Genomic DNA, 72,089 nt, shown 5'->3' on the forward strand with positions numbered 1-72,089 from the left:
CAAGGGAGGGGAATACACCCACTCCCTTGGCCTTTCCTGTGGAGAACTCCCTTACAGGGTTGGAGCTCTCGGAAACAGGAAGACAATGAACGCTGTGAAATACTGAAAATCGTCCAAGAATTCGATTCTCCTATATGTTTTTACATACAGATATCTGGCCCTATTTATAGCAGCTGTAACAGGACGGTTGCAAGAAGCTGTTGGGTAGTTCCAACCGCTGGGCAGTTAGGCGGTTGCAGGTGGTTATTCTGTTGAAGCAGTTGCTGGCCATAACTCCCAGGGTGTCCGCTTCGCTTGCGTTGATGGCACAGATCTTCCTCGCTTGCTGGAGAGCAGGAGGGCATCAGCGTAGCACGGCTCGCTTGAGCTAGCTGGAATTGGAATAGCTGTACCGCTGCATTTGAAGTACTTAGTTGAAGTGTGGTGATAGTCTGCAGCGGCGGGTATCTGGACTGTCGCTTGCAAGCGGGAGGGGCTATCGCTTGCGGCTATGAAGGTGGCCGCTTGCCTCTCGTGCCTTAGTGTTTTCAAGGTGCGTCTTGGGCGCTTGCGAGCGGAGGCGGCTGTCGCTTGCGGCGTCTGCCTTAGCTTTTCTGGCTCCGGAATACCGCTTAAGAGGGCAAAAATCGTTAATAATCTCAACAACGAATTCTGGGTCATGCCTGGTGATATAAATCAATATTATGCCGATTACGAATTATTTTGATGGTTCTTATGCAAAAATTCAAGTAACACACATTTTTGTCAAGCTAAGAATATGCTCATATTTGGAGTCATCAATAACGTGTTATAATATTATTATATGATTAGCCAATAAAAATATTAATTATCTCTATCGCTAACCACTATTTTATATTGTATATATATTATAATATAATATAATATGAAATATATATATATATATATATGCATATGGATAGTGGGGCATTATATAGTGTATTGTATGTGCGTGTGTATGTATGTTCTGTGTATGTAATATATAATGAATATATATTATATATAAATATATGTAAGACACTGTAGGGATAATGATGAGAAATGTAAACAAATTGAGAGAGTAAATGCAGAAACTGATATCATTGTGTACATCCATTATTTATACACAAGAGTACTTCACTTAGAAGGAATCATAACCATACACAATCACTACATAGCATCGACGTTTTGTACATGAGTGCACTACCTGTACAATAATAATGTATTTTATTTCCGTAGCACCTTTTCTTTTCATTTGTTATAATTATGTATTTTTTTTACTTTTTATTTTTTGTTATTAGTTAAACTTAAGCATAATACATATATAATAAATAATTTTATTTTTATTCACTCACAATTTTATTATTCATACTTTAACAAATAATAACTAATATTTCACTCATTTTTCTACTTATTGTATCATCTTTTTATCAATTCTTTAATAAATTTTTTATAATATTTCACTTTAATATTAAAATTACTATTACATTTGTTTCATAAAAAGAGTATCATTTGTTTTTTGCACATAAATATTTTAATATTAGGATTACATTAATTTTTAATAAAAAGACAAAAATACCCCTATTAGTATTGTGATAGTATAAAAATAATAGTATGTGTATAATATTCTTTTCGTCCCACTTACCATGTCTATATTTCAATTTCCGTCTATTCCACTTATTTTGTCACTTTTCTTTTTAAAAAAAAATATTATATACTTTAACCTTATTTTAAATTTTCTCATTAAAACTTTTTTAATTTTAATTAGACTAATTAGTTAATTTTAATCTATAATTAATTTTATTGTACGATAATTATTTTCATTAATACGTTCTTAATTATTTACTAATTATACTCCCCATAAATTCTCGTGTTTACAATAAAATGAACATAATAGCTAGGGCGGAAGAAGTATATTGTAAGTTGTAAAAATATTTATTATGTTAGTGTAAATAATAATTACTAAATTAGAAAACGATACCTTAGTTTTGAAACGAACAAAAATAAAAACTAAAACTCTTTTTGTGGGAGGAATGTAACACTAAACCTTTGTTCGTCCTCGAACAAACTGCATTAAAGGATCAAGAGGTTATCCCGTTCACAGCAATCAAGAAGTGCTAATAACCAGTGCCATGATTGGAAGTAGAGTGAATCTCAAATAGTAACAAGTGAAACACAAGTATTCAGCATGTCATTTGATTTAACGAGATTGGAGTTGTCCAGGTATTGTCAACTTTGTTCGCTCAGCAGAGATTCTTTTTTTTGATCTAGGAAACCTTCAGCCTAAGGGCGTGGAGAATATATGTATATATATATATATATATATATATTTTTTTTTTTTTTTGGATCGTGAGTTTCAAACAAACATTGTGTCTGCTCATGATCTTATTAGGTTCTCGCACGCCTAGGCCTTTTCTGTTCCTTTGTAATGATAGGTCCTCCCTGCTTTGCTTGCATCGTATCTTAAACCAAATTTAAGGACTTCTCTTTTCAAGTTATGCCTTATGAGAAAAGTTGAAAAACCTGGTCACTTGCCTTACTGAGTATGGAAAGTTGAAACGAAGGGGGCACTAGTTTTTCACAAGTCTCTTTCGCTGTTACTTAGTCTAACACTAGTGTTCGAGTTATGGTGAAGTTCGAAGGACAAGTACTTAGTCTGATGTGCTTAGGTTGTCTAACTCTACTCTAGAACATATTACAAAGTTAACCAAGCAGAATATCACAGGGATTTCACATAAGAGCACATACTTCAGGTTATGTTAGGCATACAATAAAGAAAAATTGTCACGGGTTACCAAAAATTGTTGTCTCCTTGATTGATGTTATGTACAGCCCTTGTTATTCTCAATTTTACATGGGTGAGGACCTTTCTTTATTTCTTCTTTTCGCTTGCTGGTCCTCGCCCTTGAGGAAGGTTGCGTGATATCTGCCGCACTAGGTCTTCCAATCGGAGGAGATTCCTGGCTGTGTCAAGCTGTTGTTCCATTAGGATGGCGTTTTGTTGGGTAAGAGCTGCGAGAGCTTTCATAATTTCATGCAGCGTCGTACCCATGCTTGCAGCCAGGGTCTCTAGCGCTTCCACTCGCTCTTCTAGTGCGGCAGTCGCTTTCTTTCCAGCAGTTAGTTCATCACCCAGACTCCTAGCGTATGTGTCTATTAATGTCTGAGTCATCATGTATTGGGTGAGAATGGCTGAGTCGAGTTCATCCAATCTTCTTTCAATATTTTCCAGTGATGCGCGGGGGGCTGATGGTCCAGCACCCGCCGCTTCTGGTGATTGTCGCTCGCTCTCAGCTGAACTGATCTCTACTGGCTCTTCCTCGTTTTGGGAATCGGGTGCTGGCTCAGGGGAGACATCCCTGAGGAATACTAGCTGCCTCGCTGCCTCGTACTCCTGCTGTTCTGCTTTCTTCTTTTGTAAATATCTTCTGAATCGCAGCTGGAGTTGAGTCAGCGGTTTCCAGTATTTCAGCAGCTTGACTAGCACCTTCATTTTCCTTTTTCTTTCTCGCTCGAGCTGCTGCATTCGTTCGATTCGTTGTACTGCGGCAAGCAGCTGAGCTTTCTGTTCTTGGAACTTCCTGTCCTGTTCCTCCTCCTCCTCTTCTATAAGTGTTTTATCAGATTTGGTTGAGGCAGGAGTCAGAACTTCTGCGGGTGTCCCGATCATGGTATGCGTTCCTGGGCTGCTTGGGGATACCTGCAAGACAGGAAGATTTAGAATCACTGCCTCCACCTCTTCGGCTTCATTGGCAGCTTCAGCGGTTGTTGCAGCGGGGACCTCGGCGGGATATTCTTTGTATGATTCAATGGTGACATCGATCCCGCCAATAGTCTCTTCGGTGAATATGGTCTCCCGCTCCTCCTCTGCTCCAGCAGCAGTAGGCTCCACCGCTCCCGGCTGGTTAACGGGTGTGGTTTCTTTGCCTATTCCAACAGCAGTTGGCTCACCTGCCCCCTGTTGGTCGAAGGGAACAGGTTCATCGCCAGATGGGCTTGGCAATATCTCCTCTAATGCTGGCCGTGCCGGCGAAGGTCTCTCGGGTTGGGCGGTGGGTTCTCTGATGACGATCCCCTTCCGTAGTCTGGAGAGGGGAATCGTGTCCTCGCCTGACTCTACATCCACCGCTTTCCCTTTCCCTTTCTCCTGCCTTGTCGCTCGCCGAGGGGGTGTTGGATTTTTTCGCAGTGCTTCTTTCACCCTCGGCTTTTTGACAGGCGGCGGAGCAGGGTCTTCTTGTTTCTTTGACCTCTTTTCGCCCATGGCCGCTTGCGGCGCCTTTCCTTCCTTATTACTCCTAGTTGTTTTAGCCCCAAATAGATTTTCCTCAATCTCCCGAGCGAAGCGGAGGGTTTCCTCTTCCTCATCGCTGGGAGCTTCATTGGAAACTGTTCTCTCAGAGTCTGGCTCGGTGTGGGGTGTCACATCTTCTCTTATGATTTCCCCCCCCACAAATTTCATCTTTCTTTTTGGTGGAGGGGGCGCTGCCGCTTGTGCTTTCCTCTTTTTCTGCTTGGGGATGAGAGTGAACCCCTTGGACTCCAGCCAATTTTTGTGGAAGGCCGCTGGGAACAGTGGCTTCATTTGGAGTTCTGGGGCTGGAGTGGGCAAATCGACGCCCGCGCGACGGCAAAGTTCTGTGATCAGGGTCCCGTGACCCAATGTTCTGTCTCCACTTCTTCGATCCCAGATGTCTAAGCCTATGATCGCGCCCAAATCCACATCGTTCGATTCCTCCAAGATTGAGCGAAGGGCTATGAGGTAGTCAGGACGAATGTCAGTGGTGTGAGCAGTGATCATTATTCTGCTCAACGACCACTTCACCCATTCCTTTTTCTCTTCGTCCACCGACCCAAACTTCAGGTTTCTTTTCTCATATGCAGGGGTGGTGGCGAAGGTCCTGTATAGCGACTGCAGTTCAAGTGAACTGCAGACCTCCGTAGCCTTCAGCTTGTCTTGCATCTCTTGGCCGGGGTAGTGGTGTTCCCAACCCAAGAGTCGGTTGATCTTTCTGGCTGAGCAGTCTACCCATTTTCCCCGAACGTAGACATCTTAAGACTCTCAGCCTGGTTCAGATTAGCGTAAAACTCCCTCACCAGTGATACATCCACTGGTTCATTGGGGTTTCTGATCAACCAAGACAGACCCCGCTCCTCCAGCCAGTCAGAGAGCGGGCCTGTGATCTTCTCGGGGTCAAATCCTCTCTCGTAGAGGATCCCCATTGCCTTCATCCGCTCATACGCCGCCGCTGCGTCAATGTTGGAGAAGTGTAGTTTGTCATACTGCTTCGATCTCAATACGTCCTTTGCAGCGTCGGCAGCATTCTTCTTGGAGATGTTGCTCCGGAATGCCTTCATTTTCCTTGGCGGTGCTTCTAGGCAGGCAAATTTGTTTTTAAGCTCCTTCAGCTGGTACTCCTTCAGCTGTTCGTATTCCGATTCTTCTAATTCCAGCCACCAGTCGCTCACCGGATACCTCTGCTCTGTTTCCTCAGTGTATTCGAATCTAAGGTATTCCTCCGGGAACTCTGGGATGAATTTTCGGAATGGCAGTGACTTAAGCTGCCTGAGCTTCCCCCAGTCTTCTGTTAGCTCCAATACTCTCCTCCTCTTGTAGTATGCCTCAGGTGGCGCTGGCTCTACTAATTCTGCCCCTGAGGTTGTTGTCACCACCTTACGTCCGTCCGTGGATTTGATCCTTTGGACTCTTCGTTCGATCCTCTCCTCAACTTTCTCAAACTCCTTCTTCAACGTTTCTTGCTTTGCTGGATCTATTTTGCTAAGCTTGTCCTGAAACTAGGGTTTCCAGAATTATTGTTTGTCATACGAACATTATGAATCCTGCCTCATTATCTTTAAATGTAAATAACATCCATATAAGGCAATCACATTCAAAGTTCAGGTGATTTTAACCCTAAATTCTCCCCCTCACAACGAAACAGAACACTACTGTAAGCGTTACGTTGTGAAAAAGGGAGAAAATCACAAAACAAAACCTAACCTACAGATTAGAGTGAAATTCATCCGTAGAAAGCAAGTATATTAGTTATTGTATCTAAATCTAGCATATGACAGACTTAGATTCACAGAAATCGAACAGAAAAATTTTCGCAAAAATGAAGAACAGTGAAATATCGGGAAAATAATTTGCGATTCTGTGTTTTTGAACGTTAAATCGGCGAGAATCAACCGTAAAATAGAGTTTATGTACTAAGGTTAACCTAGATCTTACCTTAGATGAAGCTATTATTGGTTGAAATGGTGAGATTTTGAAAAATTTTCGCTCTGAGAGTGGCGGTTACTAAAGCTTCGGGAGGAAGTTACTGTAGGGCAAAAGTGGAAAAAGGACTGTGGACTGGGGTATTTATAGATTTTCTCAAGACTCTCTGGAGGACAAGCGGAGCGATGCCAAGTCCACTGTAAATACTTATAAAGGTATAGGGGAGGGTGTTTCAGGGCGGGCGAGCGGTTAAAGCAACACTTCTATACACCTAAGACTGACATAAAAGTGAAGATGAAAGCGGTGCTGGGTGAGCGATACTGCTCCCCCAGTAAATATCAGGGTGAAACAAGCGGAGCGGTGGTTGACTTGGGTCAGGCTTAGGTTGGAAGTTAAAATGCTAACACTAAACTATTCCTATAAAGCGATAATCCTATTCTAATGAAAGCGATAAAATTATGAAATCTATTTATGAAAGCGGTAAAGGAAAGCTTGTAAATTTTAACTATGAAAGCGATAAGTTTTAACTAGAAAAGCAATAAAAGAAAGCTGTAAATTGGCGGATATAAGATTGGGCTTCTGGATTCCTTTCACGAAATTCTATCATCGCTTGAGCTTCTGAACCTCAATCAGCTTAATCTCTGCATTGGCCTGTTGCAACACAGGCCCTTCAATGTACGGTTTCAGCCTCGCTCCATTCACCAAGAAGGAATCTTTCTCTCCGGGGGTCTCCACATTGTTGATTCTTATGGCTCCACTTGGCAGCACTTGTCTGACAATATACGGCCCAGTCCACCGTGACTTCAATTTCCCTGGGAATAAGTGGAGCCTAGTGTCATATAAAAGAACTTTGGATCCCACCGCAAACTCTTTCTTTTTCAACTTCTTGTCATGATAGAATTTCATCCTTTCCTTATAGATCTTTGCGCTTTCGTATGCAAGGTATCGGAACTCGGTCAGATCGAGCAATCTTTTCGTGCGCCTCTCCTGCGCTGGGAGAAGATCAAAATTGAGATACTTGATAGCCCAGTACGCACGATGCTCTAGTTTCAGTGGTAGGTGGCAGGCTTTTCCATATACAAGCCGATAAGGGGACATTCCAATTGGAGTCTTGAAGGCTGTTCTATAGGCCCACAGCGCATCATCCAATTTTTCTGCCCAATTCTTGCGACTCTTATTTACTGTGGTCTGGAGGATGTGTTTGATCTCTCTATTTGAAACTTCCACTTGACCGCTCGCTTGTGGATGATAGGGGGTAGTTAGATGTTGGCGCACACCATATTGTTGAAGGCAAGATTGCAGCGCCTTATTCACAAAATGGGTGCCTCCGTCGCTTATCATTGTTCTAGGGACCCCAAACCTTGGAAATATGGTATATTTTAGGAAGCGGATCACTGATCGAGCATCGTTTGTGGTGAGCGCTTGCGCTTCAACCCACTTGCTCACGTAATCCACCGCCACCAGAATGTATTGTTTCCCATTAGAAGGTGGAAAGGGACCCATAAAATCTATCCCCCATACATCAAATATGTCCACAAACAAGACTCCAGTTTGGGGCATCTCATCTTTCTTCGAAATGGACCCCAGTCTTTGACATTTGTCGCAAGCTTTGGCAAAGGCATCTGCATCTTTTTGTAGGGTAGGCCAAAAGAAACCTGACTGCAAAACTTTGGCCGCTGTGCGCATGCCAGCGAAATGCCCTCCTACATGGGACCCGTGACATTCGTTCAAGATCAGCGGGATCTCAGACTCCGCTACACAGCGACGGATTATCCCATCTGAGCCGATGTTGAACAAATAAGGTTCATCCCAAAAATAATCCTTTGCCAAACTGAGCAATCTCTTCTTTTCCCTTTGTACAGTATGTGCTGGAAACTGTCCTGTAGTTAAAAAGTTGGCCAGGTCAGCGAACCATGGCTCTTTCGCTTGCACCAGGAACAGCTTCTCATCTGGGAATTGTTCATTGATTCCAGGAGATTTGTCCTCCTCTTGTTGCAACCTACTGAGGTGATCTGCCACATGATTTTCCTTTCCCTTCTTATCCTTGATTTCTATATCGAATTCCTGGAGCAACAAAACCCATCTAATCAAGCGGGCTTTTGTCTCCTTTTTCTCCATCAAATATTTAATAGCTGCATGGTCAGTGTGAACAATAGTCTTGCTTCCAATAAGATACTGCCTGAATTTCTCAAAAGCGAAGACAATAGCTAGCAGCTCTTTCTCGGTGGTAGTGTAATTCTTTTGAGCGGAGTCCAGTGCTTTACTTGCATAGTAAATGACGTTAAGTTTAGACTCCACCCTTTGTCCTAGTACAGCGCCGACGGCATAATCACTTGCATCCGTCATTAACTCGAATGGCTCACTCCACACTGGTGCTGAAATTATAGGAGCAGAGGTCAGCTTATCCTTCAGAATTTGAAAAGCCTCCTCACACTCGCTTGACCAGCGGAATTGAGTATCCTTGCACAGCAGTGACGTGAGTGGTTGTGTGATTTGACTGAAACCTCTGATAAAACGACGGTAAAATCCCGCGTGACCCAGAAAGCTTCGCACTCCTTTCTCATTCGAGGGCGCTGGCATTTTTTCGATTACACTAATTTTTGATCTATCTACCTCTATACCGGCAGACGAGATCTTATGGCCCAAGACAATTCCTTCATTCACCATAAGGTGACATTTTTCCCAGTTCAGCACGAGATCAGTCTCTATGCATCGGAGGAGTACTTTTTCCAAATTATTCAGGCATCTGGAAAATGTCTTGCCATACACCGAGAAATCATCCATAAAGACTTCAATACAGGAGTCCAGGAGATCACTGAAAATATGGTACATGCATCGCTGGAAGGTGGCCGGAGCGTTGCACAGCCCGAACGGCATCCTCCTATAAGCGAAAGTCCCATATGGACAAGTGAATGTGGTCTTCTCACAGTCCTCCGGTTTGATGGGAATTTGATGATAGCCTGAGTAGCCATCGAGGAAACAGTAGTATTCGTGACCTGCGAGCTTCTCAAGGCATTGATCAAGGAAGGGAAGTGGGAAATGATCCTTCTTTGTGGCTGAATTCAATTTTCTGTAGTCAATGCAAACCCTCCATCCAGTGACAGGTCTTGTCATGAAGACCTCCCCATCGTCGCTTGTCTGTTCAACGAATCCTCCTTTCTTGGGAACCACCTGGGTTGGGCTAACCCACTGGCTGTCACTGATAGGGTATATGATTCCTGCATCGAACAATTTGATCACCTCTTTCTTGACTACTTCTTGCATATTTTCGTTCAGACGCCGCTGAGGCTGTCTACATGGTTTTGCATCAGCGTCCAGCCTTATATGGTGCATACACACCGCTGGGCTGATTCCTTTAATGTCTGAGATTTTCCATGCAAACGCCGCTTGATTTCTTTTGAGAAGTGAGATGAGCTGAGCCTCTTGGTCCGGCAGTAATAAGGCGGAGATTATCAGCGGGTAACTCTCCTCCGGCCCAAGGAATATATATTTGAGGTGTTCAGGTAATTTCTTCAGCTCATCCTTATTGTTGGTCTCGCTCGCTGGTTCCCTATTCGCTTGTTCAATGGATTCAGTGGGCGCTTGAATGTCGTCGCTTGCCTCAGCTGAATTCTTTTTATCTTCCAGTTCGAGCGATCCACTACCTGAAATTCCTTCCAGGCTATCAAGTGTAACATGGTTCTCAAAAGTTATTATTTCATTTAACTCATTGATAAAATCACAATTTTCTTCCTGGGGTTGGCGCAGTGCTGAGTTCATGGAAAATGTGACTTTATCACCACCAAAACTCAAGGATATTTCTCCTTCAGCAACATTTATTGTAGCTTGAGCGGTGGCTAGGAAAGGTCTCCCTAATATAATTGGAATGTCGCGGTCTTCGCTCATTTCCATAATAATGAAATCTGCAGGGAAAATAAATTTATTTACTTGCACGAGTACATCACGAATGATTCCTTTAGGCAATCTTATTGATTTATCGGCAAGCTGAATTACAGTTCTGCATGCTTCTAATTCATAAAGCCCTAATTTAGAGAAAAGCGAGAAGGGCATAAGATTGATACTTGCACCTAAATCACATAATGCCCTAATCGGCTCTAAATTTCCTATTATACAACTAATGATAAAACTCCCAGGATCGCTGAGTTTCTTTGGGAGGTCCTCCTTAAATACGGCGCTGCACACACTTTCTAGCTGCACCGCTGCCACTTCATTAGGAAATGCCCGCTTCCGATTGATTATATCCTTGATAAACTTAGCGTAATGTGGCATCTGAGACAAAGCATCAGCAAACGGTATAGTAATTTGAAGACTACGGAAAGTATGTACAAACTTATCAAACTCCTTGGAGTTGTCCTTTTTCCCAAATCGTGCGGGAAAGGGAGCTCGAACCAAAGGCTGAGCAATATCCTTTTCCTTCGGGTCAGACTCCTGAGCGGCTGGTGTCGCTCGAGGTTGGGATGGACCTTGCTCCTTAGATGGAATCTGTGTAATTTCATCCTGCACAGGCATATTAGCAACAATAGGGGAAGACGATTGATTTATACCTCTGTCTGGCAGTGGTGGCGATTGCGTCCTTTTTCCTCCTCTAGTTTCGATGGCCTTTGCTTGGTTCGGGACAGTCTCGACTGTCCCAGGCAACGTTCCTTTCTGCTTCAGCTTCAGCGCTTCAGCAATCTGCCCGACTTGTACTTCCAGCATTTTGATCGAAGCAGATGTGTTTCTTTGGAACTCCTGATTCGCTCGCTCTGTGTTCCTCCAGAGTTCCTCCAGACTCAACGGGACTTGTGCCGCTGTGGGAGGCTGAGCGAATGCATGTGCCTGCTGCGGGAAATGGGGGGTCTGATTGTATTGTTGATGATGTGGATGATATCCCCCTTGGACATATTGTTGTGCAGCGAACTGTTGTGGCCTCTGAAATTGTTGCTGAGGACGCGGTCCAGCGGGGCCTTGAACTTGCCCTTTTTGGAACTGCTGGAATTGAGGGGCATTTCTGCCAGCCATATAGAAGACCTCCGCTGGGTTCTGAGCTTCCTCATTTGAATACTCAGCAACCTGCGGACATTTTTGGTCGTCATAAGCTTTCTCCTCGCATTCCGCGGCCTCATGTAATGCTTGTTTTCCTTTAGTACGCAGGTCCTGCTTCATAAGCTTAGACAGCTCCTTCACTTGGATTGACAAACTGTCGATCCTTGCATCGTGAGATACGGAAGTAGGGACCTGGTACAGACCCCTCGATGGCTCGGGCCTGTTGGACTCTGGCCAACTTGACTGATTGGCCGCCATCTTCTCAATCAAAGCCCTCGCTTCAGAGGCACAACGCCCCATAAGCGAGCTTCCTGCCGCTGCATCTAAGGACATTCTGAGTTCAGGAGTAATTCCTGAGTAGAAAATCTGAAGTTCCATGAAGTCCGGTATTTCGTGATGAGGGCAGTTGCGGAGTAGTTGTTTGAATCGGCTCCAGGCTTTTGGAAGGGTCTCATCACTCGCCATCTTGAAAGTAAGTATTTCATTCCTCTGGCGAATGGTCTTTGATACAGGATGGTATTTGCTCACGAAGGCCTGCGCTGCTTCCTTGAATGAGCCAGGGATCGGGTAAAGGTTATCAAACCATTTCCTGGCCTCTCCTGTTAAAGAAAATGGAAACAGAATCAGTTTGGCAGCGTCCTCCGTGATGCCGTGCGATTTGGAGGTGGCAGCGATCCTATTAAAGTTCTGTAGATGTTCGTAAGGGCTTTCATTGAGTAGCCCATGAAATTGGCTCTGGCTCGCCAGGCTGACGAGCGCTGGTTTCACCTCATAATGGCTAGAGCCTCTGGGCGCAGAACTTGTAATCAAAGTGTGATCCAGAAGGGTCTGGTAGTGAACATCCATGGGGACTTCAGCAAGTGGGCGATCAGCAGCCCTATGACCCTCAGCCCTCTGGTAAGGCTCAGCAGTAGGTGGTGGGGGAATGATGGTTGTGGGTATCGCAGCGGTGGTGGCAGCTTGTGCCGCTTGGGAAGCGATAAATGCTCCCTGCGCAGCTTGAGTTTGTTCCACCTGAGCGAGGTGCGCTTGCAGCCCCGCCATTCCTTGTTGAATGCTACTGAGGGCTCTCAATAGCTGCTCCTCAGTCTGTGAAAGTGCAGGGGGAATGACAGTAGGGACCACAGAGGGGACGTGGAGCGGCACCTCCTGCGAAGATGCAGATGTGGCGGAATTTGAAGATGTCCCAGCGGCAGTCTGGAAAGCTGGGATGACAGTAGGAGGAGCGGTGGCATTTCCTTGATTCGCCATGAGTTGTTCTCGTACTTGCTCTCGGAACAGACGTCTCTGTGATCGAGCGGAGGGAGTAGGACTCGTGGGACGCTGAAAACGCTTCGGACCCCTACAAAACGGCAGCCACATACAAAAATTTAAAGTTAGAAGAATTTTAATTGAATACAAAAAGCATGATTACAACGAATTAAAAAGTAAATTATGGCGCTTCAAAAGATTTTCAACAGATACTTTTCATGAGTTTCAAATCCCCGGCAACGGCGCCAAATTATGATAACTGAAAAATGTACATTTGTTATTGTATTTTAATTCGCAGGGAATTTTATTCGAAAATCAATGAGTAGAGTTTTTATAGAAGAATGGTCAGATATAGCAATTATGTGGTTGTAGAACCTGGATAGTTATCACAATTATTTATACTCATTTTACTGGTGAGTTTCCAGGTCGAACACAGGGATTTAAAGTCATGAATTTCAATATTAAAAATCTTGGAGAAGCGACGAAGAAACAAAAAGGGAGCCCGCTTCGAGCGGAGAACCTTCAACTACTGAAAGCAGTAAATAAAGCAGTAAACATGAACGGGGGTGAGCGAAGCGAAAGTGATAGGATTGGGATGCGAGCGAGCGGCCTGATATATGTATATGTATATGAGCGAAGTAGAGTGAAAGAGAGGTGTTGTGTCTGAACTGTGCGTTACTAAATGGGTAGAATTCCATGGATGCAGCGAGCGAATGATGAAATTGTGTTATCGGAAGCATATATGTATTTTACGAAAATGATGACAGGAAGATGTTGTAATTATATAAACTCGATTATAAAGAATTTATCACACTGGTATTTTGGCCTGGGGGGGATTTACAACAAGACTTCAATGACGCCCAGAATTAAGACATTATAAGAAAGAAACCCTACTGTCACTAGGAATTTCTGCGACCTAATAGACCCCCGTCTATGTCCCATTAATTTTCCCAATTTCTGCCTCATTAGTGGCTTTACCCCCTGATGTTGGTATTCTTTTATCAGAATCAAATTCAGCGCAGTAATTAAGTAGGTCGACAAGGCTCCCGCGTACTTAACTACGTTGAACTACCTTGAGACCGCTTTTGGCGCATCACAAGGCTTAATTAATTAATTCGTCTCTCGCTCTATACCAGTGATATGAAATTCTCTAAATTGATTTATATAAGTATGGAAAATTGTGAAAGGATTTAAATTGAAGAAGAGTGATATTTCTTTATATACTATGAAAACTGCGAAAAGGATTAGACTACAAAGCTGTAAATGAAAGCAGTAAGCTAGTCTAAGAAAGCATTAAAGACGTGGCCAAGGGAGGGGAATACACCCACTCCCTTGGCCTTTCCTGTGAAGAACTCCCTTACAGGGTTGGAGCTCTCGGAAACAGGAAGACAATGAACGCTGTGAAATACTGAAAATCGTCCAAGAATTCGATTCTCCTATATGTTTTTACATACAGATATCTGGCCCTATTTATAGCAGCTGTAACAGGACGGTTGCAAGAAGCTGTTGGGTAGTTCCAACCGCTGGGCAGTTAGGCGGTTGCAGGTGGTTATTCTGTTGAAGCAGTTGCTGGCCATAACTCCCAGGGTGTCCGCTTCGCTTGCGTTGATGGCACAGATCTTCCTCGCTTGCTGGAGAGCAGGAGGGCATCAGCGTAGCACGGCTCGCTTGAGCTAGCTGGAATTGGAATAGCTGTACCGCTGCATTTGAAGTACTTAGTTGAAGTGTGGTGATAGTCTGCAGCGGCGGGTATCTGGACTGTCGCTTGCAAGCGGGAGGGGCTATCGCTTGCGGCTATGAAGGTGGCCGCTTGCCTCTCGTGCCTTAGTGTTTTCAAGGTGCGTCTTGGGCGCTTGCGAGCGGAGGCGGCTGTCGCTTGCGGCGTCTGCCTTAGCTTTTCTGGCTCCGGAATACCGCTTAAGAGGGCAAAAATCGTTAATAATCTCAACAACGAATTCTGGGTCATGCCTGGTGATATAAATCAATATTGTATGCCGATTACGAATTATTTTGATGGTTCTTATGCAAAAATTCAAGTAACACACATTTTTGTCAAGCTAAGAATATGCTCAAATTTGGAGTCATCAATAACGTGTTATAATATTATTATATGATTAGCCAATAAAAATATTAATTATCTCTATCGCTAACCACTATTTTATATTGTATATATATTATAATATAATATAATATGAAATATATATATATATATATGCATATGGATAGTGGGGCATTATATAGTGTATTGTACGTGCGTGTGTATGTATGTTGTGTGTATGTAATATATAATGAATATATATTATATATAAATATATGTAAGACACTGTAGGGATAATGATGAGAAATGTAAACAAATTGAGAGAGTAAATGCAGAAACTGATATCATTGTGTACATCCATTATTTATACACAGGAGTACTTCACTTAGAAGGAATCATAACCATACACAATCACTACATAGCATCGACGTTTTGTACATGAGTGCACTACCTATACAATAATAATGTATTTTATTTCCGTAGCACCTTTTCTTTTCATTTGTTATAATTATGTATTTTTTTTACTTTTTATTTTTTGTTATTAGTTAAACTTAAGCATAATACATATATAATAAATAATTTTATTTTTATTCACTCACAATTTTATTATTCATACTTTAACAAATAATAACTAATATTTCACTCATTTTTCTACTTATTGTATCATCTTTTTATCAATTCTTTAATAAATTTTTTATAATATTTCACTTTAATATTAAAATTACTATTACATTTGTTTCATAAAAAGAGTATCATTTGTTTTTTGCACATAAATATTTTAATATTAGGATTACATTAATTTTTAATAAAAAGACAAAAATACCCCTATTAGTATTGTGATAGTATAAAAATAATAGTATGTGTATAATATTCTTTTCGTCCCACTTACCATGTCTATATTTCAATTTCCGTCTATTCCACTTATTTTGTCACTTTTCTTTTTAAAAAAAATATTATATACTTTAACCTTATTTTAAATTTTCTCATTAAAACTTTTTTAATTTTAATTAGACTAATTAGTTAATTTTAATCTATAATTAATTTTATTGTACGATAATTATTTTCATTAATACGTTCTTAATTATTTACTAATTATACTCCCCATAAATTCTCGTGTTTACAATAAAATGAACATAATAGCTAGGGCGGAAGAAGTATATTGTAAGTTGTAAAAATATTTATTATGTTAGTGTAAATAATAATTACTAAATTAGAAAACGATACCTTAGTTTTGAAACGAACAAAAATAAAAACTAAAACTCTTTTTGTGGGAGGAATGTAACATTATTCTTTATTTTTTATTTTTTGTGTTTAAACAAAATGCCATAATTTTGAATGTTACAAAGAGTAATAGTAAAAACTTTGAATTTGAATAGTTCTAGTAGGTATAAATAAGTATTAATGTGATATTTTAAATGAAAAATTAATTTTTAGTATAATATAAAAAATAAAAAATAAGTATTTGATTTGATATTTAAAAATAAAAAAAAAAAACTGAAAAAATAGAGAATTTTGGGACAAATCCCCGAAGAAACACACCCTAACTTTTACACATACTTACATCAATCCCAAGAGCAAACAAACAAATAATAATAATGATAATAACCATTATTATTACCAATAAAGAAATGGAGGTATACAAAAAAAATACTTTCCCAGCTAGCTAGCTAGCTAGCACGGCAGCGACTAATCGTGAGCGAACACGTCAACCCTTGGCTCATCCTTAGCTCTACCAAACAACACATTATTATTATTATTATTATTATTAATGGTCTCATGCTCCTGCCCCCACGCCCCCATCAAGCTCCCAAATTGAGGATATCCAAATCCGCCGGCTGCCGCCTCCGGCAACATCTGCAGGGCGCTGAGTTGGCGCATTTGCATATAGTTGTTATTGGGCACCGGCCGGCTTAGGGAGTGGCCGCCGCCGCCGCCACCGCCACCGCCTCCGCCGCCGCGAGCGGCCGGGACATCGTGGTTGTGCTTCCCTTCGTAAGTAGTGATGACGGCACGTGGATCGTGCGATGCTCGCTCAACGAGCTTTCTTACTGGACACCCCTGCGTCGTGCACTTGTAGTAGCTCCTGAATCAATTACATACCCACATGAAGTTTATTATATATCATTATTTTATTTTAAATTTTTAAGTGTTTTAGTTAATACATCATTACATAGAACATCTCGTATATAAAAATTTAAGAAAACTAAATCTATACATATATTTATAGTATCAATGATTTTTCATATTTTGCATAAAGAGAAAAAGAAGACGTTAATCTAAAACACTAAACTAATACTCCCTTACTTCCTCATCGTAAGGGTCGTCTGAGGTTTTGTATGTGCAATAGTATATTTATAATTTAAATTAAAATTAATGATATTTTTGATATTAGTATGTGATTAATTTTTTTAAAATACAAATGAAATACTTTAAAATAGAACATAAAAAAATAGTAAAAATGATATTTTAAATTAAAATTGAGGAAAGGAAGTATATTACTCCCTCCGTCCACAAACTAATGTCATACTTTTCTATTTGAGACGTCCAACAACTATTGTCTTATTTTCTTTTTAAAACACAAATTTTACATTTTTACCCTCCATTCATTTATTACTTTTAATATCCATCATACAATTAAGAACAAATTTATCAATTCATAATAAAAAGACAATCATCTAAACAAAAGTGCAATTATACTTTAATACAATAAAAATTGGACGGATGAAGTATTATTTACTTTTACAAAATGAGTATCACATACACCCGTCATTTGAACACAAAACAGATGCCCAAGTAAACAAAACCATAATTTTTATTTTTAACACCTAAACTTTCTGGAAAAACATTAATTCAATCACTATTTTCTACTTAAGGATGAGTTTGTTTGAAGGCTTGGATTTTAATTTGGAATTTTAATATTCCTTTCGAGTTTTATTTTCCATTTTCGTCTGTCTTAAAATAAATATACAATTTCTCAATTTAGTAATTATACTTAGTATCTAACATAATAAATATCCTTCCAACTTACAATATATTACCACATTTATATTATACAATACTAAAAGAGTTAAATTGTCTTTTTAACTACAACATAATACAGTACTAATATTAAAAAATCTAAGTGCAAAAAATAAATATTACTCTTTATATGAGGAGGAAGTAGTAAAAATTTTGAATTAGAATAATATTATTTTGAATGTAAAATTAATTTTTAATATAATATAAGATTAATTATTTAAAAGAAAAGATAAGAAGACGAGAATTCGATATTGGGAAATATTTAAAATGTGGAGGTGATGTACGACGTTGTCTCGGTTTTTACTAAAAGTAGAAAGTTTCCATAATTAAAATAGCGAGAATGTTAGTTTAGTTTACCTGGGATTAGGATTCCCCTTCACCACTTTCTGACCGTACTTCCGCCACCGATAGCCGTCGTCGAGGATATCTATGTCGCTGGTGGTCTGCACCACCACTCTCGGTTCTCTCACTGCTCTGTTCGAATTCGAAATTATTCCTTCTTCACTTTCACTCTCACCTTTCCTGAAACCATATCAAAAACAAAATCAAAATCAAATCTGCCATTAACGCCACCGCTGAGCTCAATCAAAGTCAAAGTCAAAATCAAATTCTCCGACCATCTCTTGGCATCGCGTGATTCTTCTTCTTCATCAACGATCCGATCGTCTCCAGTCTTCTGTGAGGCCTGCTCGAATTCCTCATCCCCGACGGAAATGGAAGAATTCTCCGGCGTCGGCGCCGAGAACTGATCGGATTTTCCGACGTGGTCGGAGATCGAGATCTCAGCCGGGTTTATTACAGAAGAGCGGCGCGTGGGCTGAGGCTTGGGATGGTTGTGACTGCCTTTGTAGACTATCTCAGTGATGCGACCTTCTAGAGACCTCTCGACCTTCTTCTTCGTCGGGCAGTTCGGGTAGGTGCATTTGTAATAGCTTCTGGGGTTCTCGCTGCCCTTAACTTGCTTCTGCCCGTACTTTCGCCAGTTGTACCCATCGTCGGACTTTTTCTGAACGCCACCGCCACCGGCCGGTTTTTTGTCGTCCGTCGTTTGGGCGGCGGAGATCTCCATCTCCGGCGGGGAAAAGCTCTGAGTTGAAGTGAAATCGTTGGATTTTTCCGATGATTGGTTGCCGGGCTGTTGTTCTTGGTCGTAACTCTGCCATGTCTGATCTTCCTGCAGCTTTTGAGCACGATAACGTTAAAACCTTGTAAGAAATTTTATGGTTAGAGATTTAAGGAAATTAAAATATATATCGTACAGTGTGGTATGATTGGAAGCGTGTTTGGGTATGGAAAGTGAAGTCTGGAAAGGGGTTTTGTTCGATAATCTTGAAATCTTTCGGCTCGGAATTGGTTTTCCGGTCGAATCCCAAACCCAAACCCTGGATCGGAAAAGTTCCCGTTGTCGGAGAAGGCAAAATCTGCAGTTCCACATATTGACCAAAAAATAAAAAAGTAAATTACCACTAATTAATTTAAAATCCAGAAAAAAAAAATAAAAATGAAGATCGGCGGCTGACGTTGGTCGGAGCTAGCAGAATCGGAGAATCCAGAAGCTCCGCCGGGCTTAATCCGGGAGGGATCGCGAACCAGGACGACGGCGAGGCGGCGGCGGGGGAGGTTATAGGGAGCGACGGCGGGGGCAGAGATTTGAACTTGGGCACTCCGGAGCCGGTCCTCTCGGCAGTCCGGTGGGCCAGCCCTCGGCCGGCGGCGGTGGCGCGGTCGTCGTCGGAGGGGAGGAAGGTGGAGAAAGAAGCGGAAGACATAGAGGGAGATGATACGGAGAGAGGGAAATTGTCAAATGAAAGAAAGAGGTCATGGAATTAATTAATTAATATACAGTGCGTGTGAAATGGATTGAGCTGCAAGAAAATGAAAGTTTAATGGGAAAGAAAATAGCGGAGTGTGGATAAAGAACAAGGGAAAATGTACACGTCTTTTTATGGATTTTTTCTTTTTTTTTTTTTTTTTCAATTTATTTCATTTCCTTTTCACAATAGGGCTATCTACCTCAGAAGCTTCTATTCCATTTATAAATATATTTATTTGTTAAAAATTTGGGGTGTTTTTTCTTTGAATAGCAATTTAAATATTTTGTTAGTTTAAATTAAATATATTTATTTTGTCATGGTCGTCTTTCAAATAACAATTATTTATTTTTTAATAAAATATCTTGAATTAAATATTAAAATATTTATACGCACTCCATCATCTCATAATGTATTCAAACTATTTGGACAACATTTAAAAAACATTTGTATTATATTTGTATGCCGTACAAATAATGATTAAAAATTCAAAATACCTTTTTGGTAGTTATAGTATGTAATAATATAGTGTAATTTTATGTATTTATATATATATTGTTCAATTAGAATAACTAATTAATATATTGTAATTAAAAAAATATATTAACAGTATAATTATAATAATTAAGTCACTATTTAAAATACTAATTATTACACTAAATACAACACAATCAACACGGATAGTGCTCCCAAAATCTGAGTAAATAACGCAATTGTCTTGTTCTCTCAATATTATTTTTCAATTGAAATTTTCAAAAATAATAATAATAATAAATACAATATTTTATATAAAAGTTAAAAAATCAAAACACTTACTATAAAAAGTCAAAAAATTATTATAAAAAATCAAATATTCAATCTAAAATAATACTCCTTCCGTCCATTTACTATGGTTATATTTACTTTTGGCGCAGTGTTTAAAAAAATAATAGTATTTTAATTATAGTGAGTAGTTAAAAGTAGTGTAATGATATTTTTGTCCTTACTTTTTTGTGTAAAAGTAATGATGTGATGTAAAGTAAAAGTATTAGTGAAAAAAAGTAGGGTATTTAATGAAATGTAAACTTTGTAATTGGACGTTCCAAAATAGAAACATATAAACTTTGTAAGCGGACGGAGACGGAGGGAGTATATTTTATATTTTGACAGAATTTCTCGTATTACATACCAAAAATCCTTTCATCGGAGGAGCCCAACATTTCATAATTGAAATTAGTGCTCAATCAACACAGATTTTACAGACATTAGGCCACTAAAAAATTGTCATTAACACCCAATTAACGGCAGCCATGGACAACCGTCGACCGGCTCTAGATCCGGTTCCGAATTTGGAACGATCTCACAGGTAGCAACCGAAACTGACTCCAACGAAGTAGATCCGGTCTCATCGTAGTCCGGTTTGACGGACTCAAGCATCGAATCGGTTTATTGGTATAGGCGATGACTGGAGGTAGTGAAACCCTGCTGTAGGGATGCAGAAGAAACATCCGTCGGAGCCGGACGGTGTAGATGGCAGTAATCACCCTTGAAATTCACGAAACGAACGAAATAGACGGCGATCAAAGAGAAATACAAGGTGTGAAAATCCTAAATTAATTGATTGGGGGTGGGGTTGGGTAGAATAGATTAAAAGTTAATACCACCATCTCCAACTCATTACTTCATTTTTGCAGAAGCTACAGTAAAAATGCATACAGACATTTTATTCTAACTACAAACTTCAATTTTTACTCTAAAAACGTATATTTCCTGTATATTATTCTTTTATATTATTTTATATAATTTTTTATATTTATAAATTACACTCTAACTTTAATTTTACATTATCGCTAAAAATATATAATTCATATTTTATTTATAAAATTATATATCACTTTTTAAAAAATAAATTATATATTATTTTTTACAAAAATAAAATTATATATCACTTTTTTAAAAAATAACATTACACAAAACACCCAAAAACTATCAAAAATATACAAAATACTCCACTCCATTTTATATAACACTGTTTTTTGGATAAACGTTGTAGTTATCCCAAAAAATGGGGGAGAAAATGGGGTTGGCTCGGGACCACTTTATTTTCAGTCAACCCACTGCATAAAATGCCTAGGACCCGGTTTAAATTGGAGTCTATTATTTATATATGTTATATATAAATTATTTATATATAAATTATTAGATATTAATATATTAATACAAGAGCATGACTTGGTGATTAAGTTCTTTTTATATTATTTTTGAGGTTTTCGTTCAAACCCAAGTACATCAAAAATTTAAAAATATTTTTTTATGTATTAAAAAGAATTAGACAAAATTAATATTAATAGTATTATTGATATTTTGCTTATTAAAATATTAGAAAATTTATTTTATTTAATTATTTATATTTTATTATAGATAAAATATATATTATTTATACATATTTATGGGCTCTAATTTTTGTTTTAAAATTGTTAATATTAATACTATTATTGATATTTTATCTAAAAATTCTAAAAAAAAAATTATTTTATTTAATAATTTATATTCTATTATAGGTAAAAACTAATCGGAGTAGATCATTTATATATTTAGGGGTCTTTTTGTTGATGTATTTTTTCAACAAAAATAAAGTAAAATTCAAAGATATGGAAAATATCCTTAAACTTGATTAATTAGTGCCTGAGATTAGGAATCTCTAAACACTGTAACGTACAGAAAATAATACTGGAAAATAAAAGACTGAAATTTAAAGTGGTGATCCCCAAATCTGACTTTGCTTTGTTGAAGTTGATTGAAGATCCCTTGCCAAATGATGATCCAAATCCTTAAATATTCCCTGGGAAACCGTACTGAAAACCGTCACCCGAACGGTTACAACGTCTCCTTCTCAACCGTCTTCCAACCTTTCTCATGCTGACACGTGTCCCCAGCAGACCAAAATTCCCTATATTTCACTCCTTGAGCCGACCACAGACCTTCCGCTCTTTTGGCCCGACTTCGTCCTTCGTCCGACCTACTTCTTCGCCCGACCCCACTTGGGCCGACCTCCATATCAACCGCCCCCTGTCTTTGATCAAAGGCCTCCGCGTTTGTCCGACTCCTCCTTCTATCCGACCTACAGTTTACCCGACCTGCGGATATCCCATCTCGACGACTTTCCGTCTCGAGGACCTCCCGACTTGAAAACCTTCCGACTCATCGTCTTTCCGTCTTGCGGACCTCCCGACCTGAAGACCTTCCGACTTGAGGTCTTTCCATCTTGCGGACCTCCCGACCTGAAGACCTTCCGACTTGAGGTCTTTCCATCTTGCGGACCTCCCGACCTGAAGACCTTCCGACTTGAGGTCTTTCCGTCTTGCGGACCTCCCGACCTGAAGACCTTCCGACTTGAGGTCTTTCCGTCTTGCGGACCTTCCGACCTGAAGACCTTCCGACTTGAGGTCTTTCCATCTTGAGGGCCTCCCGACCTGAAGACCTTCCGACCTGAGGTCTTTCCGTCCTGAGGACCTACCGACCTAAGAACCTTCCGTCCTGAGGTCTTTCCGTCCTGAGGACCTACCGACCTAAGAAACTTCCATCCTGAAGACCTTCCGACCTGAGGTCTTTCCGTCCTGAGGACCTACCGACCTAAGAACCTTCCGTCCTGAGGTCTTTCCGTCCTGAGGACCTACCGACCTAAGAACCTTCCGTCCTGTATTTTCCTTAGAAATAAATAAATAAATTTATTTTCCTTGATTTCCTCACGGTGTCCTTCAGCCAGTTCAATCAACCCTATTGCCAGGCCCATTCTTCTTTTTACCTTGGGCTTTTAACCTAATTCTAAATTTCGTACGTAACAACTTGCCCGCCGCCAAGGGACTTTCAAACGCCATTTAACAATCAATGTTTGGAAGTTCATAAAGCACTACCTCCTTAGCAACTACACCAGTTACTGCAACACTCCTGGTTAACTTCCTTCTTCGCAATACAAGCCTGTGTGAATCACAATCCCAAAACATTCTAACTATGGCGAATCAATACATTCCTGCCCTTCCTTTCGACGGAACCCTTCCAGAAGGTCCATTTTCAGCCTCGAAAGTACTAACTCCGACGATCCGTCCATATTGCACTACTCCTGAAGATTCAAATCGGATGAGGGAAGTTTTGGAATCTCGCAACTCCTTGGCTATCAACAATCCCAACTACCAAGCAGTTCGCATCCGAGACAGCATCAAGACCCATCTCACAGACCCAAAAGATCTGTATCGTGCTTGGTATCGACGAGTAGCAGAACACTTCCAGACCCAATGGCGATCCCAAAAGATCGACCAAGCAATACTACTGTCCACCATGCCTATCAACCTGCATGAGAAGGTGCTGTTGGCCATGTCCGCCTTCTGGAATGCGGAAAATGGGACTTTCCTTTTGCCATCGGCCCCCTTTGGCCCAACTCTTATGGACGTGGCCATGATCGCACATCTCCCAGTCGTGGGTGAAGACCCTGTAATGGGAGCCCTAGATGGGCAGGAGCCATCAGAAGACCATCCGGGATGGTCTTTACAAGGTGTGAAGGAATGGGGTTGGACAAAGTTCGCAACCGACCAGCAAGGGGCTCCAGGGACTCCTGTAACCGACCGGGAGCATACTGCCTTTATCCTGTTCTGGCTTTGTAGGTACGTCATTGTTTCCCCTTCCAAAAGTGTTCTTCCTTCTCACCTCGACCTGGCCATTCATATTGCGTCAGGTCGGTTCTTCTCCCTTGGTACTCTATTTTTAGTCAATCTGTTTGAAGGACTCACCAGGGTTAGCCTTCGTTTAACAGATAACGATAATAGGAAATTAGACACTGCCGCGTCGGGTCCTTTTTGGTTTTTAGAACTTTGGTTCCGTCTTTACTTCCCCAACGCGTTTAACTTAGGATCTCCGCCCACTATGCCAACATCTGAAAAACATTTAGGATTAGTCCTCAACCGACTCTGCTCAGGACGCAATAAACTCCAATCTTCCGATCCCATAATAACCGCCATTTTAACAGATACCCGCAGTAACTCTCGATTTTCTATGTATAAAAAGTATGCGGGTTATGCTCCCGACCATTTTTGGCCCTTTCCAGTACCAAACCCGCTTCCGACTCCTGAGCCTTGTCCTCATCCCACCTATCCTTTCGCCTGGGATGTCGCCCTCAAACCCAGGTCTCTTTTTAGTAGCAAGAAACTTGATAAAAAAGGGCAGAAAACTTTTTACACTTTTAACTATGAACCTCAATTCATGGCGCGCCAGTTCGGCTGTTGCCAAGGTATCCCTGGACCCGTCGCGTGTCCCCAAATAATTTTTCAAAGTCCCGACCGACGAGTCCTTCCTAATTCAATCCCTTCTTATATCTCCCAGCTCACCACGTATATAATTTCCAATTCTTATATTCCTTTCCGCTCCAACCCTGAGATCGTAGATACTTTCAATGAATGGTGGTCGGTTGTATGGTCCCTGATATCCCCTGATGAGGGTCGGTTGCTGAACATACTCCTTCCCCCCCAAGGATTGGTTCTAGGGGCGGCGAGACATACTAGCACCCAACAACAAACAACCGCCCCGGGAATCGGATCTGGTGGTCCCACGCGCAAAAGAAAAACTTCCCAGCTGCAAACACCCCCGACCTCGGAGACCGACCAGCAAACACTAGCAGACCTTGGAATAAATAGGACGTCAGCAAGGACCCGACCCCGAATTGGTAATGTTTCTTAACACCGTGAACCAATTTACTATATCGTAACTTTGATTTTACTCATTTCATTCCCCAGAACCGACCTTGATGACATCGACCATGCAACCGACGCCAGCACCAACCGACCATTCAATCGGGCCTTTGGTCCAGACCAATTTGCCAATGAGCAGTCGGGCGGAGGACCCGACGCGGAGGCAAACTCTTCCTCCCGTACCGAGGAGTGGTCGGGCCAGGCCCCCGACCAGGAGACAATCTTTACCAGCAGTGCCTATAGAACCAGTAAGTTCCTTTATCAGCAAGACTTAGGATTCGGATGATCAACCTTAATATATTTAACAACAAACATCTTCATGATTTTTCCACAGACACCTTCACCCATCCCATCAGCAGCAGGGGTCTCTTCTGACAGCGAGGGGACTACTTCCCAGATGGGTCGGCCGCCATACATGGCATCAGACTCATCTATGTCAAAGGAAGAACCAGCCGCCCTCGCCGAAGCTGACCCTCAAAACGACATCCCTGATGCTGCTGATCCCGAAATCGAAGGTGCCCCAGAGATCCTGGCTGCAGTGGCTCTAGAGGTAGCCGTCCAACCTGCAGCCGCCCTACCAGCAGCGGCGCTCCCTCTAGCCATCGAATGGCAGGCAGAAGAACCACCTGTGGCAGCCCAACCTCCAGAAATGGAAGAAATGTCTTCATCCGATTCGGAGACTTCTGTGAATTTGGTAAGATTAGACCAATCCATGCCATAACTTTTCTTTCGAAAAACACTAACTGTTTCAAATACTACTTTCCATAGGGACCCAGGTCGGCACCTCAGCGACCATTCGCAGCAGCCGACGAGTCGGCTGCTGTTATACCAGCTGTCTGCCCAACTCGACCGACCTCATTGCTGCCCCCCTCACTGACAGCAGTCCGCCCAGAGGTACCACATATTTTCTCCGAACAAATTTGCAACTCCCTTGGAATATTTATTGACATTGTAGGACTTGCAGGGGCCTTCGGACTTAGCTGTCCTATCGACTGTTCCGGTTCCAGCGGAGGCCCAGACTGTGTTCACTGAGGCCATTAACCGTCCCCTGTCCGAATTAAGGTCCGACTTATTGGACAAGCTCATTCAGACGGTTGGTGGCCTTCTTTATTACACTCCAACGGAATCACCAGCCGTCCCCATTCTGCATCGGCTGATGGAAAGACTTACAGAGCTCAAGACTGAAGTATTAGTCATTGGACTCCTGTCAGCCGAAACCCCCCAGCCCGACTTCGATCAAACAGCGCTGGAGAATTCTTTGGCTAAGACCCGAGAATCCCTCCAGCAGACTACTGGAAGGCTGGGTGGTCTCCTTAACACGAAAGCTCAAGTTGATGAAGCTATTCAGAAAAAGGAGGCAGAATTGCGGGAGCTGAGGAAAGAACAGTCTACCCTGGATAAGCAAATTATCAATGAGCAGCGTCTGATTGAGCAGTACACCAAGAATGAAGCTGAATTGGATCAAGAGCTGAAAACCCAAGCCCGATCCCAATTCATCATAAGATATCAGACGGCTGCCAATACCAGAAGGCTATCCAGGGATGAAATCAAATGGACCCATATAAAAACTGCCCTAGGGGCACTGTTGTAATACTTCCCCCTTTGTAACAACAATTGACTTAGTAATCCATTTTTTTCTTTCTTCTCTCAAAACAAGGATCACCTTTCAATTCCCAGCTTTATAGGAAACGAAACAAACTCCTTCTTTAAAAGAACACTGTTTCTCACATTTTAAGAAACACATTCTAAGGCATATTCGAAAAATCAAAACACCTGACGTATTAACAAACATGGCGAGTGACCGACCTCATGTTCCATCAAGCAACTGGGAAGGTGTTCTCCAACCCTTCTTTGTGGGTAATCACCCTATTGGAGGCCATGCAGAAGACTTGTTATATATACTCAAGCAACTAGACTTCAAATTCCGATTCTCCCAACGAGGTAGAAGAACTATTCATCGCGTCATCCGCCTGATGGAAAAAATCATTGAGGGATATGAACCTCTTCGTGACATCCTCAGCCGCATTCCTGATCTCCATCATCACATGGAAATGATTGAAAATCATACAGCAACCATACTTCCAGACCTTGGTTGGGATAACATATTTTCCAATCAACGAAAAGTCTTTTCAAGATTGCGTACCATTGTTGACCGTGAACATCAAGCCCTAACAGACATGCAAGCACGTACCCATCAAGATCTAGATGACATGCAAAGCCAATGGGAAAGGTACCGACCAGACTTGGAAGATCTTATTGAAGAAGAACCAGAGCTAATATCCACTCACTGGGATGAAAAGTCTGATTCAGAGACAGAAAATTTCTCACAACTACACGATGACTAACAGAAATGAACCTTCCAGTAGGTTCGAACCCCATAAATGGGTTCTGAATAATATTTTGTTTCAGGCAGTTTTGTTATCTGAAAAGGCAGGATAATACCTCTTCAGATATTTAGCATTAATACAATCATGTACTCTTCTACCTTCATGATTTACAATAATGAACGCGCCATTTCCAATATCTTTTTGAACAATGTATGGTCCTTCCCAATTCGGTGACCACTTTCCCAATTGATCAGTTTTCTTATATATAGGAAGAATGGTCTTCCAAACCAAGTCTCCTTTCTGGAATGTCCTGTGGAGAACTTTCTTTCCGTAACTCCTTGCTCTGATTTCACTCTGTTTCACACTTCGCCCTATTGCATGGAGTCGGTTAACATCCAAATCTTCTAACTGTTGCATCATAAGTTGTTGGTATTCCTCTGTAAGACCACCATCAGTAAATTCTGTTCGGCCAGATGATGCTCGGATTTCGGCTGGTAAAACAGCATCTTGGCCAAATGTAAGTTGGTAAGGTGAGAACCCTGTGGCCGTACTTCTGGTATTCCTATGTGCCCATAAAGCCTGAGACAATAACAAATGCCACTTTCTCGGGTTCCCTTCAACCATCTTCTTTATAATCCCAATAATAATCTTATTTGCTGCTTCCGCTTGTCCATTGGCTTGGGGATAATAAGGTGAAGAATGATGTAGTCGGACACCAAACTCTGCTAAGAAACTAGAAAACTTTTCCCCAGTGAAAACCAAGCCTTGGTCGGTTGTTATAGACTGAGGAATACCATATCTATAAATAATTTGATTCAAAACGAAGTTTATCACTTCTTTCTGATCCACATTTTTCAAAGCAACAGCTTCTACCCATTTGGTAAAATAATCAGTCGCAACCAATATGAAACAATGATGTTTCGATGAGGCAGGATGTATCTTACCAATAATATCCATAGCCCATGATTTAAAAGGCCATGGTTTTACCAAGAATTGCAATTCGGTTACTGGCAAATGGTTTAAGTTTCCATGTCTCTGACATTCCTGGCAGCCTTTGGCAAATTGTATGCAGTCTTCAAAAATCTTTGGCCAGAAAAAACCCAAGCGATGAATGGCCCATCTCATATTGAGACCTGCCCGATGAGCTCCACATATCCCACCATGTACTTCTGTCATTACCTCTAGAGCTTCTTTAGACCCCAAACATTTCAAAAGCAGACCTTCAAATGACCTCTTATACAAAATTCCATTTATTAATTGAAAACGTAAAGCTTTCAATCGTGTCGCAACCGAAACACTCGCACCTGGATTCTGTAAATACATGATAAGCTCTGTTCTCCAATCGGGCACTGTTTCGCAGTCGGGCTCCTGTCCGACAGTCTCCTGCTCGACCAGAACTTCGCAGTCGGGGTCCTGTCCGATAATCTCATGCCCGACCATAACTTCGCAGTCGGGGTCCTGTCCGATAGTCTCATGCCCGACCATAACTTCGCAGTCGGGGTCATGTCCGATAGTCTCTTGCCCGACCGTAACTTCGCAGTCGGACTCCTGACCGACCGTCTCTTGCCCGACCATTCGGTCACATATTGGGTCTGTCTTTTCTTCCATGCCCGACTTGACCTCCGACCACATATCCTCCAGAATTCCTTTACATGCCCTTTGAGCCAATTCATCAGCACGTTGGTTTTCTTTCCTCGGAATAAACTCAATTATTACTTCTGAGATTTTTGTCAGTAACCGACCCACAATGTCCCTGTATCTGCGAAGATGAGGGTAATTGCAAACATATTGGTTGTTTACCTGGTTGATTACTAGTTGAGAATCCCCTCTTATGATTACAGACTGGACCTTCCTGGCTATTAAAGCCTCCAGACCCAAAATTAAAGCCTCATATTCTGCCGAATTATGGGTCATGGCTTCCAATCGTAATTGTAAGTTGATCTTTTGACCATCAGGTCCTTGCAAAAAGACCCCTGCCCCTGATTTGTTTCCAGAGGTAGAACCATCAAAGAACATCAACCATGTTCTGGTACTTATATAAGGCACACATCCGACCTGTAGATTATCCAGATATGATGAACAACTAAATGGTCGGACGCTATCACAAAGAGAATACCTGACTTGTGAAAATTCTGCTAAGAAGTCGGCTACTGCTTGTCCCTTGATTGCCCTCAACGGGGAATGTTGAAGATCAAAAGGAGCCAATTTGATGGCCCACTTCATAAGTCTGCCCTTCATAGTAGGTCTCTGCAAAATTAATTTGATGAGATCCACCTTTGATATGACCTCAATTCTTCTGGGCAGCAAATAATGCTCGAGTTTAGTACAAGCGAAGACCAATGAATAACACATTTTTTCTGGCATAGTGTAATTCAGTTCTGGTCCTGTAAGGGTTTTACTGAGATAGTAGATTGCCCTTTCCTTCCCGTCATCACCATCCTGTGCCAACAAACAGCTAACCACTTCATATGTATTTGCCAAATAAAGTTTGAGTGGCCGACCTTGTTTAGGAGGCATCAAGACTGGAGGGTGAACCAATGCCTGCTTGATAGCATCTAAAGCCATTTGTTGATCGGGACCCCATTCGAAAGCATTTTTTCCAGCTTTCAACAATTTAGTAATGGGTCTGACCTTGCCAGCAGCATTAGAAATGAAACGCCTCAAATAATTCACCTTACCCAACAGACTTTGGATTTCTTTAACCGTCTTGGGTGGCCGACTATCAAGAATGGCTTTAGCCTTATTGGCATCAATTTCAATTCCTCTCTCATGAACTAAGAATCCTAGAAAGCTCCCGGCTGATATTCCAAAAGCACATTTGGTTGGATTCATCTTCAACTTGTACTTCTTCATTCTTTCAAATGCCTCTTCAAGATCTCTCAAATGTTCATCAAAACTGGCAGATTTAACAATAACATCATCAATATACACTTCCATAGATCTGCCAATTAAATCATGAAAGATTGAATTCATGGCTCTTTGGTAAGTTGCCCCTGCATTCTTTAACCCGAATGGCATGACTGTCCATTCATAAATACCTAAAGCCCCTGGGCATCTGAATGCTGTCTTAGGAATGTCTTCCTCTGCCAGAAATATTTGGTTATAACCTGCATAACCATCCATCAGACTAAGGATTTTATGCCCTGCTGCTGCATCTATCAACATGTCGGCCATAGGCATCACATATTCATCCTTAGGGGTAGCTAGATTCAAATCCCTGAAGTCGATGCATATCCTTATCTTACCATTTTTCTTGACCACTGGCACAATATTAGCCAGCCACTCCGCATAACGGCAAGGTTGAATGAAACCCACTTTGAGAAGTTTTTGGATTTCTTCCTTGATTTGAGGCATCAGATCTGGACTCATTCGCCTTGGAGGTTGTTTGTAAGGTTTACAACCTTCTTTGATGGGCAATCGATGCTCTATTAGACTTCTTGTCAAGCCAGGCATCTCTGAATAATCCCATGCTAAACAATCAATGTTGTTTCTAATAACTTCGAGCATCATTGTTTGTTGCTCTTTAGACAAATAACCACTTAACCTGATCACTTTTGGAACCAATTCGGTTCCTAAATTAAACTCCAATAATGGGTCTTGTGATGAAGCTGTTGGTTCTGTTTTTTCTAATAAGTCGGGCCAACGAAATTGTTCATCTTCTTGGAGGTGAACATCCAGAATCTCTTTACTATTTTCTGCTTTATGTAATAATTGCTTTAAATAGAACTTATTAATAAGAGAACTACATACTTCTAAGCTTGTATCTTCCATTACAAACAAATTATACGGGAATGGGTGTGGCTTTATCATGAGCCATACAATAAAGGTGTTCTTTTAATAGAACATCGAGTTCTGGCCAGTGACCTTATAACCCATGTTTGGGTATTCCCTGGCCATATACAATTGAGACATCGGAGCCAAAGGACTGGCATAAAACACTGACTCTTCAACTTGTTCTGATACAACGAATGGGTTGTCATTCGCTTCCATTTTGAAGACCTGATCTCCTTCCCAGAACATTAATTGTTGGTGCAAGGTTGATGGCACACATCGAGAGGCATGAATCCAGTCTCTTCCCAGCAAGAGAGAATATGTAGTATCTGCGTCCACAATAAAAAAAAACAGTGGAGATCTTCTTTGGTCCGACTTCAATTGTGGCAACCATCATGCCTTCAGGCTTGGTCGGCTGCCCTGTAAAACTTGTCATTTCGAATTCCACAGGAGATAGATCATGTATTCCTTTTCCTAACTTCTTGAGAGTCTTCAATGGCATAACATTAAAAACTGCTCCATTATCCACGAAAACCTTTGTGATTGGTTTCCCACAAATATGAGCATTAACATACAGAGGCTTCAAATGGGAGATCGCACCCTCTGGAATGGGAGGAAACACAATCGAAGGTGGCTCCGGTTGAAGCTCAGAGTCTGAGGTCTTTGCCCCCTCTGTCTCCTCTAATTCATCATCTGCCAAGAATGCCCATAACGGTTCGTCCATAGTATCATCTACCAGACTCGCCCATATCGGTTCATCTCTCATCTGATTAACTTCTGTCATCCGACAAGGGATGCGTGGTCCCAAACGAGATTTAACAGATCTTGAACTTTCCTCTGTAGTTATAACTTCTTCCTTCGTCTTGTTCTGAGGTTGAAACGTCAAAGATTCTATACGGAAGTCTTCAAGAGATGGATTGATGTTGATCCGTTCACAATGTTGGCATCTAAAACCTTTAATTATTTCATCTGCCACACCTTTACCTTTCCCCAGTCCCGACGAACTTCTTTTGGTATGGTCGGAAGCGCCTAATCCGTCATTCGGTTGCTTTCCTGACCAGACCCGACTGGACCGACCAACTGGAGACTGAATGGTTACTCCCTGCTCGTTGGTCGTTTGTTCTGTAAAGATCCGAATGGACTGATCTCCTGCCAAGTGGTCGGCTGCTTTTTGTTCGTCGGTTAGTTGTTTTGCTGAAGGACCTCTTTTCCCATACTTTGCAGCATACCTGCGTTTGGCATTACGAATCTGTGTACGATTCATACCCGGGAAACGAGGGTCTATATCAACTGGCAAAGGCTTTTTATTTCGAGCCCAATTGTTCCCGACTGACCCTGTTTTTCTGGTCGGGTGGTCACGAACTAACGCCCTTTCTTTCACCTCCACATTGAAAGAACCGTCTGGATGGTCCCATTTTTCAGCGACTGGTTTCTCACAAACTTTGAGTCGTTCTTCCGGTCGGCTGCTGTTTGGCCGACTTCCTTTTTTGTTTCGGGGCTTGGCTGGTTTCGTTCCCCTTTTTGTCCATCGTTGGCCGAACTTTTCCTTGTTTCCGAACTTGGTTGGATGTCAACCATTGCCGTTGTTACATTCGGAAACGGTTGCTGGTCTACACCTAGAGTGATGTATTTGAGCCGACCTGTCTTGATGGCCTTTTGAATTTCCTTCCTAAAATGAGTACACTGACTTGTAGTGTGTGTGAAAGAATTATGCCACTTACAATATGGTCTCCCTTTGATTTCTTCTTTAGTGGCAAGTCTTTGCCCCTTTGGAATACGGATCTGACCATCAGTCAGCAAGATATCAAAAATTTCATCAGCTTTTGAACTATCAAAGGTCGGTTGCTCCTTTCCTTCAGATCCTGGTACTGGCTTCAATTTAGGACATACATACGGTTTTCCAGAAAGGATTTCAGCTGCCATCTCTTCTGACTGATTAAAATCAAAGTCGCATGTTTCTGTTCCCATACTCGCCATATGTTGGCCTCTATTACGCCTGTTATGCTGATCTTCCTCTCTGAACAAAGACTCTAGACGTCCTGCCTTGGATGCAAGACTTGCCAAATCCTCAACATCCAGGGCAGTGAGTGCCTTTCTTAAACGATTATGCATATTCCGGACCACTAAATTGGTCATCTCTTTCTCACTGATTACCGTAGGACATCGTCCCTTCATCAATCGCACCCTTTCTATAAACTGTGAAGCAGTTTCTTCTGGATACTGTCTCAATTCAAGTAAATCAGTTAAAGAAACAACTGGTAAAGGATTAAAGAATCTAGCGTGAAATGCCATCTCCAGTCCTTCCCATGTCTGAATTTGTCCTGGAGGCAAACTTACAAACCACGAAAACGCCGTTCTAGTAAGAGATAAACCAAACAGCTGTAACTTATAAAAAGGGTTATTGCCAACTTCTCCCAATTGTGCTGTGAACCGACCAACATGTTCTATGGTAGAAGATCCGTCCTCCCCTGAGAATGCATGAAAGTCGGGTGGTCGAAAATTCCTTGGGAGAGGGTGTTCATTAATGATCCTTTCTGGGAAAGGTCTCTGATATGGGCGGTTAGCCATCTGAGGAGTTAATCCATACTGATCCCTTAATATATGTGCAATCTCGTCAGGATCTACATGAAAGCGTTGATGATCAGGAACATGGAACGGATCCTGCACAGGAATATGAATAGGATCATGTATATATCCTTCAGGCCTGTCCTCCCTTGTATTGCTCGGCTGCGGATTGGTAACCCTTGGTCCCAGTGGAACATTGTTGGGAAAAGTCAAAGGAGATTTTCCCCTATCCATTCGGTTGGGATTTGTGGCACTTGGGAATGTACTATCCACGAATGATGGCCCTGCGAAATTTGCCTGTGGTCTGGACGGTGACACTCCTGGTGGCGTTTGAGTGGGTTGAAGACTAACCCTTGACAGTGCTTGATCTATCATGTTCTGCAACTGACTCTGTTGCTCACGCAACATGTTCGTTTGTTGCTCACGCAACATATTCTGCATAACCAAGGTATGCTGGTTGTTCATTTGTTGAACATAAGACCACCAATCAGTTGGTGGTTGTGGGATTTCCCCGGCATTTGGCACAATGGGTGGTGGAACGGATTCTCCCACCGGTGTCGAAGATGCTTGCGGTTGTGAACCTGCCATAACCCTTCCGATGATTCGGCCGGATCTAAGACGTATGAAATTATCGCCGGAATTGGAATGAGCAATTTTGTCTTGCTCCCACTGTGGTCACCAATTTGTTGATGTATTTTTTCAACAAAAATAAAGTAAAATTCAAAGATATGGAAAATATCCTTAAACTTGATTAATTAGTGCCTGAGATTAGGAATCTCTAAACACTGTAACGTACAGAAAATAATACTGGAAAATAAAAGACTGAAATTTAAAGTGGTGATCCCCAAATCTGACTTTGCTTTGTTGAAGTTGATTGAAGATCCCTTGCCAAATGATGATCCAAATCCTTAAATATTCCCTGGGAAACCGTACTGAAAACCGTCACCCGAACGGTTACAACGTCTCCTTCTCAACCGTCTTCCAACCTTTCTCATGCTGACACGTGTCCCCAGCAGACCAAAATTCCCTATATTTCACTCCTTGAGCCGACCACAGACCTTCCGCTCTTTTGGCCCGACTTCGTCCTTCGTCCGACCTACTTCTTCGCCCGACCCCACTTGGGCCGACCTCCATATCAACCGCCCCCTGTCTTTGATCAAAGGCCTCCGCGTTTGTCCGACTCCTCCTTCTATCCGACCTACAGTTTACCCGACCTGCGGATATCCCATCTCGACGACTTTCCGTCTCGAGGACCTCCCGACTTGAAAACCTTCCGACTCATCGTCTTTCCGTCTTGCGGACCTCCCGACCTGAAGACCTTCCGACTTGAGGTCTTTCCATCTTGCGGACCTCCCGACCTGAAGACCTTCCGACTTGAGGTCTTTCCATCTTGCGGACCTCCCGACCTGAAGACCTTCCGACTTGAGGTCTTTCCGTCTTGCGGACCTCCCGACCTGAAGACCTTCCGACTTGAGGTCTTTCCGTCTTGCGGACCTTCCGACCTGAAGACCTTCCGACTTGAGGTCTTTCCATCTTGAGGGCCTCCCGACCTGAAGACCTTCCGACCTGAGGTCTTTCCGTCCTGAGGACCTACCGACCTAAGAACCTTCCGTCCTGAGGTCTTTCCGTCCTGAGGACCTACCGACCTAAGAAACTTCCATCCTGAAGACCTTCCGACCTGAGGTCTTTCCGTCCTGAGGACCTACCGACCTAAGAACCTTCCGTCCTGAGGTCTTTCCGTCCTGAGGACCTACCGACCTAAGAACCTTCCGTCCTGTATTTTCCTTAGAAATAAATAAATAAATTTATTTTCCTTGATTTCCTCACGGTGTCCTTCAGCCAGTTCAATCAACCCTATTGCCAGGCCCATTCTTCTTTTTACCTTGGGCTTTTAACCTAATTCTAAATTTCGTACGTAACAACTTGCCCGCCGCCAAGGGACTTTCAAACGCCATTTAACAATCAATGTTTGGAAGTTCATAAAGCACTACCTCCTTAGCAACTACACCAGTTACTGCAACACTCCTGGTTAACTTCCTTCTTCGCAATACAAGCCTGTGTGAATCACAATCCCAAAACATTCTAACTATGGCGAATCAATACATTCCTGCCCTTCCTTTCGACGGAACCCTTCCAGAAGGTCCATTTTCAGCCTCGAAAGTACTAACTCCGACGATCCGTCCATATTGCACTACTCCTGAAGATTCAAATCGGATGAGGGAAGTTTTGGAATCTCGCAACTCCTTGGCTATCAACAATCCCAACTACCAAGCAGTTCGCATCCGAGACAGCATCAAGACCCATCTCACAGACCCAAAAGATCTGTATCGTGCTTGGTATCGACGAGTAGCAGAACACTTCCAGACCCAATGGCGATCCCAAAAGATCGACCAAGCAATACTACTGTCCACCATGCCTATCAACCTGCATGAGAAGGTGCTGTTGGCCATGTCCGCCTTCTGGAATGCGGAAAATGGGACTTTCCTTTTGCCATCGGCCCCCTTTGGCCCAACTCTTATGGACGTGGCCATGATCGCACATCTCCCAGTCGTGGGTGAAGACCCTGTAATGGGAGCCCTAGATGGGCAGGAGCCATCAGAAGACCATCCGGGATGGTCTTTACAAGGTGTGAAGGAATGGGGTTGGACAAAGTTCGCAACCGACCAGCAAGGGGCTCCAGGGACTCCTGTAACCGACCGGGAGCATACTGCCTTTATCCTGTTCTGGCTTTGTAGGTACGTCATTGTTTCCCCTTCCAAAAGTGTTCTTCCTTCTCACCTCGACCTGGCCATTCATATTGCGTCAGGTCGGTTCTTCTCCCTTGGTACTCTATTTTTAGTCAATCTGTTTGAAGGACTCACCAGGGTTAGCCTTCGTTTAACAGATAACGATAATAGGAAATTAGACACTGCCGCGTCGGGTCCTTTTTGGTTTTTAGAACTTTGGTTCCGTCTTTACTTCCCCAACGCGTTTAACTTAGGATCTCCGCCCACTATGCCAACATCTGAAAAACATTTAGGATTAGTCCTCAACCGACTCTGCTCAGGACGCAATAAACTCCAATCTTCCGATCCCATAATAACCGCCATTTTAACAGATACCCGCAGTAACTCTCGATTTTCTATGTATAAAAAGTATGCGGGTTATGCTCCCGACCATTTTTGGCCCTTTCCAGTACCAAACCCGCTTCCGACTCCTGAGCCTTGTCCTCATCCCACCTATCCTTTCGCCTGGGATGTCGCCCTCAAACCCAGGTCTCTTTTTAGTAGCAAGAAACTTGATAAAAAAGGGCAGAAAACTTTTTACACTTTTAACTATGAACCTCAATTCATGGCGCGCCAGTTCGGCTGTTGCCAAGGTATCCCTGGACCCGTCGCGTGTCCCCAAATAATTTTTCAAAGTCCCGACCGACGAGTCCTTCCTAATTCAATCCCTTCTTATATCTCCCAGCTCACCACGTATATAATTTCCAATTCTTATATTCCTTTCCGCTCCAACCCTGAGATCGTAGATACTTTCAATGAATGGTGGTCGGTTGTATGGTCCCTGATATCCCCTGATGAGGGTCGGTTGCTGAACATACTCCTTCCCCCCCAAGGATTGGTTCTAGGGGCGGCGAGACATACTAGCACCCAACAACAAACAACCGCCCCGGGAATCGGATCTGGTGGTCCCACGCGCAAAAGAAAAACTTCCCAGCTGCAAACACCCCCGACCTCGGAGACCGACCAGCAAACACTAGCAGACCTTGGAATAAATAGGACGTCAGCAAGGACCCGACCCCGAATTGGTAATGTTTCTTAACACCGTGAACCAATTTACTATATCGTAACTTTGATTTTACTCATTTCATTCCCCAGAACCGACCTTGATGACATCGACCATGCAACCGACGCCAGCACCAACCGACCATTCAATCGGGCCTTTGGTCCAGACCAATTTGCCAATGAGCAGTCGGGCGGAGGACCCGACGCGGAGGCAAACTCTTCCTCCCGTACCGAGGAGTGGTCGGGCCAGGCCCCCGACCAGGAGACAATCTTTACCAGCAGTGCCTATAGAACCAGTAAGTTCCTTTATCAGCAAGACTTAGGATTCGGATGATCAACCTTAATATATTTAACAACAAACATCTTCATGATTTTTCCACAGACACCTTCACCCATCCCATCAGCAGCAGGGGTCTCTTCTGACAGCGAGGGGACTACTTCCCAGATGGGTCGGCCGCCATACATGGCATCAGACTCATCTATGTCAAAGGAAGAACCAGCCGCCCTCGCCGAAGCTGACCCTCAAAACGACATCCCTGATGCTGCTGATCCCGAAATCGAAGGTGCCCCAGAGATCCTGGCTGCAGTGGCTCTAGAGGTAGCCGTCCAACCTGCAGCCGCCCTACCAGCAGCGGCGCTCCCTCTAGCCATCGAATGGCAGGCAGAAGAACCACCTGTGGCAGCCCAACCTCCAGAAATGGAAGAAATGTCTTCATCCGATTCGGAGACTTCTGTGAATTTGGTAAGATTAGACCAATCCATGCCATAACTTTTCTTTCGAAAAACACTAACTGTTTCAAATACTACTTTCCATAGGGACCCAGGTCGGCACCTCAGCGACCATTCGCAGCAGCCGACGAGTCGGCTGCTGTTATACCAGCTGTCTGCCCAACTCGACCGACCTCATTGCTGCCCCCCTCACTGACAGCAGTCCGCCCAGAGGTACCACATATTTTCTCCGAACAAATTTGCAACTCCCTTGGAATATTTATTGACATTGTAGGACTTGCAGGGGCCTTCGGACTTAGCTGTCCTATCGACTGTTCCGGTTCCAGCGGAGGCCCAGACTGTGTTCACTGAGGCCATTAACCGTCCCCTGTCCGAATTAAGGTCCGACTTATTGGACAAGCTCATTCAGACGGTTGGTGGCCTTCTTTATTACACTCCAACGGAATCACCAGCCGTCCCCATTCTGCATCGGCTGATGGAAAGACTTACAGAGCTCAAGACTGAAGTATTAGTCATTGGACTCCTGTCAGCCGAAACCCCCCAGCCCGACTTCGATCAAACAGCGCTGGAGAATTCTTTGGCTAAGACCCGAGAATCCCTCCAGCAGACTACTGGAAGGCTGGGTGGTCTCCTTAACACGAAAGCTCAAGTTGATGAAGCTATTCAGAAAAAGGAGGCAGAATTGCGGGAGCTGAGGAAAGAACAGTCTACCCTGGATAAGCAAATTATCAATGAGCAGCGTCTGATTGAGCAGTACACCAAGAATGAAGCTGAATTGGATCAAGAGCTGAAAACCCAAGCCCGATCCCAATTCATCATAAGATATCAGACGGCTGCCAATACCAGAAGGCTATCCAGGGATGAAATCAAATGGACCCATATAAAAACTGCCCTAGGGGCACTGTTGTAATACTTCCCCCTTTGTAACAACAATTGACTTAGTAATCCATTTTTTTCTTTCTTCTCTCAAAACAAGGATCACCTTTCAATTCCCAGCTTTATAGGAAACGAAACAAACTCCTTCTTTAAAAGAACACTGTTTCTCACATTTTAAGAAACACATTCTAAGGCATATTCGAAAAATCAAAACACCTGACGTATTAACAAACATGGCGAGTGACCGACCTCATGTTCCATCAAGCAACTGGGAAGGTGTTCTCCAACCCTTCTTTGTGGGTAATCACCCTATTGGAGGCCATGCAGAAGACTTGTTATATATACTCAAGCAACTAGACTTCAAATTCCGATTCTCCCAACGAGGTAGAAGAACTATTCATCGCGTCATCCGCCTGATGGAAAAAATCATTGAGGGATATGAACCTCTTCGTGACATCCTCAGCCGCATTCCTGATCTCCATCATCACATGGAAATGATTGAAAATCATACAGCAACCATACTTCCAGACCTTGGTTGGGATAACATATTTTCCAATCAACGAAAAGTCTTTTCAAGATTGCGTACCATTGTTGACCGTGAACATCAAGCCCTAACAGACATGCAAGCACGTACCCATCAAGATCTAGATGACATGCAAAGCCAATGGGAAAGGTACCGACCAGACTTGGAAGATCTTATTGAAGAAGAACCAGAGCTAATATCCACTCACTGGGATGAAAAGTCTGATTCAGAGACAGAAAATTTCTCACAACTACACGATGACTAACAGAAATGAACCTTCCAGTAGGTTCGAACCCCATAAATGGGTTCTGAATAATATTTTGTTTCAGGCAGTTTTGTTATCTGAAAAGGCAGGATAATACCTCTTCAGATATTTAGCATTAATACAATCATGTACTCTTCTACCTTCATGATTTACAATAATGAACGCGCCATTTCCAATATCTTTTTGAACAATGTATGGTCCTTCCCAATTCGGTGACCACTTTCCCAATTGATCAGTTTTCTTATATATAGGAAGAATGGTCTTCCAAACCAAGTCTCCTTTCTGGAATGTCCTGTGGAGAACTTTCTTTCCGTAACTCCTTGCTCTGATTTCACTCTGTTTCACACTTCGCCCTATTGCATGGAGTCGGTTAACATCCAAATCTTCTAACTGTTGCATCATAAGTTGTTGGTATTCCTCTGTAAGACCACCATCAGTAAATTCTGTTCGGCCAGATGATACTCGGATTTCGGCTGGTAAAACAGCATCTTGGCCAAATGTAAGTTGGTAAGGTGAGAACCCTGTGGCCGTACTTCTGGTATTCCTATGTGCCCATAAAGCCTGAGACAATAACAAATGCCACTTTCTCGGGTTCCCTTCAACCATCTTCTTTATAATCCCAATAATAATCTTATTTGCTGCTTCCGCTTGTCCATTGGCTTGGGGATAATAAGGTGAAGAATGATGTAGTCGGACACCAAACTCTGCTAAGAAACTAGAAAACTTTTCCCCAGTGAAAACCAAGCCTTGGTCGGTTGTTATAGACTGAGGAATACCATATCTATAAATAATTTGATTCAAAACGAAGTTTATCACTTCTTTCTGATCCACATTTTTCAAAGCAACAGCTTCTACCCATTTGGTAAAATAATCAGTCGCAACCAATATGAAACAATGATGTTTCGATGAGGCAGGATGTATCTTACCAATAATATCCATAGCCCATGATTTAAAAGGCCATGGTTTTACCAAGAATTGCAATTCGGTTACTGGCAAATGGTTTAAGTTTCCATGTCTCTGACATTCCTGGCAGCCTTTGGCAAATTGTATGCAGTCTTCAAAAATCTTTGGCCAGAAAAAACCCAAGCGATGAATGGCCCATCTCATATTGAGACCTGCCCGATGAGCTCCACATATCCCACCATGTACTTCTGTCATTACCTCTAGAGCTTCTTTAGACCCCAAACATTTCAAAAGCAGACCTTCAAATGACCTCTTATACAAAATTCCATTTATTAATTGAAAACGTAAAGCTTTCAATCGTGTCGCAACCGAAACACTCGCACCTGGATTCTGTAAATACATGATAAGCTCTGTTCTCCAATCGGGCACTGTTTCGCAGTCGGGCTCCTGTCCGACAGTCTCCTGCTCGACCAGAACTTCGCAGTCGGGGTCCTGTCCGATAATCTCATGCCCGACCATAACTTCGCAGTCGGGGTCCTGTCTGATAGTCTCATGCCCGACCATAACTTCGCAGTCGGGGTCATGTCCGATAGTCTCTTGCCCGACCGTAACTTCGCAGTCGGACTCCTGACCGACCGTCTCTTGCCCGACCATTCGGTCACATATTGGGTCTGTCTTTTCTTCCATGCCCGACTTGACCTCCGACCACATATCCTCCAGAATTCCTTTACATGCCCTTTGAGCCAATTCATCAGCACGTTGGTTTTCTTTCCTCGGAATAAACTCAATTATTACTTCTGAGATTTTTGTCAGTAACCGACCCACAATGTCCCTGTATCTGCGAAGATGAGGGTAATTGCAAACATATTGGTTGTTTACCTGGTTGATTACTAGTTGAGAATCCCCTCTTATGATTACAGACTGGACCTTCCTGGCTATTAAAGCCTCCAGACCCAAAATTAAAGCCTCATATTCTGCCGAATTATGGGTCATGGCTTCCAATCGTAATTGTAAGTTGATCTTTTGACCATCAGGTCCTTGCAAAAAGACCCCTGCCCCTGATTTGTTTCCAGAGGTAGAACCATCAAAGAACATCAACCATGTTCTGGTACTTATATAAGGCACACATCCGACCTGTAGATTATCCAGATATGATGAACAACTAAATGGTCGGACGCTATCACAAAGAGAATACCCGACTTGTGAAAATTCTGCTAAGAAGTCGGCTACTGCTTGTCCCTTGATTGCCCTCAACGGGGAATGTTGAAGATCAAAAGGAGCCAATTTGATGGCCCACTTCATAAGTCTGCCCTTCATAGTAGGTCTCTGCAAAATTAATTTGATGAGATCCACCTTTGATATGACCTCAATTCTTCTGGGCAGCAAATAATGCTCGAGTTTAGTACAAGCGAAGACCAATGAATAACACATTTTTTCTGGCATAGTGTAATTCAGTTCTGGTCCTGTAAGGGTTTTACTGAGATAGTAGATTGCCCTTTCCTTCCCGTCATCACCATCCTGTGCCAACAAACAGCTAACCACTTCATATGTATTTGCCAAATAAAGTTTGAGTGGCCGACCTTGTTTAGGAGGCATCAAGACTGGAGGGTGAACCAATGCCTGCTTGATAGCATCTAAAGCCATTTGTTGATCGGGACCCCATTCGAAAGCATTTTTTCCAGCTTTCAACAATTTAGTAATGGGTCTGACCTTGCCAGCAGCATTAGAAATGAAACGCCTCAAATAATTCACCTTACCCAACAGACTTTGGATTTCTTTAACCGTCTTGGGTGGCCGACTATCAAGAATGGCTTTAGCCTTATTGGCATCAATTTCAATTCCTCTCTCATGAACTAAGAATCCTAGAAAGCTCCCGGCTGATATTCCAAAAGCACATTTGGTTGGATTCATCTTCAACTTGTACTTCTTCATTCTTTCAAATGCCTCTTCAAGATCTCTCAAATGTTCATCAAAACTGGCAGATTTAACAATAACATCATCAATATACACTTCCATAGATCTGCCAATTAAATCATGAAAGATTGAATTCATGGCTCTTTGGTAAGTTGCCCCTGCATTCTTTAACCCGAATGGCATGACTGTCCATTCATAAATACCTAAAGCCCCTGGGCATCTGAATGCTGTCTTAGGAATGTCTTCCTCTGCCAGAAATATTTGGTTATAACCTGCATAACCATCCATCAGACTAAGGATTTTATGCCCTGCTGCTGCATCTATCAACATGTCGGCCATAGGCATCACATATTCATCCTTAGGGGTAGCTAGATTCAAATCCCTGAAGTCGATGCATATCCTTATCTTACCATTTTTCTTGACCACTGGCACAATATTAGCCAGCCACTCCGCATAACGGCAAGGTTGAATGAAACCCACTTTGAGAAGTTTTTGGATTTCTTCCTTGATTTGAGGCATCAGATCTGGACTCATTCGCCTTGGAGGTTGTTTGTAAGGTTTACAACCTTCTTTGATGGGCAATCGATGCTCTATTAGACTTCTTGTCAAGCCAGGCATCTCTGAATAATCCCATGCTAAACAATCAATGTTGTTTCTAATAACTTCGAGCATCATTGTTTGTTGCTCTTTAGACAAATAACCACTTAACCTGATCACTTTTGGAACCAATTCGGTTCCTAAATTAAACTCCAATAATGGGTCTTGTGATGAAGCTGTTGGTTCTGTTTTTTCTAATAAGTCGGGCCAACGAAATTGTTCATCTTCTTGGAGGTGAACATCCAGAATCTCTTTACTATTTTCTGCTTTATGTAATAATTGCTTTAAATAGAACTTATTAATAAGAGAACTACATACTTCTAAGCTTGTATCTTCCATTACAAACAAATTATACGGGAATGGGTGTGGCTTTATCATGAGCCATACAATAAAGGTGTTCTTTTAATAGAACATCGAGTTCTGGCCAGTGACCTTATAACCCTTGTTTGGGTATTCCCTGGCCATATACAATTGAGACATCGGAGCCAAAGGACTGGCATAAAACACTGACTCTTCAACTTGTTCTGATACAACGAATGGGTTGTCATTCGCTTCCATTTTGAAGACCTGATCTCCTTCCCAGAACATTAATTGTTGGTGCAAGGTTGATGGCACACATCGAGAGGCATGAATCCAGTCTCTTCCCAGCAAGAGAGAATATGTAGTATCTGCGTCCACAATAAAAAAAACAGTGGAGATCTTCTTTGGTCCGACTTCAATTGTGGCAACCATCATGCCTTCAGGCTTGGTCGGCTGCCCTGTAAAACTTGTCATTTCGAATTCCACAGGAGATAGATCATGTATTCCTTTTCCTAACTTCTTGAGAGTCTTCAATGGCATAACATTAAAAACTGCTCCATTATCCACGAAAACCTTTGTGATTGGTTTCCCACAAATATGAGCATTAACATACAGAGGCTTCAAATGGGAGATCGCACCCTCTGGAATGGGAGGAAACACAATCGAAGGTGGCTCCGGTTGAAGCTCAGAGTCTGAGGTCTTTGCCCCCTCTGTCTCCTCTAATTCATCATCTGCCAAGAATGCCCATAACGGTTCGTCCATAGTATCATCTACCAGACTCGCCCATATCGGTTCATCTCTCATCTGATTAACTCTGTCATCCGACAAGGGATGCGTGGTCCCAAACGAGATTTAACAGATCTTGAACTTTCCTCTGTAGTTATAACTTCTTCCTTCGTCTTGTTCTGAGGTTGAAACGTCAAAGATTCTATACGGAAGTCTTCAAGAGATGGATTGATGTTGATCCGTTCACAATGTTGGCATCTAAAACCTTTAATTATTTCATCTGCCACACCTTTACCTTTCCCCAGTCCCGACGAACTTCTTTTGGTATGGTCGGAAGCGCCTAATCCGTCATTCGGTTGCTTTCCTGACCAGACCCGACTGGACCGACCAACTGGAGACTGAATGGTTACTCCCTGCTCGTTGGTCGTTTGTTCTGTAAAGATCCGAATGGACTGATCTCCTGCCAAGTGGTCGGCTGCTTTTTGTTCGTCGGTTAGTTGTTTTGCTGAAGGACCTCTTTTCCCATACTTTGCAGCATACCTGCGTTTGGCATTACGAATCTGTGTACGATTCATACCCGGGAAACGAGGGTCTATATCAACTGGCAAAGGCTTTTTATTTCGAGCCCAATTGTTCCCGACTGACCCTGTTTTTCTGGTCGGGTGGTCACGAACTAACGCCCTTTCTTTCACCTCCACATTGAAAGAACCGTCTGGATGGTCCTATTTTTCAGCGACTGGTTTCTCACAAACTTTGAGTCGTTCTTCCGGTCGGCTGCTGTTTGGCCGACTTCCTTTTTTTGTTTCGGGGCTTGGCTGGTTTCGTTCCCCTTTTTGTCCATCGTTGGCCGAACTTTTCCTTGTTTCCGAACTTGGTTGGATGTCAACCATTGCCGTTGTTACATTCGGAAACGGTTGCTGGTCTACACCTAGAGTGATGTATTTGAGCCGACCTGTCTTGATGGCCTTTTGAATTTCCTTCCTAAAATGAGTACACTGACTTGTAGTGTGTGTGAAAGAATTATGCCACTTACAATATGGTCTCCCTTTGATTTCTTCTTTAGTGGCAAGTCTTTGCCCCTTTGGAATACGGATCTGACCATCAGTCAGCAAGATATCAAAATTTCATCAGCTTTTGAACTATCAAAGGTCGGTTGCTCCTTTCCTTCAGATCCTGGTACTGGCTTCAATTTAGGACATACATACGGTTTTCCAGAAAGGATTTCGGCTGCCATCTCTTCTGACTGATTAAAATCAAAGTCGCATGTTTCTGTTCCCATACTCGCCATATGTTGGCCTCTATTACGCCTGTTATGCTGATCTTCCTCTCTGAACAAAGACTCTAGACGTCCTGCCTTGGATGCAAGACTTGCCAAATCCTCAACATCCAGGGCAGTGAGTGCCTTTCTTAAACGATTATGCATATTCCGGACCACTAAATTGGTCATCTCTTTCTCACTGATTACCGTAGGACATCGTCCCTTCATCAATCGCACCCTTTCTATAAACTGTGAAGCAGTTTCTTCTGGATACTGTCTCAATTCAAGTAAATCAGTTAAAGAAACAACTGGTAAAGGATTAAAGAATCTAGCGTGAAATGCCATCTCCAGTCCTTCCCATGTCTGAATTTGTCATGGAGGCAAACTTACAAACCACGAAAACGCCGTTCTAGTAAGAGATAAACCAAACAGCTGTAACTTATAAAAAGGGTTATTGCCAACTTCTCCCAATTGTGCTGTGAACCGACCAACATGTTCTATGGTAGAAGATCCGTCCTCCCCTGAGAATGCATGAAAGTCGGGTGGTCGAAAATTCCTTGGGAGAGGGTGTTCATTAATGATCCTTTCTGGGAAAGGTCTCTGATATGGGCGGTTAGCCATCTGAGGAGTTAATCCATACTGATCCCTTAATATATGTGCAATCTCGTCAGGATCTACATGAAAGCGTTGATGATCAGGAACATGGAACGGATCCTGCACAGGAATATGAATAGGATCATGTATATATCCTTCAGGCCTGTCCTCCCTTGTATTGCTCGGCTGCGGATTGGTAACCCTTGGTCCCAGTGGAACATTGTTGGGAAAAGTCAAAGGAGATTTTCCCCTATCCATTCGGTTGGGATTTGTGGCACTTGGGAATGTACTATCCACGAATGATGGCCCTGCGAAATTTGCCTGTGGTCTGGACGGTGACACTCCTGGTGGCGTTTGAGTGGGTTGAAGACTAACCCTTGACAGTGCTTGATCTATCATGTTCTGCAACTGACTCTGTTGCTCACGCAACATGTTCGTTTGTTGCTCACGCAACATATTCTGCATAACCAAGGTATGCTGGTTGTTCATTTGTTGAACATAAGACCACCAATCAGTTGGTGGTTGTGGGATTTCCCCGGCATTTGGCACAATGGGTGGTGGAACGGATTCTCCCACCGGTGTCGAAGATGCTTGCGGTTGTGAACCTGCCATAACCCTTCCGATGATTCGGCCGGATCTAAGACGTATGAAATTATCGCCGGAATTGGAATGAGCAATTTTGTCTTGCTCCCACTGTGGTCACCAATTTGTTGATGTATTTTTTCAACAAAAATAAAGTAAAATTCAAAGATATGGAAAATATCCTTAAACTTGATTAATTAGTGCCTGAGATTAGGAATCTCTAAACACTGTAACGTACAGAAAATAATACTGGAAAATAAAAGACTGAAATTTAAAGTGGTGATCCCCAAATCTGACTTTGCTTTGTTGAAGTTGATTGAAGATCCCTTGCCAAATGATGATCCAAATCCTTAAATATTCCCTGGGAAACCGTACTGAAAACCGTCACCCGAACGGTTACAACGTCTCCTTCTCAACCGTCTTCCAACCTTTCTCATGCTGACACGTGTCCCCAGCAGACCAAAATTCCCTATATTTCACTCCTTGAGCCGACCACAGACCTTCCGCTCTTTTGGCCCGACTTCGTCCTTCGTCCGACCTACTTCTTCGCCCGACCCCACTTGGGCCGACCTCCATATCAACCGCCCCCTGTCTTTGATCAAAGGCCTCCGCGTTTGTCCGACTCCTCCTTCTATCCGACCTACAGTTTACCCGACCTGCGGATATCCCATCTCGACGACTTTCCGTCTCGAGGACCTCCCGACTTGAAAACCTTCCGACTCATCGTCTTTCCGTCTTGCGGACCTCCCGACCTGAAGACCTTCCGACTTGAGGTCTTTCCATCTTGCGGACCTCCCGACCTGAAGACCTTCCGACTTGAGGTCTTTCCATCTTGCGGACCTCCCGACCTGAAGACCTTCCGACTTGAGGTCTTTCCGTCTTGCGGACCTCCCGACCTGAAGACCTTCCGACTTGAGGTCTTTCCGTCTTGCGGACCTTCCGACCTGAAGACCTTCCGACTTGAGGTCTTTCCATCTTGAGGGCCTCCCGACCTGAAGACCTTCCGACCTGAGGTCTTTCCGTCCTGAGGACCTACCGACCTAAGAACCTTCCGTCCTGAGGTCTTTCCGTCCTGAGGACCTACCGACCTAAGAAACTTCCATCCTGAAGACCTTCCGACCTGAGGTCTTTCCGTCCTGAGGACCTACCGACCTAAGAACCTTCCGTCCTGAGGTCTTTCCGTCCTGAGGACCTACCGACCTAAGAACCTTCCGTCCTGTATTTTCCTTAGAAATAAATAAATAAATTTATTTTCCTTGATTTCCTCACGGTGTCCTTCAGCCAGTTCAATCAACCCTATTGCCAGGCCCATTCTTCTTTTTACCTTGGGCTTTTAACCTAATTCTAAATTTCGTACGTAACACTTTTATTTTTGTTTTAATTATTTTTTTGCACTAAATGGATAATAAATATTAGACAAAATTATTATTATTATTATTAAGCAAAAGTATTAATAACTCCTTCATGATTTCGAAACTCAGTGTAAATCTTCTATATACTTTAAAAATGACATGAACCCCATTATACTTTAAAAAATGATCCATGAAAATCGTTTTTATATTTTTTTGGTGATGAGAAAATAAATTTTCATTTACTCCCTCCGTCCCAGAACTATAGTTTTAATTGGGTTGGACACGAGATTCAAGGAATATTGATATTATATTAGTGTAAAAAGTAATAACAATTGTGTAATGAAAATAAAAAAATAGGGGTAGTTTTATAGTTATATGGTTATTTATGAAAATAAAACTATTGTTTTGAGACGGACAAAAATAGTAAACAAGACTATTGTATTAGGACAGAGAGAGTATATTTTTTGCATGGCAAATTATTATGTATATATATTTAAAAGCCCCTGACTTTTATTTCGCCCCAGGCCCTTCGAAAATAAAAAACGATCCTGAATGCTGGGTTGAAGATGGTCTAATGGTTAGTGTGTTAATTTTAGTATTAATTGTATTTTTATTATTGATATTTAGTTAAATTAGTATGGTGGCATTTTTGTAATATTAGTAGTAGTATAGGGTTATCTTTTATAATAAACAGGTAATGGAGTTTCTAAATTAGATAATGAATATTTTGCTACGAGACCAACAAAAATAGCTAAAATAAATATTTTGTTAAAGGACGGAGCGAGTATTTTTTATTATTATTCTTTCAATATAATTAGTGACAAGGATAAAAATGATTTTACATATATATATCTATAAAATATTATGTACTTAAATTCAGATTTAAAAATCAAATGAGTATATTTGACTAAAGGAGTATGTTATATTTCTTTTAAAGAAAAATATAATTTTTATTAAAAACTTAAAGATATTTTGATAATAAAATATTAAAATAATATATTTAGATTTTGATAATAGATTAAAAATAATATTTTCTCATTATAATTTAATTGATATTTTTTTTATTTGCCACCAATAACAATTGATATATTTTTATTTTGGATAAAATTTATTAAATCAAAATATAATTAATAAATATAAATTAATTTAATTAAACTACGTAACATATAATATCATATCGAAAAGGATAGGGTGCTGAGTCATCCCGATGTGTTGAAAAAAACTTATATATAATTATATTATTTAATTATATAAATTAAAAAATTAAAAGTTTCAAGCATTCAGGTGTGCTGAATTTACATTTTCAGCATTTAATCTCATTCCATATCATATATTATGTAACAATCATATAAAATTTTTTTATTTTTATCTCTTCTAAAAAAAATAAATATTTTTATTTATATTTATAACTTCACCTCTTTTATAAAATTAGTTTTAAGTTAATTATAAATAAATAAACATAATTTTTAATTTACTGTGTTATATTATATTTTATTCTCTATAAAATTATATCAATATTAGATATATTTTATTATGATATTATTTTTAAAATATTTAAATATACATTCTAATTTTTAAAAACATATATATTATTTTAAAACTACCAATATTTTTCATTATATAAAAATAATAAAATAATATCATAATTTACTATTACTAACTAATTAAATATTATTATATTAAATACTGTATCACTAGTGAAAGAGGTTAATTCAACCGGGACGGAGAGAATAGTATTTTATTGAATAGTAGAAATATGTAAGATGATTTTAATATTTTTGTCTTTTGCAATTTAATGATATATTTATAATTTATGAAAAAATTAATAATACTCTAGTATTAACGTGTTATTATATTTTATTCTAATAAAAATAAATACTTTTGAGTAGGTCGGACAAAAATGATATAAATACTCCCTCTGTCTCACTAAAATAGATACGATAATTTATGTAAGTATAATTAATAAATAATTAAAAAATACCTTAGTCAAAATAATTATTATATAATAAAAATAAATATAAAATAAATTAAAAAAATAAATTATTCCATTAAAATTAAAAAAATTATAAATTATTATATTTAAAATACGATTAAAGTGTATAATCATTTAAAAAAAAAAAGATAAATTATGTACAAATTAGAAAAAATGGATTTTTTATGTTGGATGAAGGAAATATATTTTTATTTGAGAGGAAAAGAATATATATTAGGACTACGGTTACATTACCGGTTATTAATCATTGTTGTGTTGATAGTACATCGAAAAATTATAACATGTAATTAATGTCAATACATGATTGTATATAAATATAATATAAATGCTAACAATAGATGAACTACAAAAAATAATATATTTATAACAAAAAATAAAAGTAATTAACGTTAATTACGTAAACTTTAGGGGTGAAATTTAATAAATTTTTTCTAATTTCTTTCGTAATGTCATGGATGGATCTACTAAGGGGCTTGGGGGGTCAATTTTTTTTTAGCGAAAAATATTGATTATGTTCGCTTAACGTTTTTTTGATAGATTGATTTTTTTGTATATAGTACGAGAAATTGTGTCAAAAATATAAAATACATTATTTTAAATGGAATATTTGATTTTTTTGTTTCTTGTAATAAGTTTTTAATTTTTTTGTATGATATAAAAAATTGTGTAAAAAAATATAAAATATTATTTTTTGGGGAATCACAATTCAAAAGAGTGCTGCATGAATAGAACTATTATTTTTTTATATATAATTTAAATAAATTGTCCCATCTAATTTTCAAGGATTCTTTTTAATCTTTTTAAGTATAAAATTTTATTTCGTTTCACGTTCTTACAAATTTTCACTTTTTTTTAAAAAAAAATAATAATAATAATTGTTGGTTCGAACCGAAAAACATCAATTCGATTGATTGGAACGTTCAAAAAATATTAAACTGAAATCAAACTACAAAAAATCGCTTGATTGGACAGTCTCGCCCTCAACGTTCAGAGGCTAATTCCATCACTACATAATATCATTAGTTTAGGAAAAATAAATTTAAATTTCATTACAAAAATATTATTTTCTTAGCACATGACCTCATCTGTCTCAGCATATATGACATATATATCATATGTCAATATAATACAATACATTATTAACTCACAATATATAATAACACAATATATAATGTCTTAACCGTAGACATATATGTTGTACATATCATTACATTATACAAAATGGATATAATTGAAAATAAATGGTGCCTCTATTACACCGTAAATTTTTTTTTACATATTTTTCTAAAAAAATAATATACTATACACACTTATTATTTTTATACTATCTACATAATTTTCTATATCTCATATAAAAAATAAAAATCATTTAAACCAAAATACAACATACACACCCTTATTTTTTTAGTATCTTGCAATTTTTTTTTATCCTTTTATAATTATAAAGTGGATCTTGTATAAAAATAATTTTACAATACAAGTTCTTTTTTGGCATAAATAGTTTTCTGATACTTAGAATTGCATACGTGACATCCATATAGCCTGATGGAGCTGTTGTGTCCACACACATGGTCTGTTACCAATTTTCAGGTATATTGTGATATGGATAACCAATTATTTCTCCGTCCCATGTAATATGGGTGTATTAATATAGACACGGAAATTTAGAAAAGTATAATTAGTAAGTAATTAAGAAGTGTATTAGTAAAAATAATTATTATTTAGTAAAAATAATTATACATTAAGATAGATAAGTAAATAGTTTAATTAAAATTAAAAAAATTATATAATTTTAAATTTAAAATGCGATTAAAGTGCATAATTATATTTTAAAAAATAGAAATGACAAATTATGTGGGACGGACGAAAATAGAAAATAGGGACAAATTATGTGGAATGGAGGGAATATTTTTTTAGTCCAACTCATTTTATTATTGTAGGACCCTAACGTGGTTAAGTGGCATCGCAGTGCGAACACGTCAGCTCCGGTAGATCATGAGGGTGTCATGTCATGCAATTTCGGTGCCAAAAAATTATTTGTTTCAAAAAATTTAAATTGTATAATTATTTCTATATAAGGTCCAATTATGATCCTAAACTAATAAAAGTGGCAACAAAGGTGACTAAAAATATAATTTGTTTTTTTTTATCTAAATTATAACTTGGATATAATATTTTATGAGATAGAATAATCATTTTTTGTGGTAATATATATATATTTTGTAAATGTGGACTCTATTATTTATGCAAATACTCTTATTTTATTATATATTTACCATTATATCATTATTTTTACATTAAAAAATACGGGCAAAATTATTTTTACACTATATACTACAATTAAAATATTGTTATTTCTTAAGTTTCGTACCAAAAGTAATTTTATACGTTAACACGGGACTAAATGAGTATATTTTTATAGAAAATTATGAGAGTTGACTAAATATAAAATACAGTCAATTGTTATTTTAGTCCCGTAAATGGCCTTATTATTTTAGTTTTGTAACTGGAGCTTGTATTGAAATAGTTCGGTAAGTGAATTTTTTGCACATTTAGTCTTCCGGCCCCGGAGATGCCTACGCGACACCCAGGTGGTACGCCGGAGGACACACATCCGCTAGATAACCACTACCTGATGAATATGTGAAAAATTATTATATTTTAAAAAAAATAATAATAATTTTTCACGTGTCCTTAAAGTGGTGCTTACTTGGCAAACACGTATTTTCTGCCATGCCACGTAGGCATCTCCGAGCATGAGAAACAAATGTGTCAAAATTTTTCTTTTATTGGATTATTTCAATACAGACTTCACTCACAAAATTAAAAGAATGAGTGAACACGTCATAAATTTCCATTTACTGGACTAATTCCATATGTATGATGATATGATTCTATGCTCCGATTACCGTGTGATTTGACCTCATTAAAAAATATTTACAAAAAAATAGTAAATATAGATAGATAATATAACATATTTTTGAATAGCACACTATATAATTATATAAAGCAAAATATATCATAATTTTAACAAAAATATATTTTGATTTCAGCACATAGTAATTTGATTCAATTAGCAAATGTACATAAAAAAAAATATAGAAAATCATCACACAATATATGTTATATATCTTATGATGATTTGCTAATTGTTTCAAGTTAATGTGTTGTGCTATTATGTGATGATTTGCTAATTCCTTCATGTTAGTTTGCTGATTTGGTCAAATTAGCAAGTTGACTGCCGCAAATTATTGTAATTTAGGTAGAAGTTAAAAGTATTTTAGTATATTAACAAATGATACTTTTACTATAATAAAAATATAAATAAATATTTTTGCGTTGTACATACGAAAATAGTACTCACTCTGTCCACCAAAATTTATTCTCACTTTTTTTTCGTCCGTCTATTAAACTTACCTAATTACTATATTTGGAAAAATAAAAAATCAATATTTAATTATTACCATTCATTCAACACTTATTTATAACAAATATCATCAACTTTATTACATTATTTCTTTTCATTCTCTTAATTACTAACTAAATTTACAAAAATACCCCAAATTATCTTTTTCAACTTTTTAAATAAAATATATATTTTTCTTCATTCTCGTGCCGAACCCAAATTGGCTAAATATTGCGGACGGAAGGAGTAAACACTTACTTTCAATTGAAATGAAAAGAGTATCATTTAAAATTTTTGGTTTTTGATTGGATAAATTTAATCTGTCATCAGTTATCCAAATTTATACCTATCTTTCTATTTAAATTATTATAAAAATATTTTGATTTATCTTTTAGTAAAAAGTTATACTCCCTCCGTTATGTAAAATTATTTCTATTTGACAGGACACGAATTTTAAAAAATATATATAAAAATAAAAATTTTTTCTTTTTATGATAAAGAAAAAATTAAAAAGTGATATTTTTTTACTGAAAATAAAAACGAGAATAAATTTGTATGACAACAAGAAAATAAAAATGTTAAACTCAAATGAAATAACCTGTGTTGCTTGTACTCAGGGAAAATTGATAACCAGACCATTGCCAGCTAAAGTAGGTATTGAATCACCTACATTTTTTTGAAAGAATACACGGGGATATATGTAGACTAATAGACCCACCATGACATCATGTGGGCCATTTAAATATTTTATGGTGCTTATTGATGTATCTACCAGACGGTCACATGTTTGTTTATTTTTTACTCGGAATATGACATTTGCGAGATTGCTTGCCCAAATTATTAAATTACGGTGACAATTCTCCGATAATCCAATTAAGACTATACGTCTGGATAATGGTGGTGAATATACATCGAATGCATTTGATGATTATTGCATATCGATTGAAATTAATGTAGAGCACCAAGTTGCTCGTGTTCATACACAAAATGGTCTGGCAGAATCACTTATTAAAATATTGCAATTGATTCCTAGACCATTACTGATGAGGTCTATGTTGCCTGTTTCAGCTTGGGGGCATGAAATCTTACATGCAGGAACACTAATAAGAATGAGACTGACAAGCTATCATAGCTATTTCCCTATGCAATTAGTATTTGGTCACGGATCAAATATATCTCATTTACGTATTTTTGGGTGTGTTGTTTATGTTCCTATTCCACCCTACGAACGTACAAAAAATGGGTCCTCAACGTAGATTGAACATTTATGTCGGATATGAATTGCTGTCAATTATAAAATATCTTGAACCTATGACGAGTGATTTATTCACTGCAAGATTTGCAGATTGTCATTTTGACGAATCATATTTTCCGACATTAGGGGGAGACAAAATGAACCGAAAATGGATATTAATTGGAAAATCCCATTGAATTTTTGTGATCCTCGTACAAAGCAGTATGGATTAGAAGGTCAATGCATTATACATTTGCAAAATATTGCAAATCGGTTACCTGATGCATTCAATGACTCGAGTAAAGTCACTCGATCATATATTAAACCTACTAATGTTCCGACTAAAATAATTGTTCCTGATGGACAAATTGGAAGTGCTAATGAATCAGCGACACGCTTAAAGCGTGGTAGACCCCTCGGTTTTAAAGAAAAGGGGAATTAATGATGATAATCATGAAAATATCAGGATTGACATTGATAGACCTCAATCTAATGAGGAAGTCAACCATGAAATACTTGCTCCAGAAGAGCACGATCTTGAAGAATATAATGAGATTATTGGAAACTCAGTTAACTATGTTAGTTTTCAAGAAAATGTTGGAACTCCAAAGAGGCAATTATTGATATTTGCCTTCGCATACATTTTAGCACTTGATATAATGGAAGAAAACGAGGATCCAAAGCCAAAATCGGTTCATGAATATCGGCAAAGAAATGACTGGCCAAAATGGAAAAATGCGATTCAATTAGAGCTTGACTCATTAAACAAAAGGGAGGTCTTCGGACCAATTGTTCAAACACCATATGGTATAAAACCAGTTGGATACAAATGGGTGTTTGTACGAAAAAAAAGAGCATAATGAAATTGTGAGATACAAACTCCGTCTTGTGGCTCAGGGATTCTCACAAAGACCCGGAGTAGATTTTGATGAAACATACTATCCGTTTTCGATGGAATAACATTTAGATACCTTGTAAGCCTAGCAGTGCGAAAAAAGCTCGATATGCATATTTTAGACGTAGTTACTGCATATCTTTATGGCTCATTGGATACTGATATTTATATGAAAGTTCCCGAGGGATTCAATATGCCCGAAGCACACAAAATAAACCCAAAGGAATCATATTTCATCAAATTGAAAAAGTCATTGTATGGACTTAAACAATCAAGGCGAATGTGGTATAACCGTCTCAATGAATGTTTAATAAAAAAAATGTTATACTAATGATTCGATATGCCAATGCGTTTTTATCAAGAAAAATAGATCAAATTTTGTCATTATTGCAATATATGTTGATGATCTCAATTTAATTGAAAGTCTTGAAGAGATCCAAATTGCAATTAAATATCTAAAGAAAAAATTTGAGATCAAAGATTTTGAAAAGACAAAATATTGTTTGGGTTTACAAGTGGATCATGTGAACAATGGAATATTTATCCATCAATCCACATATACCCAAAAGGTATGAAAATAATTTTATATGGATAAATCTTACTCTCTGAGTACACCAATGGTGGTCAGATCTCTTGATCCCATTAAAGATCTATTTAGGTCAAAAGAAGAAAATGAAGAAATACTTGCCCGAGGTACCATATCTCAGCGCTATTGGCGCATTAATATACCTTGCAAATTGTATCAGGCCAGATATATCTTTTTCAGTAAATCTAATGGTCAGGTTTAGCGCATCCCCCACAAAGCGCCATTGAAATGGTATCAAACATATTTTTCATTATCTTCAGGGGACTCATGGCCTCAGTTTATTTTATTCGAGTGAATCTCGAACTGAATTAATTGGTTATGCTGATGTTGGTTTTCTGTCTGATCCACACAAAGCAAAATCTTAAACTGACTATTTATTTACTTGTGGTGGAACTACAATCTCTTGGAGATCTGCTAAACAGATAATAACAACTATCTCTTCAAACCATGTTGAGGTTTTAGCAATTCACGAAGCCAGTCGTGAATTCGTTTGGTTGAGGTCTATTGCTCATCATATTCAGAAAAATTGTAGCTTTTATAACGATGATATATTACCTCCTACAATATTATTTGAAGATAATGCAACTTGTATTAAAATGAAGATATATTAAAGGCGATCGGACAAAACACATATCTCCCAATTTTTTTTTCACTCACGATCTTTAGAAAAGTAGTGAAATTAATATGCAACAAATTCGATCGTTTGAAAATTTTGCAGATTTATTTACAAATGCGCTACTGAGTGCAACATTCAACAAATTGATACAAGGAATTAGAATGCGTCGGCTGAAAGACATAAAATAAAGTCCAAAACAGGGGGAGCGTATTAATATAGGAATGTTGTATTTTTTTTCCTTCACTATGATTTTTTCCCACAGAATTTTTTTATAGTAAGGGTTTAACGAGGTACATTCTTTGTTTAAAATATCCGGAAGGAGTGTTGTATACAAATGCAATACATAGCATTTTTATTGGCAGACACTTAAACTAGGTGTGGATGCTTGTAATTGGTTAGAGAAACCTATATATATACCATGATGTAATTGGATGATATCATTTTCCACATTTTACAACTCTTTCTCTCTTCTTCTCTATGCATTAATTACACTAGGACATATCATATCTAATATATATATATATACATAGTGCCTTATATGTACAGATATATATAATAATATATACTTACAGCATACATACATATACATATATTATATATTTAATATACTTACCAATATTATATTATATTATTATTATTACATAACAATTGAAGACTTATTTATTTATATGGTTTATGACTTTAAAAATTATTTTTACATAAAAAAGAGTATCACATTAATATATATTAATACCAGATTAAATAATTAGTATTACCTCCAAAGTTATATATTATTATTATTATTATTCATTTTTCAGTTATCTGCTAAATTTATTTACTACCTTTCTCCACTATTAAACATTTCATATCTATTTTAGTCTGTCTAAATAAAAAAAAAATTATTTCAATTTTTAAAAAAAATAATTCACAATTAAATATCAATATACTTTTACTTTTTTACATTACTTTTCAAGGGTAGAATGAAAATAATATAACTTTATTATACTACATATTTATAAAATACTAATTTTTTATAATCCGTGTGCAAAAGTCAAACAAAAAGTTTACCACCGGACGGAGGAAGTATAATTTATTTATATTTATAGTAAATAATTTTATTTATCCATAATTTTAGTATTCATATTTTAGCATATACTAATTAATTTGTCATTATTATTATTTTTTTCTATCACATCATTTTATTTCAAATTTTTAATAAATTTCTTATAAATACCATCGTATTACATTTTACTATTCTAAAATATTTTAATCTTTTAAATGATATACTACATTTGATTATGTGTAATACCCTCAGAGTTAGGTTGGTGTTAGATCAACTTTCATAAGCCGGTGTCAGGTCATCTGAGATCGAATAGTAATTAAATAGATTGAATATACTATTAATGTCAATAATGTGGGCATTTTTTTTTAAGCCCCACTAAAAGAACTTTATAGTTAAGTGTGTTTACTCTAGAATTAATTTGGAATTCATCTGAGGATTGGTAACCTCCTGGGAAGTCTCACAGGGTGTGTATGAGTAAGGACTAAGTGCGCTAGAAGGATTCGTGTTGACATGTGGGACTAGTCTACTATCACTACACGCTCAGCTTTGCGTGACTTGCGAATCGGGATGTTACATTAAGACACAATTTTTAAGATGGTGATGTTTAATTAATTAATAATAATAGTTTCTAATATTATTTTCTTATTTTTTATCTAAAGGTATTGTTAATAATTTTAAAACAAGAAACAATACATATGATTGAAGAAATTTAGAATATATATTTAAATATTTTAAAATTATATTTTAATAAAATATATGCAATATAAATATTATTTTGTAAAAAATAAAATTTTATATAATATAAATAAATAACAAAATATATTTATTTATGATTAACATAATTTAATTTTATAAAAGAGAGAAAGTTTAAAATATAGATAAAAATATTTGTTTATTGAGTAGATTGATAAAAATAAATGAGTTTTAAGTGTGTCATATATGATGCATGATATAATAAATTAAAAGGTAAACTGATTTTTTAGTCCCGTAATTGGATCTCTTTTATCATTTTAGTCATATAACTGGAGCAGTCTTAAAATAGTCCTGTAAGTGAAAAAGTTTCTCAATTTAGTCCTCAATGCCTACGTGGCATGTTTGCATACACGTGTAGGCCAGATCAACGTCACGTGATTGACATGGATAATTTTAATTTTCTTTTTAAAATATAAAATATTACGAATATAGAAATAAAACTAAAAATAAAAATAAAATATAAAAGTTAAAAAATAAAAAATAAAAAATAAAACGTAAAAATTTAAATTTAAAAATAGATAAAATAAGTAAAATGAAAAATAAAAATTATCTATATATCCATCAAGTCAAGCCACGTAACATTTAATAATTTATATATTAGTATATTTATTAATTATATTTTTTATATTTATATTTTTATTTTTAATATAAAAATATAAATTATCTATATAGCGGTCATATGCACTGATCCGGACATGTGGATAACTTTTTTTTTATTTTTTTATATATTTTTTATTTTATTTTATATTTTATTTATTTTTATTTAAAATTAAAATTAAAAAATATATATAAATTATCCACATAGCGCTGACCTGATGATATGTGGATAATTTTTATTTTTTATTTTAATTTTTTTAATTTGATTTTTTATTTAAAAATAAAAAAATTATATACGTCGCGGACACATGTCAACCACGTGGCGCTGAATAGGCTGACACATGTCTGTCAGCATGTCATGCAGATGTCACATAGACATTGAGGATTAAATTAAGAAAAAATTTCACTTACGGGACTATTTTAAGACGACCTTTAGTTACTGGACTAAAATGATAAAGGTATCTAATTACGAGACTAAAAAGACAGTTTACCCTAAATTAAAAAGTTAATTAAGTTGATTTATATTCGTTAAATACAAATTAAATTAATAAAATTTACCGAAATATATCATTTATTATAGGACAAAGTAATCACCTTCCATATTACCTTTATGATTGCATTTACAATTTTTACTCTCATTACCTGAAATACAATAATTATGTATTTATTATATTTTTCAATAATCAGTTACCTTCAACAAAAATAAATATAAAGTAATTAAATATTATATAAAAAGTTTTGAAATTTCAGAATTTTAAAGTTTAAATTTAATAGAAATTCTCTCTCTATATATATATGTTCGATTTATTCCAATAATTTAAATTTTTAAAAAAGATTAAGATTTTATATAGATTAATATTTAAAAATTAAAATATAATACTCCTTCTGGACCTTAACAATCTATCCATTTTTCTAATTTAGTCCGTCTCATAACAAAGTATCCATTTTTTTAGTAACTGTACTATCTACCTAACATTACAAATACTCTTCCAATTTATAATATATTATACAAGTGTCATTACCTTTATATCATATCATACTAATAAAGTTAGTTTAATCTTCCTACTTTTATTTCTACTGCATTCCAATATAATACTAATATTTCTAAAACTTCGTGCAAAAAGTAAACAAATAGATAGATATAAGACGGAGATGACATTATATAAAAATATTGTTAGACAATAAAAATATATAGAAATATGTATAAATAAATATATAATTTATATATATTATGTTGTAATAATATATATATATATAAATAAATTATTGTGGGTCTTATAAAATAGTAAATGTACTGTATTGAAAGTGTATTGTAATGTATGATCAATAAAATAATTTGAATGTTGAGATAAATAATATGTGAATGAGAGATAAAAAAAAACAATAATGAAGTAGAGAGAATTACTGGCGATGATGCTCTTAGTGGAAGGAGAGAGAATATATCATGACAAATCACTAATGAAATTTTAATATATTGTTATATATTGCTATAATTAGAACAATATACTCATATTGGAATTTATAATAAGATTATGAAGAATATTTTGAATATACTGACCAGTACGTAGTAAAATGCTTGCCTTAGTATATATAAATATTGGCAGGTTTCGAATGAATGTTCTCTGTTTCTAGCGGAAACAAGTCGCGAGCTCGTGGAAACAGAACTTGTTTCCGAGGAAAACTGAGTTTTTTTTAAAAAAAAATTGCATGATTTCAGCAATAATTTTTAAATTGACAATTAATTTTGCAGCATCTTCTGAAATAACATTTAGTTAATTTGATAGTTCATTAACATCTTAAACACACTTATAAAAAATGCTTATTGGTACTCAATAAAATGCTTATTGATATTCGACAAAATGTTTGGTTTTATATATGTAAGTGCTTAATATCAATTATTCACAATACTTTGCAACTAAATCATGTATGAATTGACAAAAAATCAATTTCTTTGGATTTATCCGGCTGGTTATCTCTCTTATTCATGATTTGATGTTTCTTTTGTCTCTCAGAGTTGGTGATTGATATCTTTCTTTTAATTCTTCATTTTGGATTGTCTCTTGGCTTCAATATTAAATGACCTGCAGTGGTTATATTTTGTATTTCTTCTGTAGCATGAAGAATCGATTAGTTTAATATCATATATATTTCAATGAATGTAAAATATATACTAAATGTAACTGTTATTTTTATCCGTCGGCATTCTTCTTTACAAATTTTGGCATGTAGCTGTGTTGTGAAGCAATTCATTGAATTTATGTAAGAATGAACTGTAATTCTACGGCTCAGATGTTATAACTTTGCATAATTCATGAACAAGTGACACAATGATTTGTATGTTCCTGAAAAATCCATTTCCTCCCGACTATATGTTAAGCTTGTGTGGTGCTACTATAAATCCTCATAGAATCTTTTTACATCGATTCAATATGTATTTGTTTGGGATGTTATTGAATCGTGCACACCTTGTTGCTACTAATACATCCATCGTGCATATTGAATGACAACACAACATTCCAGCATTTTTCCACATATTACATGTGCACTCAATTGAAAACTCTTGAATATTTACGGGCACAAGATGTTGATCGCTTGTCTTCTCCATGTTATATACAAGATATGTTGTCTTTTTATCTAAGCATTGTGTTATGAATTCAAAGGATCTTTGGTGTTGTTCTTGAAACCATTGAAAGACATTTTGTGTGTAGAACATACCTGCAGATTTCATCAATGGGTTGAACATATGATTTTTAGCCAGCCTTCTATCTTGTGCGAAGAAATCCTGTTGTTCCTCTTTTTCTCTATGATTCTCTCCCACTCTTTGAAATTGATGAAGAAATTGAACAATATTATTGTATGGCTGTAAAAACTTGCTCACCATAATCACGTTCATTCAACAATATATATGAAGAATACACTCAGCATACTAATCTATTAATTTGAGCAGACGAGCCAAGTAAAGAAGCATGTTCAGTTGCATAAAGCATAGGGGCTTGTAGATTGCATTTTCAAACATTTTCAATAAGAAGTTAAGTGAATCACTCAATTTTATTGTTCTAATCCCTGTAGTAAAGTGTTGTCTTGTCCGAGCCAAAGACCATTGTTGTCTTAATGAATAAATCTTTAGTAGCTACTTATGAAGCCATTTGGGGAAGCATGCTTGCAACATATATTCCCACTGAAGGCTGAATTGGTTTTCATCATGTACCCCATAGAGAATATATTGAAACATCTCAGCAAACCTGTGTGTACAACGGAAGTATAGTAGTTGTAATTGGTATCTTTGATTCAAATTCATTATTTAGCTGTAATAATTTCAACATACCCTGTAGTGCAAAGAGCACTGAGATTTTTTTTAGCATTTTGTACAATATGCTATGTGCACAGAACATGGTATGTCGTTAGCATTGTCTCTCTTAGTGCTTGAGTCATAGCCAAATCTTGATCCGTAAAAATAGTTTTCGGTGATTGTCCGCCCATGCACTTCAAGAAGGTATTGAAAATTGATCGAATATTTTTGGAGAGTTTTTAAAATATCTTTTAAGATACAAAAAAAAAGATATACGTATAAAATGAAAATAGTGTCGTGCGTGTTCGTGTAGTCACTCCAAAAACTTCGTCAAAAATAAAAAATCTCTTTAACCGGTGAGTGTCCGGGTCGAACTCAGGGAATATGCGAATATCCTATATTTAATTAGAAAAAGTGCAATGAGTTAATGCAATCGAAGAAACTGAAAAGATAAATTGCGGAAATTAAATCTAACTAAAAAAAATGATAAAATATACGTATCTCGAAAAGAATGAAGCGAGGCGTTTGTGTCTGACTTTTGCGATCCTAAATGGCTAGATTTCCATGGATGAAATGAGCGGGATGACGATGGCGTGATAGCGAAAAATATGTGTATAATTGCTAGGCGGCACGGAGAAATGAACGTGATCGCATTTGCTCGCTTAAGCCGATTCTCGACTCGGTTGGTACGTGATCTTGGGGGATTTACAACGAGGCTTCAGCGACACCCGGCAGAGAACATTATAAGCAAGAAACCCTACTGTCACTAGGAATCTCTGTAACCCAATAGACCCCCGCCTATGCCCCATGAATTATTCTTCCAACCGTTCTGCTAGTGGCTCTACCCCTTTTATTACCTCTCTTTAATCGGAATCGAATTCAGAACAACAACTAAGCAGGTCGACAAGGCTCCCGCGTACTTAGCTACGTTGAACTACCCGGAAACCGCTTTTGGCGCATAACAGGGTTGAAATAGTCAATTCTTCTATCGCCCTTCCGCAACCTTGTCGAAATCCAACTTGAACAATTCAAATTGAACATGGAATTTTTTGGTAAAGGTGAGGTGGAGAAATATGATAAGAATTTTACTAGCTAAAATACTATGCTGAAATTAAAAGAAAAAGGGGGAGAAAATCATTTTGCTCGCGACACAAAACCAAAAATCTCGTATTATTAAACTAGATAAAAATACGGAAGAAAAGAAATGGAGAAAATGGAATGTATATATATGGTGTATATATCTATGGTGTATCTATATCTATCTATGGTCTATATATTCTATATGGTACAATTAGAGGGGATATTTATAGGGGGAAAAGCTTCTAGAAGCTTGGCGGTTACAACCGCTAATAAATAACTAATTTTAAAGATAATTACTAACTACCTCTAAAAATAACCATAAATAACTAACTATAAAAATAGCTACTAATATAACTACTAATAACTATATATTTTCTAGAATGTTCTAGAATAAAAATTACACAAAGATAGTCAAAAATTGGCTAAAAAGTAGTGCAAGATTTTAATTAAGGGAGTTGGGAGAGTATAGTAAATGCAGGAGCTGAGGGTGCAGGAGACATAAATGCAGCGGAATTCTGTGTAGGAATTATTGTGGCGGCGCAGTAAATGCAACGCTGACCAGCGGCAATAAATGCAGCGAGAATTAATGCAGCTGCCGCTTCGCTCACTTCCACGCCAAAGTTTCCGTGCAGCCGTCATCGCTTCGCTTTCCGTGCTCGCTTGCCTTCCGTGCCAGCCGTCACTTGCCTTCCGTGCCAGCCGTCGCTTGTCTTCCGCGCCAGCTGTCGCTTGTCTTCCGTGCCAGCCGTCGCTTGTCTTCTGCGCCAGCCGTCGCTTGTCTTCCGCGCTAGCCGTCGCTTGTCTTCCGCGCTTGGTTGACTTTAACTTTCGTGCGTTGACTTTCTGGTGACTGTTTTTTCGCTTCTGAAGCCATTTTTTTCACTTTTTAAGGTCATTTTTGGACTCCCATATCAGTTTTCAAGCATTATTTCACATATATAAATAATGAACATCTTATAAATATTTATTTAAATAAATAATACTTATTAAATAAAATTAATTTAGTTAAAATTAAATACTTAAATAGCATATAAATAATGCCAAAAAATATAATTCAAGAAACACATCAATTAATTTAATTTACACACCAAAATAATTATAAATTACACTTAAAAACTAATAATTTAATATTATACAAAGAAGATGAAATGAATACAATTGTTAGAATAAATTAATATAAATAATACCAAAATTCAACATAAATAAATAAATAATTAAATAAATATACGCTATAAAATATGGCAAAATCACGAGTTATCAAACTCCTCACACTTAACCTTTATTCGTCCTCGAATAAATTCAATTAATGAAATTAAACCAAGTAGTTTCTAAATAAGGACTCAATATTGTCGGCAATATCAACGGTGGTGTGTAAACGAATCTTAGCTAAAGTTCAGGTCCTTAAGTCATTTACGCGATATTGCTCATCTGCAAAGATTCGAAATTATGTCTCCCGAAATATTTTCAAACTTAAGTGTTCGGAGTAGCTTCTAAAAATGATGCAACGACTCAAAGCTTTAAATAAACCGCCATAATAAATCATAAATTAAGAAACAAGGCGGCCCGGTAGACATTGCTACTGATAATAAATTAATTTCGACATTTTTCGCGTCGATTTTTTTTTTTTTTTGCCAAGTCAAGTCGCATATAAAGATAATCGGCATCCGCCTCACACTATTCGTTCGTCAATCCCATTTTTAAGGAAACTTAATTCATCCTCTCCGCTAACAAGCGCAGCTAAATAGACGAAAGTTCTAAAAATTAGACTAAGTATGAAATTAATGAAACGAAGGGGATATCAACCAACTTTATCAAAATCCCGATTTATACTCATACTCAAAAGAATTTCAATTATTGAATAGATTCAATTTCAAACTCAAATTAAGCACAACGGAAATCAATTGATTCGAGAAAATAACATATTTCATAGTTAATTTTATTTTAAATAAATATAAATATTATAAATATAATAATATAAAATAATTTATTTCAAAATAAATTAGACAACAATAAATTACACAAAATAAATTAATCGACATTAATTAAACAACATAAATAAAAAATAAATAAATAAATATGAATAATTCAAGTAACTAATTAATTAACTACATAAATAATTAATTAAGAGAGCATGTAAACATGCAGCAGATTATTTTAATGTGATCAGCTATGAATTAATCTAACTGAAGCTACCGACACGCCATATATATTTACACAACTAGAACTACATTAATTTAAACTAGATTAATCATACAGTAACTCTTCTACTACATTTAAATAATAGCAGTAGTGAAGCTAAACGAGCGGGGGCTTCAACTATTTATCAAACTACCGGCTATTTACACAGCTAATTCCTAAACTAAAGAAGAAGAAGGAAAACAAAGATTACAATCCAACAACTAACAAGAACAAATTAATCTTAAAGAAGTCATAATCCATCAATACATTCAGCAGAAACGCATTACTAAGAATACTACAGGCTAAACTAATGCAATCAACTAACCATGTATCAACTAAACTAAACATTCACCATGACTGGACTAGGACTAAACTAGAATTACTCAGACTAAGCAACCTAAACAAGCAGCAATTAAGCCAATTATCTCATCTACAATTAATGAATAAACCCGACTAGGACAGCTAATTAGAAGAAAGCTAAAATATGTTACCGTTACTCCCAAACTAATCTGAAAATTAACCTAATGCAGCTATATTACAACTACTAATTTATCTAAGTAACACATATTCTACAATCTAACAAGTTAGCAATCAATAAATAAGCCGGCATAAATAACCGAGAAATGAATCAAGAACTTCCCTGATTGTTGTCTTGCAGCCTAATTTTTGTTCAAAATTTTTGGTGGCGCCGATGACTTCCCTCCTCACACTTGAATTGTTGTTCGCCCTCGAACAATTTGTAGTTTGAGAAGGCGCTACAAGTAATTCAAAATATATTTTCAACAGCAAAAGATGAAATGCAGTAATACTATCTAAGAATTAAAGATATATAACTGCATTTAAACTCCCTTTTTGACTTCTTCGCGGCTCGGGAATATCCAAAACAGCCTCTCCTCACACTTATTGCCGAATAAGTGTGAATTTAATTTCGAACAATTCTGAAAATTTCCAAATTGTTTGTGCAGATTGTTCCTTGCAAAACTTTTCACCGAATGCCCATCAATCAGCCCTTTGCAGACTGTTCGCGCCTCTAAATTATCGATTAATCCCAAAGTCACTTAACCGGCCGGTTCACTTGCAGCTGGGTGTTGCTTCGTTGCGGTCTCCTAAAAAAAATTTAGCGCTGATCTGTTACTGCTGCTTAGGGCGGGCTGCCGCTCACTTTCGTCACCGCTCAAAGAGGCCTAAGCTAATGCTAATTACACATCAGCAATGAACAAAAACAAATTAATGTTAATCAAATCCTAACCCAGCAGCAACAAATTACTATGAATCAGTCTAAGCTAATGCAATCACCAAGTATGTATACAAACTCGACAACTAATTCCAATCTAACCCAAATCCAAATTTCAACATAATTTAATTCCAATCACAACTAAATCCTAAATTAAATATCAGAAGGAGCATAATTAACATAATTACAAGAGGTACAATCCATCCCATAACAGCCCCTGCAAAATTTCAGATTATTAGTATTATGTTCGAAATTAAAAAATTCGATGAAAATAGGCAAGAGAAGGTGAAATTGAATAATACAACCTTTCTTCCGATGTTTACCGGTGGATTCGTAGGCGGCTAGAATTGGAGCAAGTGGTGTGGTTGGCTTCATGTTCGTCGGTGGGAGAAAAGAGGTTATGGTAAAGAAATTGGGGGGATTTGCAGTAAAAGAATTAGGGCTTGACGAAATTGAAAGAAAATCGGGTGTGAAATTCAGAATTTTCTCAGAATTAGATGATGAAGATGACGGAAGGAAGGAAGAGATTGAAGGCGTAAGTAGCTAGGGCTTACTGAAATGGCGAAAATTTTAGGGAAGAAAGTACTGGGTGAACGATGGAAAAGGGAGAACGATGAAAAAGGGAGAGAAATAATTTGGGGAAGAAAGAATATACAAATAAAAATCTTCTTACTTGGAATTACCGACTATTGATTCGAAATCTGAAATCTTTCTAGCCCAAGACTATGATTTAGGAATTTTCTTAGTAGGCGCCGTCGAACAAAATGAACTTTTGCCCAAAATAAAGAAGAATTCATCGCTTCGCTTGCAGGAGGGGCTGGTCTGCGTCGCTTCGCTGCACTTGTCTGAAATTGGCTTCGCTTGCAGACCCACTCACATCTCCGCTTGTTTTCGCTGCTTCGCTTGCACACAGAGACATTAATGCCGCTTCGCTTGCACACAGAGAGACATTGATGCCGCTTCGCTTGCACACAGAGAGACATTGATGCCGCTTCGCTTGCAGTCACCGCTGGTTCACAAGGATAGATGTCTGCTTCAGCTTTAAAATTCAATCTGAACGAACGAGGAGATCATCTTGAGAATCTTGGATGAACAACAAAATAAAATTATTATTATTTTGTATAAAAAAAATATATTATATATATAAAGGGGAGAAAAAGGAGGCAGCTCCTAAACCTAATTTTTATTTATTCTAATTATTCTTATTCTTATTCTTATTATTACTATTATTTTATTATTGTTCATTTTTTATTATAGTAATATTATTATTTATTATGATTTATTTTTTATATATATAGTAAATATTATTATTATTTTTATTATATGATTATTACTATATGTATATTTAGAACACAACTGCAGAGGCCGCTGCTCAGCCTTTTTTTTTTTTTTTGAAAATTTTTCTGATTTTCTCCGAAAGATACATTGCCATGTAGGTTTGATCCTTGAAGGATATCGCACTCTCGAAACTTACAAAGCATACCGCCAATGGATTAAATGTTCAAAATAAAATAAAATTCAATATTAAAATTAAATTAGCATTAAACTCAATATTTTCCAATTAAAACAAAGTTACTAGGCTTATTCCCCGGCAACGGCGCCAAAATTTGATCGAATATTTTTGGAGAGTTTTTAAAATATCTTTTAAGATACAAAAAAAAATGATATATGTATAAAATGAAAATAGTGTCGTGCGTGTTCGTGTAGTCACTCCAAAAACTTCGTCAAAAATAAAAAATCTCTTTAACCGGTGAGTGTCCGGGTCGAACTCAGGGAATATGCGAATATCCTATATTTAATTAGAAAAAGTGCAATGAGTTAATGCAATCGAAGAAACTGAAAAGATAAATTGCGGAAATTAAATCTAACTAAAAAAAACGATAAAATATACGTATCTCGAAAAGGATGAAGCGAGGCGTTTGTGTCTGACTTTTGCGTTCCTTAATGGCTAGATTTCCATGGATGAAATGAGCGGGATGACGATGACGTGATAGCGAAAAATATATGTATAATTGAGAGGGGGCACGGAGAAATGAACGTGATCGCATTTGCTCGCTTAAGCCGATTCTCGACTCGGTTGGTACTTGATCTTGGGGGATTTACAACGAAGCTTCAGCGACACCCGGCGAAGAACATTATAAGCAAGAAACCCTACTGTCACTAGGAATCTCTATGACCCAATAGACCCCCGCCTATGCCCCATGAATTATTCTTCCAACCGTTCCGCTAGTGGCTCTACCCCTTTTATTACCTCTCTTTAATCGGAATCGAATTCAGAACAACAGCTAAGCAGGTCGACAAGGCTCCCGCGTACTTAGCTACGTTGAACTACCCGTAAACCGCTTTTGGCACATAACAGGGCTGAAATAGTCGATTCTTCTATCGCCCTTCCGCAACCTTGTCGAAATCCAACTTGATCAATTCAAATTGAACATGGAATTTAAGGTGAGGTGGAGAAATATGATAGGAATTTTACTAGTTAAAATACTATGCTGAAATTAAAAGAAAAAGGGGGAGAAAATCATTTTGCTCGCGACACAAAACCAAAAATCTCGTATTATTAAACTAGATAAAAATACGGAAGAAAAGAAATGGAGAAAATGGAATGTATATATATGGTGTATATATCTATGGTGTATCTATATCTATCTATGGTCTATATATTCTATATGGTACAATTAGAGGGGATATTTATAGGGGGAAAAGCTTCTGGAAGCTTGGCGGTTACAACCGTCAATAAATAACTAATTCTAAAAATAACTACTAACTACCTCTAAAAATAACCATAAATAACTAACTCTAAAAATAGCTACTAATAACTACATATTTTCTAGAATGTTCTAGAATAAAAATTACACAAAAATAGCCAAAAATTGGCTAAAAAGTAGTGCAGGATTTTAATTAAGGGAGTTGGGAGAGTATAGTAAATGCAGGAGCTGAGGGTGCAGGAGACATAAATGCAGCGGAATTCTGTGCAGGAATTATTGTGGCGGCGCAGTAAATGCAACGCTGACCAACGGCAATAAATGCAGCGAGAATTAATGCAGCCGCCGCTTCGCTCACTTCCACGCCAAAGTTTCCGTGCAGCCGTCATTGCTTCGCTTTCCGCGCTCGCTTGCCTTCCGTGCCAGCCGTCGCTTGTCTTCCGCACTTGGTTGACTTTGACTTTCATGCGTTGACTTTCTGGCGTTAACCGTTGACTTTTGTTGACTTTCACGTCGGTGACTGTTTTTTCGCTTCTGAAGCTATTTTTTCACTTTTTAAGGCCAGTTTTGGACTCCCATATCAGTTTTCAAGCATTATTTCACCTATATAAATAATGAACATCTTATAAATATTTATTTAAATAAATAATACTTATTAAATAAAATTAATTTAGTTAAAATTAAATACTTAAATAACACATAAATAATGCCAAAAAATATAATTCAAGAAACACATCAATTAATTTAATTTATACACCAAAATAATTATAAATTAAACTTAAAAATTAATAATTTAATATTATACAAACAAGATGAAATGAATACAATTATTAGAATAAATTAACATAAATAATACCAAAATTCGACATAAATAAATAAATAATTAAATAAATATAAGCTATAAAATATGGCAAAATCAACAATTATCAAAAATCCACTTGAATGAATCTTGTGTTTCCTCGTACAACAACGCTGCCTCAAATATAGATGTTTGGCTGTGGTTATTAAATCCCACGAAAACACCTGATGGTGCAATATTGTTAGGATCAGATACATATGAGACGATGTATACAGTGTGTAAAGATGCTGACATATAGTATTTACTATGCTGATTAATTGACGATGAAATACTGACTATGCACGGAAAAAAAAAAGTTGTATGTTTACCTAGTGGTTTGTAGTTCTTATTTTTTTAGTATGTGGTATCAAACGTATTAGAATCCCCAAACAATGCATAGTCTTCCCTCATTTTAGTATCTGACCAAAATATATTAGCAATCTTATCTTTAGAATCGACTTCAATTTCATAAAAGAAAAAAGAATTATCTACTTATCTTTGGCCAAAGTATTGCAATAATGCATTTGCTTCGCCCTCCTTGAATTTTTTTTTATTTTATTTTATTCTTTTCTTCATGTGATTCTTTGGGTCTAACTTAAAAAATCCCATATTTTCCTTTCCTCTAGCAGCTATTTTCATCAAATCATACGATGATCTGATTGGTAGTCCAACTTCCTGATTTGTATTCGCAAAGATTAAATGTGATTCATCATTCCTACGATTGGATACAAGCATGTGCTTGTGTGTTGTAGGATGTAGATCATGATTGTGATTGTTTTCAAAGTATGTCACTTTGTACTTTGCATTCTCCTTTTTTCTTATTAAACTGAACCCGTATCTTTGGATTACATCCTGTTCTCGTTTCATGACTACGATACATGATTTTGATCATTTCTAACTCCCTGCATTGTTTTAGATAAATCTCGGGATGATTTGGTTTCACATTGCTACCCTCAATGAACCATTCTTTGTTGCAACAATACTCAATATATTGTATCTAGTGCGGGTTTTATCATCACTGAAAAGCCCATATCATGTGTATATTCACAATAGAAATTGTATGCGGCATCCGGTTTTGTAAATTCCATTGCATGCCAATCTATGGACTCTGCACATATGGAATGCTAGATTATGTAAATCAAAATGCTGACTACCATATTACAATATGCTTTCAGATAAATGGCAAGATGCTGATATTTGTGTCAAATACAATCACATATTATGTTGGTAATTAAAATGAGATGTTGTTCTCTTCACAGGAAAATGCTAATGTTACTTGAATGGTATGCTGCATTATATTTTCTAACAGTAATTTGAATGCTTTAATTGAATTGCGAATGCTAATATATATTTACGAAATTCCACTCCGATAAACTAAATCTAGTAAATTCAATGAAATAGATCACAGAAGGTACGATGTTCATGATTTCAAATCAATTGTCGATGAGTAACTAACGCAATTGAGCGATTTTCCGTTCCACCGCGTCTGGTATTGGCGAGGACGTTGAATCATCCAAATTACAATATCTTTGATGTCT

The 72,089-nt window shown here is 38.2% G+C and overlaps 2 protein-coding genes and 2 long non-coding RNA genes across 6 annotated transcripts; 1 reads left to right on the forward strand and 3 right to left on the reverse strand.

Moving 5' to 3' along the window:
- Positions 1-16,097: 16,097 nt before the first annotated feature.
- LOC127239304 (probable WRKY transcription factor 26) lies at positions 16,098-19,406 on the reverse strand. 2 transcript variants are annotated; one of them, XM_051257392.1, is made up of 5 exons: positions 19,049-19,406; positions 18,788-18,949; positions 18,146-18,708; positions 17,886-18,050; positions 16,098-16,593 (listed from the first exon to the last, which is right to left on the reverse strand). In XM_051257392.1, exons 1-5 carry the CDS (start codon positions 19,295-19,297, stop codon positions 16,197-16,199), a joined length of 1,536 nt encoding a protein of 511 aa, XP_051113349.1. In that variant the 5' UTR covers positions 19,298-19,406; the 3' UTR covers positions 16,098-16,196. The 2 variants fall into 2 exon arrangements, with proteins under 2 accessions (XP_051113349.1, XP_051113350.1); XM_051257393.1 differs by having other exon boundaries at positions 18,146-18,702; positions 19,049-19,405.
- A 2,724-nt stretch (positions 19,407-22,130) lies between these two features.
- Positions 22,131-23,012, reverse strand: LOC127239405 (uncharacterized). 2 transcript variants are annotated; one of them, XR_007836123.1, is made up of 4 exons: positions 22,920-23,012; positions 22,800-22,855; positions 22,640-22,735; positions 22,131-22,543 (listed from the first exon to the last, which is right to left on the reverse strand). It is a non-coding gene; the product is annotated as an uncharacterized LOC127239405 (long non-coding RNA). The 2 variants fall into 2 exon arrangements; XR_007836122.1 differs by lacking the exon at positions 22,800-22,855 and having other exon boundaries at positions 22,912-23,012.
- A 2,631-nt stretch (positions 23,013-25,643) lies between these two features.
- On the forward strand, positions 25,644-26,528 carry LOC127239172 (uncharacterized). Its single transcript, XM_051257202.1, has 4 exons — positions 25,644-25,750; positions 25,825-25,950; positions 26,021-26,136; positions 26,492-26,528. Exons 1-4 carry the CDS (start codon positions 25,706-25,708, stop codon positions 26,526-26,528), a joined length of 324 nt encoding a protein of 107 aa, XP_051113159.1. The 5' UTR covers positions 25,644-25,705.
- Positions 26,529-34,608: 8,080 nt separating this feature from the next.
- LOC127239404 (uncharacterized) lies at positions 34,609-47,966 on the reverse strand. Its single transcript, XR_007836121.1, has 3 exons — positions 47,866-47,966; positions 47,498-47,689; positions 34,609-35,213 (listed from the first exon to the last, which is right to left on the reverse strand). It is a non-coding gene; the product is annotated as an uncharacterized LOC127239404 (long non-coding RNA).
- Positions 47,967-72,089: the final 24,123 nt, after the last annotated feature.

The sequence above is a fragment of the Andrographis paniculata genome, unplaced genomic scaffold, assembly GCF_009805555.1.
Source record: "Andrographis paniculata isolate CXL003 unplaced genomic scaffold, ASM980555v1 Contig77END, whole genome shotgun sequence".
Classification (NCBI taxonomy): domain Eukaryota; kingdom Viridiplantae; phylum Streptophyta; class Magnoliopsida; order Lamiales; family Acanthaceae; genus Andrographis; species Andrographis paniculata.

Coding starts and splice junctions, on each gene's coding strand:
- LOC127239304 (XM_051257392.1), bottom strand. CDS start 19,297: ATGTCTTCCGCTTCTTTCTCCACCTTCCTCCCCTCCGACGACGACCGC. Junction 18,051..18,145: donor TCACGCGATGCCAAGAGATG/GTCGGAGAATTT, acceptor ATATGGTTTCAG/GAAAGGTGAGAGTGAAAGTG. Junction 16,594..17,885: donor AAGGGGAATCCTAATCCCAG/GTAAACTAAACT, acceptor TAATTGATTCAG/GAGCTACTACAAGTGCACGA.
- LOC127239172 (XM_051257202.1), top strand. CDS start 25,706: ATGGAAGAAATGTCTTCATCCGATTCGGAGACTTCTGTGAATTTG. Junction 25,951..26,020: donor TGACAGCAGTCCGCCCAGAG/GTACCACATATT, acceptor TAGGACTTGCAG/GGGCCTTCGGACTTAGCTGT. Junction 26,137..26,491: donor AGGTCCGACTTATTGGACAA/GCTCATTCAGAC, acceptor CTGATTGAGCAG/TACACCAAGAATGAAGCTGA.